The 72,089-nt window shown below is 32.3% G+C and overlaps 2 long non-coding RNA genes across 2 annotated transcripts; both read right to left on the reverse strand.

Annotated features, from left to right (window-relative positions):
• Nucleotides 1-23,078: 23,078 nt before the first annotated feature.
• On the reverse strand, nt 23,079-27,017 carry LOC143051025 (uncharacterized). Its single transcript, XR_012970547.1, has 3 exons — nt 26,776-27,017; nt 25,706-25,768; nt 23,079-23,249 (listed from the first exon to the last, which is right to left on the reverse strand). It is a non-coding gene; the product is annotated as an uncharacterized LOC143051025 (long non-coding RNA).
• Nucleotides 27,018-32,455: 5,438 nt separating this feature from the next.
• Nucleotides 32,456-37,240, reverse strand: LOC143051026 (uncharacterized). The gene is made up of 4 exons (XR_012970548.1): nt 37,124-37,240; nt 34,537-34,617; nt 33,000-33,068; nt 32,456-32,694 (listed from the first exon to the last, which is right to left on the reverse strand). It is a non-coding gene; the product is annotated as an uncharacterized LOC143051026 (long non-coding RNA).
• Between the last annotated feature and the right edge of the window lie 34,849 nt (nt 37,241-72,089).

Raw genomic sequence — 72,089 nt, forward strand, 5'->3', positions numbered from 1 at the left:
CTAACTTGGGACAGTGGTATAACTGTACAACATAAGAACGAACTATAAAAATCAGTTGAAAAAGGCTTAACTTATCAGATGAACAAAAATACAAGCGGATGTGTTAGTTTTAGAATTTTTAAAAAAACTGCCGTAATGTCTATATTTATTGAATATAGGAGAGGCAAACTCTTAGTTAAAGAATTGAAACTAAAAAAAATCACCATTTTTTCCATTTGTAAAGGGCATAACTCTAGACAATAAAAATGATGTCACCATAATCCAAAAGTCATCTTTGTTTTGATGTAATACTAATAAGCATTATGTTTGAGATATATAAAATTTGGTTGAGGCAAACCTAAAATAAGAGAGCACAGCAGATTGAGAAATGAAAAATTTAGGAATTTTTAAGGGGCATTTCTCTAAAACAGTAAATGGGATGCCACTTAAATTCAAACTTGATCTGCATTTTGTGGTAATAGGCATTGTATACAAGTTTTTCAACATTTGATTGAGGCAAACTATAGAACTAGAGAATGGAAACCAATTTTGCAATGTAAGTATGTAAGAATGTACAGACAGACAAAAATTAAATGCCCCTCTTCTTCAGCAAGGGCATAAAAAGGAGATGCACAATGGGATTATGTGGAAAGTTTCAATAAATTTTGAACTACCGGTTTACGCAGAAAAAAACAGATAAATAATATGTGTGTTCTAGTGGTCAGATTAAACAAAGTACATGTCATCCAATTTCATAAAGTTCCATGTATGTTTGACAAAGTTATTGATGTCCAAAAAACTTTTAACAGACTAAACCTAAATGTTGACAGACATAATTTAAAATCGCTATGTCTCGCTTTTGCAAAAAAAAAATCTCAGCAAAAAGCAATACATATATTCATTAACGCTGTTATGGTTTAACATCCTTGTGATAAGTTCAATATTTTGGAATTTTAAGTCATACTTTCCTAAACTGCTTGAAGTGACAAATGTTATAACACTAAATTCCTTGAAAAATAGATATTTCAGCTTGAAAAAACAAAATTTTTGCACATTTTTTTTAAGGACCTACTGACAATGATTGATGAGTCTAGTCATTTCTGGTTAATTTTGAGAACATTGGGTGCTGTATGCCATAACTGCATGTAATTTTATTTTTTTCATTGGTTAACATTTTTTATCCTTATAGGTTACTTTATGGTATGGATTTTGATCATTGTTTAAGGCTGTACAGTGACAAGTGAATGTTTACATCTTAATGATCTTTGTCCTATGATATTTTAATTGAAAGTTTGTCACATTGAAGATTATACCTCGTCTCTTCATATTTATATGCTGGTTCATTCAAAAAGCTCCAAGGTTACATGTACATAATTTAATTGTTATATGTTTGCAAATACATTCTGATAATCATGATAATGCAAAAAAACATAAAATATTAATTTGTATTGCTTATTCTATTGTCCAGTGGCAAATATTTTATGGAGCAATATGAGGAGAGCAGGGGAAGAATGCCTTGATGCATACTTAAAATCGGATTGACGTAAAAAGAAGCAACAGTGTACATATACAATTATCACTGTGTATCATCGGTACACCGAATATAGCTAGTATAGGTATTTCAAAGTGTGAAAGGCTTTATACCTTACATGCATTTAACTATGCACCGTACACAAGGATTTACAAAACGCTTCTATTTGGAATAAAATATCTAAAAAATAGCATACTGTGAAATTATTACTTTTATTCGTGGGTTACCAATTTTCGTGGTTTTCGTTGATGTCTTTATCCACGAATTTAAGTGTCCAACGAAATAAAACAACCATTGTCCAAATCAAGACATGGAAAGATCCACATTGGTAGGATTATACCCATTTAATCTTCAATAACCTTACCTGTACAACTTTTGATCTTTTAATTCTCATAAAAAATATTTTTGATCGATAAAAGTCAGATTTCCGGTATTGATATGCTAGTATGATAAAGTGTTCTTTTTATATCTTGATAGTTCTCGTACATATGGGAAATACTATTTTCATGCTGAGCTTGATTTTGATAAGAATTATTTGACATTTCAAGATACGTTTGTAGCATTTGTTTATGTTACTGTTTTCTTTAGGTGACATGTTTATGGCCTAATTAATACCTTTGATGGTTTAATCTGTTGATCACTTTATCATGGGTTAATTAGTGTTATCACTACGATTTACACCGGTCAAGGTTTACTTTTCAATTTCCTTCAATCAAGACTATTTGTAACCTTCGTTTCTAAAGGCTTTAATTTTTTTTTTTTTTTCAGAAAACATAAATCCACGAATTTAAAATCCCACGAACATGTCAATATTGCTCAAACCACGGAAATTGATACCCACGAATTAAAGTACTTTCACAGTATGAATGAAAGATTTCAATACAAACTATTGAAACAGCTATACATATTACGCACACACAGTGGCCTTCTATCAGAAAAAGATTTGCAATAAATATAGAATCATATCGGATGAGACGAGCGTCAACTTCTTTGACAAGCATTTGCACATTTTTTAGTAAGCGTTCTCGTTTTCGGAAAATAATGAGACTTATCTAATCATCAATCTACAACCAAATCATTCCTTAAAACAACCATTATGTTTAGATTGAAGTACACATTTATATTATGTAAACAAAACAGATTTTCAAAAGAAAAATCGATCACTACCACTTGCATGGTTAGTAGCTATATCCGCTGAACCAATGATACACAGTGATTTATATAATACATTACATGTACAATGATAAAAATAAAAAGTTTTAAATAGATTAAATCAAACTTTTTAAATTAACTGCAATTCTAAAGATGAACTAACTTTGATATCAGTTCATTTTGCAGTACATTCACACCTACATGCACATGTTCACCAGTGGTTTTAATACTGCATTTTCCTTTCACTTGGCAACAAGCTTAAATTGTTAAATTATAAATCTTAAGAATTTAATCAAGTAGTCCAGACAAAAACTACATGTAGTATGATCTAATGCTAACTAAGTTATACCTTTTCTCTATGCTTTGCATTGTTAGTGAATTTAAACAATACCTAAACAAACAACACAAAGAATATCAACAGTTTAGCTTATAAAATATATGTACAGTATCTACTTGTTGTTCATCATTTCTGCTGTCTACAGTTTGAAAATAATTTCAGGCATTAACTACTGATGTTTATTGGGTCTTGTTTTGCTGTGTAAAATTAATAGGCAAAATTGTTACAATACACCATTTATAGGAAATATTAAACTCATGAATATAACATGTAACTGTTGTCATTTGTTACCATCCATATGATACTTCATGCATTTAATAAAAGAACAACCTTGCAATGTACCTCGCCAATGGATGGATACATTTGCTGTCAAAAAGCAATATAAACCACAATTTTTTTTTTTGTTCTTATAAACTTTTCTTAAATAATCTACAAGAAATGTAGACCTGTGTGGGATTGCTGCAATTTTCCTTACAATTTATATTCAGTATATCAGACATAGATCCTGTCAACATATTTGATAGCACTTAGTTCAAAACTCATACAAGACCATGCTGATATAGATAGACCTACTATATGAATTACAAAAATATCTGACAAAAAAGATAGTAATGACAGGGCTTACGTTCCATAGAATTTACATAATTCCTGTATGAATAATGTATCCAAGACATTACTGATATAAACCTTTGGTATACATTTCTTGAATAAGAAAACAAAGAATAAAATTGAAAATGGAAATGAGGAATGTGTCAAAGAGACAACAACTTGACCATAGAACATAACCCTTGTCATACCAGCAACTGGTTTTAGAATACATGTGTTTAATTCCGATGCAAAGACCCTTTAGGTAAATTAATATTAAAGCTAGAATATGCAATCTTTAATGACCTGACAACAGTTTGGTAACTATATCCCTTCTTAATAAGTCTGATTAAAGGTTTTGTTATCTTTTGAGGTGAATACCGACATTTTTGTGCTTTGTGAAGAATATTATCATAAAAGATTGGATGTGAAATACCTGAATGTATAAGATGTCTTCATGTTGAGTTACATGTATAAATATATCAGAATACCTTCCTTATCCCGATAATAAAATTTAGTAAATGTTTTGACTAGTTTGTGATATCGAAAACCCTGGTGTAATAATTTTTCAGTAATACATAAATACCGGTCGTGGTTAGCATATCCGGAAATATTCCGATCGGTAGTCGTAAACATAGGGCCGTCTTCAAACGTTTTAGCATTAAGGGTTAGGTAATTATAAACACTCATATGAATAAGACATATGTTATCGTCCAAATTAAATGGTATGGTCCAAAACCTTAGTATATAAGCTGATGTGCTGTCAAAACAAGGATCGCTTGTTGGATAATCAAGAAGTCTTTAAGAAGCTAAAAGGTAATTATTTACACTTTATAAAAGAATTAATAGAATCTGAATAAGAATCTATCTGCGTGCCTGAATACGGTTGCAGGAGTATTAAAGTTGTATTTACGCACCGGGTAATAGGTGCAAAGGCGACTGTGCGGAAATACGTGCACTGGTTAGGCAGTGCACATGCTGAATAAGCCAGATAGTGCACAGGATAGCGGTGCACAGGATAGTAGCGCATAGGTAGAAATAAGCTACGTTTGGAATAGTGCACAGGTTAGCACTGGTTGTTGCTTAACACAAGGTCTGTTCAAAGACAGCAACACGTCCCACAAATTGTTATTGTGTGTCAGAGACCAAAGTTAACAAATTGAAGATAAAAATATAAGACACGGTGCAGCTTCCAATATCCAGGGGTAAACTTTGGTACGATACCCAGAAGTCACTACCCCGAGTACGTGACAGTATCTCCTCCAGGGGTCCACTTCCTATCTAAAACACATAGCCTGACAGCATGATTTTGAGTTGCTAAAACAAATTGAGATATTTTGGCTTTACATGTGTTAATATATTTTAAACCTCTGCCTGCTTTAAATTTCCATATTAAGGTATGAATGGTGAATGTTTAAACATAGATAAGTAGCATTTTATTCAAAGATGCCCAAGGTTGACAAATAGCAAAAAAAAATCCCAATGTGTTTTTTTACAAACTTTAAAACATAATTAATTTATTCTAGTCTTCTAAATATTATGTTTATTGGACCTCATTGACCTAAATCAAAGGCATAACAGGGTCTTATTGTAATAATCAAATAAATTGCTTGCTGTTCCTACATTTTTGTACTTACCCTTTTGTTATATTTCATTTTGGCCTAAAAATTAGCCCAAAAATATGGTATTTTTGTATTGGACAATTTTTTAAAATCTTAATTGTCATATATGTAACCTTTGAACCAGTCGACTCAGATTTCAAAAATTATGGGCCAATGAATTTCTTTATTTGTTGCTCTTTAATAATATATTTTTTTCTGTATTTTCTATACTTAAACTTTATACTTTGGCTGACCTTTATAGCATGGTTATCCATTTAACAGGGTTTAACAGTGTTCTTTTGACTTTTCTTTAATATTCATCTGGATTTTACTCATTTTTGCAAGTGGGGATTTGGCAGGAGTATATTAATAATGTGGTCATTTTTTTTTTATAAATTTCCTGTTAACAAAAGTTTAAATTTTTCGAAAAACTAAGGATTTTCTTATTCCAGGCATAGATTTCCTTAGCCGTATTTAGCACAACGTTTTGGAATTTTGGATCCTCAATGCTCTTCAACTTTGTAATTGTTTGGCTTTGTAAATATTTTGATATGAGCGTCACTGATGAGTCTTATGTAGACGAAACGCGCGTCTGGCGTACTCAATTATAATCCTGGTACATTTGATAACTATTTGACAGGATTAAACACTTTTTATTTAGTGGGGGATTTTAAAGTGGAACGAGCTGGTGAAAAAGTCACAGGTGTTTGGGGCATGGACCCCCCTTTTTGGACCTCACTTAAAGACAAATTTGTTTTTTTAAAATACAGTAAAAAAAATCAAATCAGCAGACGCACGAGCGTCCATGGATTTTGTGTCATAGCATAAAAAAATGGCAACGCTGAAAAGTTTCAGGGTTTTCGAGTTCAACGTGCAAAGCCGTTTACGTAGTTGTCTAGTTTGGTTTACGGATGGATATAAGAATAAGAATAAGAATAAGAATATTTTATTTCCAATTAAAGGGCCCTATAAAGAGCTTCTATGACATTACATACAAGTACGTAAGATTAGACCATAGATGGGTATTACATCTATGATTAGACATAAATTAGAGACATATAATATAAGAAAACAACATTGTTTAATACTATTAAAAATGCTATAAAAGGCCAGGACAGAACCAGATAATACAATTTACATCTTTAAAATATACCATTTAAAATCATATACCAATTTGCATTTATTATTTTTGAACTTCTCCTTATCTATAGATTTTAAGATAAATACTTTCCTAAACATTTGTACACATTTAAATTTTCTTGTGTAAATAGCCATAAAAACTTTGAAAAATTGTCTAAAGAATGAAAATTTCAGTAAAAAACTCATTTCTGTTATCAATATATAGTGGCCATTCAGTTACAAAGTGTATCTCATCTTCAACTTTATTTAAAGTACAGTATAAACATTTTCTGAGTGTCCTATTCACATAAAGTTTGGCATATCTATCAGTCTCAATCCTTAATGGATGAGCGCTTATTCTAATTTTAGAGATTGGTTGTCTTAATCTAAAAATTTTTAGATCCAAATATTTTTCAAAACAAAATAAAGTTTAAAGTAAAAATAGGTAGTAAGTTTACCTTGATCTGATTGTAAAACTTTATTTCTATTTTCCTTCCAGAAATAGAGATAGTTTTTATATAGCTTATCTTTGATAAATTTTGTGAAATAGTAGATACTGGTTTTTAAATTACATGTTTGTATGCCCAGCTTTTTAAAAATACAGTCTATACTTGAAAACCATGTATTCACTTTATAAATGTGAAGTTCTTTACTACATAAATATGCATCATATAATAACATGTTCTTAGAATTATCGAGTCGATGATATATGAGCATGAGAGTTAGTCTGGCATCAATAATGGGGATATACGTTGTATAGAGAATAATGACAAAAAAAATGCAGAAGAAAGAACAAAAAGAATTGATATTAAATAAGCAATAATTATATAATATCATATAGACTGATTGTCCTTTATTTCTTTTAAGTCATTCACTTATTTTACATTTTTTCCATGATTCAGAATCAAATTACTCTGCTGAGGGGTTGACATTCTTCTGTAACTCCTTTTGTGATGTGGGATGAAATTTGGGAAAATTGACAAACGAGAAATTAATCAAATCAGAGAATTTAGAAATCTCAGTAGAGTGTAAATAAATAAAATACAACACACATGAATACTCTTGGTCTGTTAGTGTTCCTGCCGAAGGTCTCTCCAGCTTCCTCCATCAATAAAAACTTACTACCACGAAATAACCTTCGATAAATAGTCAATACTGTTGACAGTGGCGCAAAAATGAACAATCAATAAGTCTTGGATGCAGATATAGTCATTTAATAATTGAATTATACATTTTACTAATTTGAATTTAAAGACGTATATATTATTAGGAAATATACTTTAAGTTTGCTACTGTCTCTGTGACTTAGAATTGCACACTCTACAAAGCTCTACACAAATAATAGCCAGTGCTAGCCTGCATTATCAGCATAGTCGATCCTTGAAATGGCTAAATTTTGGACTCGATCTATTGGTCCAAGGTTAAACAATATTTTTTTCTTTTATATTAATCAACTCATGGATTTATTAAGTATGCAAATACTTTTAACACTATTTCTTATATTCCACGAAAAGCTCGCCAAACCGTATGTTCATATGTTAGTATAACAGTCCCAGCTTCATTTGCAATTTTACTAAAACCTACTGAGGCTAGATTGCCACATGTTGACGGCAGAAAGTTCCGAACTGTTAACCATTTATAGTACCTAATTCACCCATGTATTTTGGAGGTTCTTGTTCCCCAAATAAGGCAATGGATTATCTAGGGAACCACTAAAGCATGACTAGAGAGGAAAATCTTTAGCAGTCAGTGCCCTCCCCTTTTTAAAGTTATCAAACCTTTATTTCTGGACCCGTCACTGGCACAATCGTTAGTTTCTTTGTAATGGTAATGTAAAGTTATTTGTGTTTTACTGCATGAACATTTTATATTTTAGGCTATCTCGTTTTATTGGATTTATGGTAATAAGTTACCAGAATATTGTATCCTACTTTGATGATTTCACGGTTAACAAGAGACACATGTAGCTAAAGACCCTGTATTGTTATTTTTTATCTTATCTTTTCTTACCCAATTTTATTTTCACCTGTAGGCTGGAGAAATCTATCAAAATTTCTTACCAAGTCTGTTTTGGTATTCATCGCAATTTTAAAATGTGTTCACATTTGATCTTAACTAACGACTTCTTTGCAGTACTTTAATCAAAATCCGTTTAGTGAATGTTTTCACGCACACTCGTATTTATGAATGCCCCGAAAAATTGATATTTTTTGTTTCCTTTATACATGCATAAAATAGAGAATTGAGGAGTTATAAACTTTGACTCGGAAAACCACAAGCACGGGTAATTTTCAGTGAAACCACCCGCAGGACATGCAGGAGGTGGTCACAAATGGAAGTTTATACATGTAACAGTAAACCCCTCCCAAATGCTTGCTTAAAAAGTAGTTATGTCCTTTGCTTTTTATATTCCACTCTAAAGAAGAAGAAATGTATGATAAATTTATAATGGTGCATTATTCTGTCATTGTATATAGACTATAAGGGACGAATTAACACCATGTGCATAGTGAGTCACTTTTGTTTGTCGTGATTTAAACATGATAAAAGTGTTTCTTTCCCCTAAATCGTAAGAGCCTCATTGAACAGGAAAAAAACTACCCCAGACCTCAAACAATCTGAAACTTTTAAAGTACTTTCTATATGCTCATGTGCACTTTCTTGCTAGCATAGTTTTGTACTTGAACAGACCGCGCTGAAGTACGTCCATTATTCATAGTTCATTATTCATTATTCAATAATGAATAATGAAATAGTTTATGTTTTATTATTCAAATTGGCGCGGTAAATAGTGAAATTAATATTAAAAAAATTGACTGTGACACTATAGGTATATCCTGATTTGCAATGCCCATAAGAGGGTTTACGGAGGACCTAAATGCCACAATATGCGTAAAATGAAGAAACAGCCAATTTTGAATAATGAAATGGATATTTTGAATAATGGAATGGACTGGTAGGACCCTTCGGCCCCAAATTACAGATATATATTATACCTCAATCGAAAGCTGATCAAGAGAGGAACAAAATGTATATAGTCAATATGTTCCGCAACGCATATTAGAGGAGCAACGAAGGACTTAAATATCGAAATACGCGTGAACATTGAGAATTAGTCAATTTTGAATAATGAAATGAATATTTTGAATAGTGGAATGGAGTGGTAGGACCCTTCAGCCCCAATTAACAGATACATATTATATCTCAATCGAAAGCTCATCAAGAGAGGAACAAAATGTATATAGTCAATATGTTCCGCAACGCATATTAGAGGAGTAAGTAAGGACTTAAATATCGAAATACGCGTGAACATTGAGAAATAGCCAATTTAGAATAATGAAATGGATATTTTGAATAATGGAATGGACTGGTAGGACCCTTCAGCCCCTAATCACTGATATATATTATACCTCAATCGAAAGCTTTTCAAGAGAGGAACAAAATGTATATAGTCAATACGTTCCACAACCCATATTAGAGGAATACGCGTGAACATTGAGAAATAGCCAGTTTTAAATAATAAAATGAATATTTTGAATAATGGAATGGACTGCTTTGACCCTTCAGCCCCTTACAGCCCCTAATTACAGATATATATTATACCTCAATCGAAAGCTTATCAAGAGAGGATCAAAATGTATATAGTCAATATGTTAACGAAGGACTTAAATATCGAATTAGGCGTGAACATTGAGAAATAGCCAATTTTGAATAATGAAATGGATATTTTGATTAATGGAATGGACTGGTAGGACCCTTCAGCCCCTAATCACAGATATATAGTATACCTCAATCGAAAGCTTTTCAAGAAAGGAACAAAAGGTACATAGTCAATATTTTCCGCAATGCATATTAGAGGAGTAACGAAGGAGTTAAATATCGATATACGCGTGAACATTGAGAAATAGCCAATTTTGAATAATGAAATGGATATTTTGAATAATGGAATGGACTTGTAGGACCATTCAGCCCCAAATTACAGATATATATTATATCTCAATCGAAAGCTTATAAAGAGAGGAACAAAATGAATATAGTCAATATGTTCCGCAACGCATATTAGAGGAGTAACGAAGGACTAAAATATCGAAATACACGTGAACATGGAGAAATAGCCAATTTTGAATAATGAAATGGATATTTTGAATAATGGAATGGACTGATTTGACCCTTCAGCCCCTACAGCCCCTAATTACAGATATATATTATACCTCAATCGAAAGCTTATCAAGAGAGGAACAAAATGTATATAGTCAATATGTTAACGAAGGACTTAAATATCGAATTAGGCGTGAACATTGAGAAATAGCCAATTTTGAATAATGAAATGGATATTTTGAATAATGGAATGGACTGGTGGGACCCTTCAGCCCCTAATTACAGATATATACATTATACCTCAATCGAAAGCTTATCAAGAGAGGAACAAAAGTTATATAGTCAATATGTTCCGCAACGCATATTAGAGGAGTAACGAAGGACTCAAATATCGAAATACGCGTGAACATTGAAAAATAGCCAATTTTGAATAATGAAATGGATATTTTGAATAATGGAATGGACTGGTGGGACCCTTCAGCCCCTAATTACAGATATATATATTATACCTCAATCGAAAGCTTATCAAGAGAGGAACAAAAGGTATATAGTCAATATGTTCCGCAACGAATATTAGAGGAGTAAGGAAGGACTTTAATATCGAAATACGCGTGAACATTGAAAAATAGCCAATTTTGAATAATGAAATGGATATTTTGAAAACTGGAATGGACTGCTTTGACCCCTCATCCTCTAATTACAGATATATATTATACCTCAATCGAAAACTTATCAAGAGAGGAACAAAAGGTATATAGTCAATATGTTCCGCAACGAATATTAGAGGAGTAACAAAGGACTTACATATCGAAATACGCCTGAACATTGAGAAATAGCCAGTTTTGAATAATGAAATGATTATTTTGAATAATGGAATGGACTGCTATGACTCTTCAGTCCCTAATTACAGATATATATTATACCACAATCGAAAGCTAATCAAGAGAGGAACAAAAGGTTTCTAGTCAATATGTTCCGCAACGCATATTAGAGGAGACACGTAGGACTTAAATATCGAATTACGCGTGCAAATTAACCAATAGCCAATTTTGAATAATGAAATGGATATTTTGAATAATGGAATGGACGGCTGTGACCCTTCAGCCCCTTATTACAGATATATATTATACCACAATCGAAAGCTTTTCAACAGAGGAACAAAAGGTATTAAGTCAATGTGTTCCGCAACGGATATTACAGGAGTAACGAAGGACTTAAATATCGAATTACGCGTGAACATTAAGAAAAAGCCAATTTTGAATAATGAAATGGATATTTTGAATAATGGAATGGACTGGTAGGATCCTTCAGCCCCTAATCACAGATATATATTATACCTCAATGGAAAGCTTTTCAAGAGAGGGACAAAAGGTACATAGTCAAAATTTTCTGCAACGTATATTAGAGGAATAACCAAGGAGTTAGATATCGAAATACGCGTGAACATTGAGAAATAGCCAATTATGAATAATCAAATGGATATTTTGAATAATGGAATGGACTGCTTTGACCCTTCAGCCTCTTATTACAGATATATATTATACCTCAATCGAAAGCTTACCAAGAGAGGAACAAAAGGTATATAATCAATATGTTCCGCAACGCATATTAGAAGAGTAACGAAGGACTTAAATATCGAAATACGCGTTAACATTGAGAAACTGCCAATTTTGAATAATGAAATGGATATTTTGAATAATGAAATGGATTGGTAGGACCTTTCAGCCCCAAATAACAGATATATATTATACCTCAACCAAAAGCTTATCAAGAGAGGAACAAAATGTATATAGTTAATATGTTCCGCAACGTATATTAGAGGAGTAACGAAGGACTTACATATCGAATTACGCGTGAACATTGAGAAATAGCCAATTTTGAATAATGAAATGGATATTTTGAATAATGGAATGGACTGGTAGGACCCTTCAGCCCCTAATTACAGATATATATTATACCTCAATCGAAAGCTTTTCAAGAGAGGAACAAAAGGTATATAGTCAAAATGTTCCACAACGCATATTAGAGGAGTAACGAAGGACTTAAATATCAAACTACGCGTGAACATTGAGAAATATCCATTTTTGAATAATGAAATGGATATTTTGAATAATGGAATGGACTGCTTTGACCCCTCAGCCTCTAATTACCGATATATATTATACCTCAATCGAAAGCTTATCAAGAGAGGAACGAAAGGTATATAGTCAATGTGTTATGCAACGAATATTAGAAGAGTAACAAAGGACTTACATATCGAAATACGCGTGAACATTGAGAAATAGCCAATTTTGAATAATGAAATGGATATTTTGAATAATGGAATGGACTGGTGGGACCCTTCAGCCCCTAATTACAGATATATATATTATACCTCAATCGAAAGCTTATCAAGAGAGGAACAAAAGTTATTTAGTCAATATGTTCCGCAACGCATATTAGAGGAGTAACGAAGGACTTAAATATCGAAATACGTGTGAACATTGAAAAACAGCCAATTTTGAATAATGAAATGGATATTTTGAATAATGGAATGGACTGGTGGGACCCTTCAGCCCCTAATTACAGATATATATATTATACCTCAATCGAAAGCTTATCAAGAGAGGAACAAAAGGTATATAGTCAATATGTTCCGCAACGAATATTAGAGGAGTCAGGAAGGACTTAAATATCGAAATACGCGTGAACATTGAAAAATAGCCAATTTTGAATAATGAAATGGATATTTTGAATAATGGAATGGACTGCTTTGACCCCTCAGCCTCTTATTACAGATATATATTATACCTCAATCGAAAACTTATCAAGAGAGGAACAAAAGGTATATAGTCAATATGTTCCGCAACGAATATTAGAGGAGTAACAAAGGACTTACATATCGAAATACGCCTGAACATTGAGAAATAGCCAGTTTTGAATAATGAAATGATTATTTTGAATAATGGAATGGACTGCTATGACTCTTCAGTCCCTAATTACAGATATATATTATACCACAATCGAAAGCTAATCAAGAGAGGAACAAAAGGTTTCTAGTCAATATGTTCCGCAACGCATATTAGAGGAGACACGTAGGACTTAAATATCGAATTACGCGTGCAAATTAACCAATAGCCAATTTTGAATAATGAAATGGATATTTTGAATAATGGAATGGACGGCTGTGACCCTTCAGCCCCTTATTACAGATATATATTATACCACAATCGAAAGCTTTTCAACAGAGGAACAAAAGGTATTAAGTCAATGTGTTCCGCAACGGATATTACAGGAGTAACGAAGGACTTAAATATCGAATTACGCGTGAACATTAAGAAAAAGCCAATTTTGAATAATGAAATGGATATTTTGAATAATGGAATGGACTGGTAGGATCCTTCAGCCCCTAATCACAGATATATATTATACCTCAATGGAAAGCTTTTCAAGAGAGGGACAAAAGGTACATAGTCAAAATTTTCTGCAACGTATATTAGAGGAATAACCAAGGAGTTAGATATCGAAATACGCGTGAACATTGAGAAATAGCCAATTATGAATAATCAAATGGATATTTTGAATAATGGAATGGACTGCTTTGACCCTTCAGCCTCTTATTACAGAATATATATTATACCTCAATCGAAAGCTTACCAAGAGAGGAACAAAAGGTATATAATCAATATGTTCCGCAACGCATATTAGAAGAGTAACGAAGGACTTAAATATCGAAATACGCGTTAACATTGAGAAACTGCCAATTTTGAATAATGAAATGGATATTTTGAATAATGAAATGGATTGGTAGGACCTTTCAGCCCCAAATAACAGATATATATTATACCTCAACCAAAAGCTTATCAAGAGAGGAACAAAATGTATATAGTTAATATGTTCCGCAACGTATATTAGAGGAGTAACGAAGGACTTACATATCGAATTACGCGTGAACATTGAGAAATAGCCAATTTTGAATAATGAAATGGATATTTTGAATAATGGAATGGACTGGTAGGACCCTTCAGCCCCTAATTACAGATATATATTATACCTCAATCGAAAGCTTTTCAAGAGAGGAACAAAAGGTATATAGTCAAAATGTTCCACAACGCATATTAGAGGAGTAACGAAGGACTTAAATATCAAACTACGCGTGAACATTGAGAAATATCCATTTTTGAATAATGAAATGGATATTTTGAATAATGGAATGGACTGCTTTGACCCCTCAGCCTCTAATTACCGATATATATTATACCTCAATCGAAAGCTTATCAAGAGAGGAACGAAAGGTATATAGTCAATGTGTTATGCAACGAATATTAGAAGAGTAACAAAGGACTTACATATCGAAATACGCGTGAACATTGAGAAATAGCCAATTTTGAATAATGAAATGGATATTTTGAATAATGGAATGGACTGGTGGGACCCTTCAGCCCCTAATTACAGATATATATATTATACCTCAATCGAAAGCTTATCAAGAGAGGAACAAAAGTTATTTAGTCAATATGTTCCGCAACGCATATTAGAGGAGTAACGAAGGACTTAAATATCGAAATACGTGTGAACATTGAAAAACAGCCAATTTTGAATAATGAAATGGATATTTTGAATAATGGAATGGACTGGTGGGACCCTTCAGCCCCTAATTACAGATATATATATTATACCTCAATCGAAAGCTTATCAAGAGAGGAACAAAAGGTATATAGTCAATATGTTCCGCAACGAATATTAGAGGAGTCAGGAAGGACTTAAATATCGAAATACGCGTGAACATTGAAAAATAGCCAATTTTGAATAATGAAATGGATATTTTGAATAATGGAATGGACTGCTTTGACCCCTCAGCCTCTTATTACAGATATATATTATACCTCAATCGAAAACTTATCAAGAGAGGAACAAAAGGTATATAGTCAATATGTTCCGCAACGAATATTAGAGGAGTAACAAAGGACTTACATATCGAAATACGCCTGAACATTGAGAAATAGCCAGTTTTGAATAATGAAATGATTATTTTGAATAATGGAATGGACTGCTATGACTCTTCAGTCCCTAATTACAGATATATATTATACCACAATCGAAAGCTAATCAAGAGAGGAACAAAAGGTTTCTAGTCAATATATTCCGCAACGCATATTAGAGGAGACACGTAGGACTTAAATATCGAATTACGCGTGCAAATTAACCAATAGCCAATTTTGAATAATGAAATGGATATTTTGAATAATGGAATGGACGGCTGTGACCCTTCAGCCCCTTATTACAGATATATATTATACCACAATCGAAAGCTTTTCAACAGAGGAACAAAAGGTATCAAGTCAATGTGTTCCGCAACGGATATTACAGGAGTAACGAAGGACTTAAATATCGAATTACGCGTGAACATTAAGAAAAAGCCAATTTTGAATAATGAAATGGATATTTTGAATAATGGAATTGACTGGTTTGACCCTTCAGCCCCTAATCACAGATATAAATTATACCTCAATCGAAAGCTTATCAAGAGAGGAACAAAATGTATATAGTCAATTTCTTCCGCAACATATATTACAGGAGTAACGAAGGACCTAAATATCGAAATACGTGTGAACATTGAAAAATAGCCAATTTTGAATAATGAAATGGATATTTTGAATAATGGAATGGACTGGTAGGATCCTTCAGCCCCTAATCACAGATATATATTATACCTCAATCGAAAGCTTTTCAAGAGAGGGACAAAAGGTACATAGTCAATAGTTTCCGCAACGTATATTAGAGGAATAACCAAGGACTTAAATATCGAATTACGCGTGAACATTAAGAAAAATTCAAATTAGACTTATATATATAGTGATTTGCGTAATGAAAATTAATATAAGGATATATATATTTTACTTGAATTTTGATTTGAACTAACTGTTGAGAATGCATGCACTCTGAAATCGGTACTTGGTGTCCTGTATATGCTTATTTGTGGTATAACCCTGTTATTCAACCCCTTTTTAACTGATAATACAGAATGTTCAAATCTTGAGATAAGAGACTGCTGCCAAAAATGAGAAAAAGAGTCTGCACATCCTCATAAATGTCGTGCCTTAAGTGTGATGTCATTTGGTGGTTGATCTCTGACATAATTAGTTAAATTTTGTAAATAGCTCAACACACCCAAATACTTTCTCTGATATTTTGCCTCATATATGAATTTCTCTTTCAGAGTTTTCTACAGATTCCAAAATTGCATTTATTTATCTCAATGTCATAGGTTATTTAGTAACCTATAGCTGTTCACGTAGGCTTCTTTTCTAAATGATTAATTGTGTTAGAAGTCTCTATGTCAAAAACATCAAAACGTTGTGAGATAAGTTGCATTGGCCAGACAGGCCTGTAATGCATGTATCATCCACCATCTGAATCCAGCTAAGTAAACTTGATAAAATTCGATATCTGCTTGTAAGCGCCTACGATGTAAACAACGATATTACATAAAAAGAATAAAGGGTTCAACAAAACAAACCACAATCACACAAAAGTCGCATCTAAAGATTTTACTTGGGCATAGTTAATTGAAACGTGATACAATACATACAGTGTGACGATTCTCAATTCGTGAAAAAAGGTATAAATTTTTGAAATTCTAATTGAAGGATTCAACTCATACATTAATGAAAAAAAGTATGATATTGTAATATATTATATACTTATCAAATTGCCATAGGGACTATTTTTTGTTAGTTCTATATAACCTTCAGATTTGTACATACCATCACAGTTATTATCTTTTCGAATAGGCCTAGTTGGTGCTAGCGGCAGATCTATTAGCTCTAAAAATAAAAAGAAGTATCGTTTATATTGTGTTTGTTTCATTTAATTACAAAATACCTACAAATCTATGTCTTTTAACCACAAAGTGGAACCCAATTGTCAATGTTCATGCTGACAGAAATATTTTTGGTAAATTGATTCATTTTTGACAATTTATTTTTGGGCACAGAGTTGAAATAGATTATTGCTGGAATATCTTGTCCTACTAAACGTTTTTAACTTTAATTTACGGTTTTGCTGTAATAATTCAACTACAAATTTATATTGGTATGATGCAAAACTGTTGCTCCTTTTTGGTTTATTAAGCATTCATACTCTTAAGGCGAAGTGTACGTAATTAAACTACACAATGGATTTTTTTTTAATTTTACATGTAGATTCTGCTTGTAAAAATAAATCGGAAAATAAAATAAAAAAGGGGGTAACTGTTTTCGTTTTTGAGATACGAGCTGTTGAAGTTAACAGCATCATACACCAAAATTACAAAGGATATATAGGGAAAATCGTGAAATTCGGCAGGAATTGTTACATTTCCAAGATATTCTATTATATTAGACAATCGATTTTTTTTTTAATTTATGAGACGATTCTAAAATCTCTGAGGAATCGATTGGTGCAAAGAAAGTCCTTAGCAACCGTGCTACTTTTCAAGCTATACCCTGTTAAAGTTGAATCTTGAGTGTAAAAAAACAAACAAAAAACAACGACCGACAACGTTATTGACGTAGCCGCAACAGTTACGACGCTTCATATAGTTCTATACTTGTATGAAATATATACCGTTATGTTTGAGTTTGTGTTGCTCGGTCTTTAGTTCTTTATGTTACTTTTTGTGTACTATTGTATTGTATTTGTCTTTCATATTCGGGTGCGTTCGGAGATCGCCAAGCAAGAAAACGGTTGACTTTTTCTTCATTATGAACTAGAACTATTTTCGACCTGGGTGCCTTATTTTTGTTTAAATCTAAACACTGCCACGTGTTTTCAAAGTCTTTGTTCCCATACAACTTCATTTTATCAAGGTCTCTTCTCAGAATATCAGCCATCTGTCTGGCACAGGATAACAAATCAATATTTAAGTAAATTTAAGTTGTGTGGTTATTCTTAGTACATTTGGGTAAGCTTATCTGATCTTTGTGCCGCAAAAGCATCTCTATAATTCAACACCTCCCTGATCCACGACATTATATATTTTATGCATTGCATGCGCTTCTTTTTATCACAATCCAGACCGGCTAGTAACCGTTGTATATTTTTACACGTCAGAAGACGAATATTTGCGTGAAACATTTTGTATGATTTTTATTTCTGGAAATAAATCTGAAATCTACAACAGTCCTTTCCCGAAAGTCGGGCTGGACCTTTACTTTCATGTGCATTCGGGATTTACACAAATTGTAACCCGAATAATTCAGTCTGGTATTCACCTAATGTACGAATGCTACATTTCTCGTGTGGGAGAAAATCGAAAATGGAAAGGGCTTGAATTATTCGAGTTACTCCAATTGAAACTCGGGAATATATTTCTAGCTGTTCGGAATTCGCGGAAACGAATAATTGTTTTTCGGCATTACGGTATTAAATCAATATGACGAGAGATACCATTTTTTTCTTTTAATAAATTCGAATACCAGTCAGTTTATAGGACTTTAGTTTGAAATAGTGTTATCCATTCATTTTATCCAATAATTTAGGGGGGGGGGTTAACATTGATAGTCAAAAAGCCTTGAAATATTCGATAAAAAACGTTGAATGTAAATTATATGAACTCCAAAGTCTTATATACAGGCTTCTCAATTCTTGTATGATCATGAACTAGGTGAAAACCTAGAGCTGACCGAGTGCGAGATTCTCATGGATAATCATTGAGGTCGTTAAACACCCCTTGCAGTAAACTTGGGTTAAATTTTAAAAAAAAATCGAAATGTAATAGTCTGAACACATTTCACCTCTCATTCCACTAAATATTAAATTGCAGTTACAAGTGTCACAAAACTTTCCTGGCCTCTTTTCTTTAACCGTAATAGAGGGAGGAGGGACGGGGGATCCAGATCCCGAAATCCCGGGCTTAAAAACACGACATCCCGAGGTCCTGAATTTAAAAAAAAATTAAACCCCGACTACCCGAAATTCGGAAATAGAATTCTCGGATCCCGAAAGGGTCAATCCCGAAATCCCGAGCTTAAAAACACCCGATCCCGGAGTTCCGATAATTACATTCTCTAATTTTGCATGATACACACAGGCACAATAAAAGAAAACAGATTTCGCTATACATCTCTTCGAAATTGGAATTTTGTGAAAGAACATGTTATATATATTTTATCTTACATGTGTACTTTAATTTCAATATGGTTCGAAATTTAGATTTAGTTTTCCCATAAATATAATAGAAGACACCTGTTTAGTTTCTGCACATGTAGAAAAAGTTGAAAACTGGGAGTTGAATGACATAATCTTTACTTATTTTAAGATAAATGTTTAAGTTACTGAATAATTTTTGGGGCCTAATTTGTTTATTTTTTGTTTGTTTTCCGTCTTTGTTCTTCCGACCTGTAAGTGTTGCACTAGTGGTCAAATTATTCTCTTGGTATCGTCTGATTTCTTATATGAATATAAATCATGTCCTTAAAACTTTTCAATTGCACAAAATACGAACATTTAAACGTCTTTTTAATTAAATAATTAAATTCACACGTCTTTCATTAATTATTTGTAACCTATTTTAAACTTTACGTTGAGTACTGTGTTTTTCGTTCAAGACTACGGCTTTTTAAAACGATATTGTTGGGTCAATTCAGGTTTCATTTTTATTCATTTGATATCAATAGAAGAAAAATTGTTACATGTTTATTTGTTTATAATTTTGTTGTGAGGCGTTTTTTCTTTCTGTTGATATCATAAACACGAAATGCCTTCTCCTACGCGTCTAAAACAAAAAAAAACCAGTGTTTTTAAGTCAGGCTTAGGCTGCACACACAACAACGTACAGAATGCTGTGATTTCTAATTGGAGTTATTAAGATAATTTCTATGAGGTTTAAGGAAGCATAGGAGTGCTTGTTGGATTCATTATAGACCGCAGAAAGTAGTTTCTCTTCTGTGTGCCCTTTCTTGAAGTAAGGGAGATTGCGTAACTAACGACGAACGTTTTTAATCCCGTATTCCGCTAGAGGCGTGCAATTACGTACACTTCGCCTTAATAAGTCGTAGATTTTCAAATAGTTTGGCCTCGTTCATCAGCTTAGAGACATTTATTGTTAAAATGGACAACTTGGACATACACATTGGTTATTTCATTGATCTTTGCTTAAAGCATACAAGTTAATGGGTCAATAAAGAAATACATTTAACCATACATGTAATACATATCGTTAAAATTAAAATTAGTGTGGCTTATTTAATTTTCATAAATTTTTTTTACAAGATATTTACTTTGACTCTTAAACGGAAATATAAAAATTTCAAAAAATTTTAACCAACCGTTTTATCAGGAAAATTAAACTTGTTTTATAGCAGTTTGACAAAAACTTATCATGGTCATTGAAAAGCTTAATATTCTCTAAACAACACAACGTAATTTAAACGTTTAGCTGATTTACAGACTTATTTCCCTGTAGTGTTTGGTACCACCTTAAACATGTTTATTTATTTATAATATTTAAGATACCTTGATCAAGTCCTGCAGTCGGGAAACTTAAATTACGATTAAGTTTTCTTGGTGGTATAACTGGAACAACTTGTTACCCAGTATAATCACAATCTATCTACCTTTAGCGCAAACGCAGTAATACACAAAAACGGCTGTTCCGCGTTATGACTAACTTTTTTATACAGCCAGATATTCTCAATTTCCAACATCAAAATTCCAAGTATATGCAGGCCATTCAGATACAATATATTTATCTCTATTCTACAGCAAAATTAACAAATCAGTTCATTTTTCATGGTTAAATTCATAGAACGAAAATTCCGCAAAATGATATTATTGTCTGGGCATGGCAATGAAACAAGGTGACGTCACAAGTATGTTTCTGTAAGCAAAAATTCGAATGTAAATACCGGGCGTCTCAAAGCTTCTTGTACGCCTCAGAACGAAAAAAATTACAATGGAAAAAAATATATAAGTGAAAAATGCGATTGAAAAAAGTAATCATAGAATTATATAATATTACTTTTATTATAAACAAATGATAAAAAGGAACAGGGCTTTCACGGTTAACAAAATTACAGAATGTTTTCAATTAGAAACGACATAACGCTCAGTGTAAAATAATCGAATATAAAAGCCCAACCAATGGTTAAATCGAAACAAATCTACGGGTGCCATGCATTATTTCTTAGTGATTAATTTGTTTATTTTTGTTTTGAATTTCACTGTATTTTTAATCGCAAGTCTTTTCTTATAAAATTGAGAATGTAAAGGGGGATTATATCAAAGAGACAACAACCAATCAAAGGGCAGGTAACGACCGAAGGTTACCAATAGGTTTTCAAATCAAACGAATGGAAAAAAAACTTTCGAATTCCTGACTTGGTACAGGTATTTCCTTATTTAGAAAAGAGTAGATTAAACGTGGTTTATAACAAACCAAACCATTCACCTGTATAACAGTCACATGATATTGACAGCAATGTGTGACCAAAACAAACAGACATAATTGGTAAAAATGACGAAACAGGCACACAGCAGTCAACAAGATGTTATAATATCAATCACTATAGAAACAAACAACTGTGTAAACAAAGAAAAAGAAGGTATTTTCATTTTTGAATAGTAAAGATTTTAAATAAGATTTATACCTTTCATATCGACGTTGAAGTACTCAGACTTGTCATGGGATGATTGACCGGAGCTGAGGCTACCTGCAAAGACGATTAAACCTTTCTATTATGGTTAATTAAATTTTCTGTGTCATTTGGTCTCTTGTAGAGAGTTGTCTCTTTGTCAATCATAAGTACTTATCTTATTATTACAAAAACCTTCAGAACATAGAGTAAAAAAAAAGAAAATCAAAATGTTCTCTATGTCTTAACCAACTGACAAAGCAGTCAACAGTGTCCTCGTTTTTTTTAAATCCATCGAACTTGACATAACTTTGAGCATTTATTTAGATTCTTGTACTAGTATTTGGAAAAATCGGTATTCACAATTAGAGGTAATGGAATTTCGAATATTCATGATCAGAAATCATAAATGCATACAGATCATACAATTCGATGTGAAGATTTGAACGGAGATATGTATGTCATCATCGCAATTAGAAGTTTACTGCTTTTCTAACTCTGTTTTTTCAGTGGTAGAAGATTTAACGGAAACATCTACTGTAAAATCAGAAATTATTGCGAGGTTTTTATTATTGCGAAAAATGCGACAGAGTTATTACCGCAATAATTTAAACTCGATTTTGAAATATTTTATATGAAATGCGATTTTAATGTTTACGATTTTGAGAAAAATCCTGTTAAATAGAGGATGTTTCTCAACATCGTAAACATTAAAATCGTATTTCAGTCTTAAATGATAAATTCGCAATAATAATTGCACGCAATAATTTCAGAATTTACAGTATCCTTTTCAATTACTTATACTACTTTTGTGGGAAATGAGATAACTTCCAGATTTGTGTAACGCATTTTAATGTTGCAGATATGTTCACCGAAGGGAAGAGAAAATTCAACCGTATTTAATTGAGGTTTCTAATGGGGTTGTAGAAGTTATCACATAATCCAAAACCAAATGAAGAGGCTCTTTATTAACACTTTTTCATATGTGGTCATGTCAGTCTGCTACTTTTTCACAATTCTGAAAGAAAAACAAGTGTTATTCCTCATGTACACATTGGAATGCATTTATTGTATACCTTGTTCATTGCATGCCTTTACGTATGAAGCAGGAAAAAGACCTTCTTCTGTCCCAAGTCTCCCTTCCATGTACCTAACATCGTGTTCCCTTACAAGGGTAATTATGTCACCAGTCTGGATGGTTAAATCTCCAGGTCTCATTTTGTCAAAATCGCGTATTGCTTCAACATAGTTATCTACAAACAAAAATCCTTTTGTCAAAAAGTTCCTGCAATAGTATGATAAGTATTGAGTTCTGAGTTTAAGAACATGTTTCATTTATCGTCCTCTTTTCCTTGGATGAGATTCATTACCGGGTTTGTAAATATTTAAGTAACACGACAGGTGCCACTAGTGTAGCAGGATATGTTTCCCTTCCAGTCGTCATTTTCTTTTAATGTCATGGCATTGTTAGTATCTTTTTGATACTGTGTGTTTTACATTTTGATGTTGTGTCGTTGTTCTCCTCTTATATTTAATGCGTTTCCCACAGTTTTAGTTGTTACCCCAATTTGTTTTTGTTTTTTTTCATCGATTTATGAGTTTTGAACAGCGGTATACTACTGTTGCCTTTTTTTCGACTTATAGTTTTGAATATTCTTTTTCTATCTTTTGGTTTATATTTTAAGTGTACGAACTATATTAGCTGTATAAAACAATTGGTAAAGCAACTATGTGGTCCGAGTACACAGTTATTTCGTAGTGACAACGAAAATCAAGGGACGATAACTGTGTACTCGGACCTAATAGGATAGAAAAAATTGACCAATCTTAATAAAACTTGGTATGATCTAAGCTTAATACATTATGAGACTGTTTGCAAAGTTTCATGGCAATAGCAATAATATTATAGACAGTATGATAATTTCTATATTCAACATTGCGTGTTAAAATTTGACGTTAAAATTGAAACATTTCAACTATCAACATTTGGGTCTTTAAAAATCAAAGTATTGCAAAAAAATACTTTTTAAATGCCTAAATATATAATATATCATTATTAAGAGCAATGCAATACTCATTTGATCTATTAGACTTAGCATAATTATTCAAAAGTCAAATTTATTTGAGCCTGTGCCTAAAAATGGAGGTTTTCCAATGAAGGGTGGCCTTACATGAAGATGTAATATTTTCCATCAATTTTTAATTTGTGAAGTTTTTTGGTTATAAATAATCCTTGCATATGTATTTAATGTACTTTAAATGGAAAGAAAAATTACAAATAGTATATCATATTAGTTTAAAAGGGTCTTAGGCCAAGTAAGGCAGAAAATAATTTAGGGTCAATTTAGGCCGTAGCACATATTTACATTTAAAAATGCATACTGAAGCTATAGGAAATAAAAAATTGTGTCTTTTTCATCATTTCTATACTCAGGTTACATGATACAATAGATATGAGCACAAAAGAACTCTTGAATTCAACTTTTTTTGCAGACAGTATGGTCAGATGAAAACATTTTTCAAATTTTAGTGAAAAACTTGCATGCCCTTTTAGTCGCAATAGGCTTATATTTGAACCACTAGCTATCCTACAGAAGAAAAGAAAGATATTATGTGAAATGAAACAGGTACAAAAGACATTATAAAGTGCTTATTATACAAATTTAGTGAAATCTTTATTATGGACTGCAACTTTTATGTACCAAGCTCCTCACATTTAACTTGATCCAAACAGGGCGTTAGACGAGGGTCATTTATACAACACATTTTGCACACATTATCTGAGATAATCATCTTTTCTGTAGATTCAAAGTTCACAAATGAGTTATACAACTGTATTAAATTATAGAAACACAAATATTGACTCATGAAAACCTGTCAGGTAGAAAGTCAGAATGACACTTGTGCATCAAAATTGAAAAAGGTTTGAAATGCTCATTTTGACCATGTAATGCCAAAATGGGTCATTTTTGAAGAATTTCTATCAAATAAAAGTGTAAATCCTTTAGTTTCATGGTTTCAATATGTCATGTTTTTATGACATATTGAAACCATTTAATCATTCAGGGAAGTTTCCAAAGTACAGATTCTACTTTTCATGATTTCACCTCTTACATGTAGGTCCGAGTACACAGTTATTTCGTAGTGCATTTCTTTTAGACAATAAATGGAAATAAAAAAAATCCCACCTGCGCTTTCTCAATATTTTTACAGTGTTATGTACTACTTTTAGGACAAATTATATCAAAATTGTAGAAAACTTCATCAGCTCTAACTCAAAATATGGACAATTTCATGCTAAGGGGGTCTTGAAATCTTTTGACAGCTTCCGAAGTGCTAATTTTTAACCTTTTTCAACTGGACCAAATCACTACTTTACTTTAAAATTCATTACCCAATTTTTTGGCAGTGTCATTTCATCCCTTGACGTACTATTTGAGGCATAAAACATGGAGAAATACATTTGAAAGGGGTATAAACAAAATTGGCAAGTAACACACTGTCCACACTAGGGACTACATTCGTGGACAACGAACATCAAGGGACGATAACTGTGTACTCGGACCATGTGTATACATGTCTAATATATAATGATATGCGACAAAGAATGGTGGCTTTATCTCCGTTTATAAATCCAAAAATGAAAATGCATTTCTTGTATAAAGAATTTCATGTTTTATTCTATTCTTGCTTTTTATTCAAATAATACCTTTCAATTCTACGTTAAGATAATTGGAACTGCGATTCGATGCCTGATTGCTGATGTCGATATCTGGAAAAGTATAAAAAAAAAACCTGTTAAAATTTCCTAACAGGGAAACCACACACTACTTGTACATACTTTATGTTTTTCTCCATCGAAAAACGAACACAAAACTGTTAAAGGGACATCAAATTATTTATTGTGCTTAGGGAAATGCGTAAATGTTTAAATCTAAATCAATATGCATGATAATCACACTTAATAGGATTAGCATATGCTCAATTAATAATTCTATATTTTATATATAACATGAACTTCTAATAGTTTATTTATCACAAAAATTGATTTAATAAAGGAATAATTTGTTTCATTTCTTATACATCCTTGACCTTCAAATATTCGGCTTTGAGCGTTCCTGATGAGTGTGGCTCTCGAAAAGCTATATAGATGCATCATTTTTAAACGAAATGATGTCAGTTTTTTTGAATATTTTACAAAATACTCTTCTATACATCAGAATGTATATGCTCAAATTTGACATAAACGTTGACAATGGAAATGTTACAATAATGTTTCCCCAACTCATATAACTGGTTACAAAACAAAACTTTTGAAGATGAAAATGTAGTGATATTGACTAACTAAAATTGTATTATGTAAACTGACTCGATAAACATCTTCTGGTTGACTTTCTTTTTTTTTATAAATTTAGCGGCCATAAATTATACAAAATAATTTCTAGATATGGCAAGAATATAATGATTCCTAATACAGGTTCCGTGTCAAATTATTGTTTTAACGTCTCATTTTGTTCATTAATATAACAGCTCTTCAAATCAGTTTATGATATTGTCATTTAACATTATAAAATTAATTAAAGACACATTTATTGTCGAAATGAGTATCTGTCCGTTTAAAAATGTTACACTGATTTCTAAAGCAATATAAGTTTTTTATTGATTAATTACATGAATTGAAAAATAACTAATTGCTAAAACAAATGCGATAATTTTCAAAATCGAGAAAGCGACTGTTCTTTTGGTTGAAGGTTGAGGGTGTGAAATAATGTATGTTACCATCGTGTTTGGTTGTTCCTGTTTTCGGCTTTCCAGACGTTGTACTATAAAGAGAGACGGAGCGTTTCATTTTGTATTTTTTAGTGGTAGATTTTTCTGAACAAACATGTATCGCAGGTGGCGGTTCAATTTTCTTTTTTCTCTCTGCTACAACTGTAAGAAATAGGAATGAAACCTCAAAACTCATCAGATTTTCTGTGAGCTTCACTCACTAATTATATTTCAGCATATATCATCAATTGAAAGTATATTTAAGACACGTTTTCGAACACAAGATATATATTACCAACGAAACTATAAGAACATCATTGATTGTATATTTCCTGTATATGCGTACTGATTGAATTTGACTAGTGTCACGAGCATCTGATATAACCCCGGGTATCATAGGGTTTTGTGCTGTTCAGTCTTTCGTTGTTGATGCTGTGTTTTGTACACTTTGTTTCTGTTTGTTTTTTTGTCATGGCATTGTCAGTTTGTTTTCCAGTGATCAGTTAGAATCTTCCCTAAGTATCGCTGATTTATCTTTTGCAACACTTTTTTTTATTTAAATGACGATTGTAATAATGTAATTAAAACATGATGTTTGAACTGAGATCAATTTTATCAACATTATCCCGAATATTTATAAAGTATGCACTTTCACCCTTCCGGTGCACCTGAGAACACCCTTAAGTTTTGGTGGGGTTCGTGTTGCTTATTCTTTAGTTTTCTATGTTGTGTCATGTGTACTATTGTTTGTCCGTTTGTCTTTTTCATTTAGCCATTGCGTTGTCAGTTTATTTTTGATTTATCAGTTTGACTATCTTTCGTCCCTCCTTTTCAATACATTTATTCAATGAAGGTTATTATCACAGTCATACCTCCGTCAGGAAACTTTTCACCACAGTGTGTACAATTGTCTAGAATTTTACAGACCTTTTTCGGGGAAAGCGACATATCCTGAAATAAAAATTCATGTTTTCAGTAATTGTATGATAAATGTAACAAAAAGATGATATTGATTAGTTATGTATAAATTAAAAGAAAATTGATTAAATATTTTACAATGAAACAGGACTTAATACGGACTCATAACAGTTGTCACTTCGGGGCCTTTTATAGGTGATCAAACCATGTTCAAAGCAAGTAAAACGTTTAATTTGTACAGGAGTTGCATCAACTACATTACATCGAGAACAATTAATCAGCTAAACACACACATATAATGGTAAAGATATTAGAAATAAGGGCACATGTCAACATTGTGTCATAATCACTGGAAATTATAATGTACTTTACCAAATGTGATTTATTCCAGATAACACAATCAATGGTGATTATCATTTGTTTTTAATAATAAAGATATGATATCATCAATTGTACAATTAATACGATGTTATCTTGGTTATATCATAGTGACACGTTTTGGTAGTCGGTGCTGAAGTACCTTTTTAAGAAATCTGAAAATAATTGCAATACGGTCCAGAATAGATACCATCTCGCAACGAGTTGTGGTCGAAGTTCCAATCTCGGTGTTAATTTACTAGTAATCAAACACTTGAGATAATGAGGAAAACTCGATCACCGTAGCCTCTTTCAAATAAATTTATTAAAAAGGATGCGAGGAGATGATTTTACTTACAAAAATGTTCATACGTACATAAACAAACTTTTTTAAAGCAGACAGAAAGTCATATTGTCACAACGTTTTGGAAATTTGGTTCCTCAGTGCTCTTCAACTTTGTACTTGATCGGTTTTATAACTTTTTTATCTGAGCGTCACTGGTGAGTCTTATGTAGACGAAACACGCGTCTGGCATACTAAATTATAACCCTGGTACCCGGTAACTATTGGCATATTCACAGAATCACCAATCTAACAGTATTATTGCAAGCAGCAAAACATTGTTGGACTTAAACATGTTTGAAAAAACCTTATCAATAATGAAAATTAAACGTGTATACTGGTTGAATTCAAACTGTCGAATGATTTAAATTTCGCTTGTTGTGCATGGTGAAATAAAAACACATTATGGTTAGAATATATTTCAATTGTAATAATATTAATGACAGTACCCAAAGAGTTGACTACTAGAGTTTTACCATTATTGCATGTGGACATTTAAATAATAAAAATGGTCTTATTACCAATAAAATTAACTATCCGACAAAAGACAAAATGGTTGTCAACCTGTGTACAAATTGTAGACACTTAATAGTGCTGTGTTCATGTTGTTGTGATTTCTTCTGCATGTGAACATGGTTTTTGAAATAATCGCTAAATGCAATTCGGTTTGACTTAAGGAATTTCGCTTGTCATGTTTTGTAATGTTTGTCAAATTTTTGGAATCCTTTGGTTTAGTCTATTTGATTCCCTTAAAAAAATGCCCATTGACCCCCTTTTTTCTTTTATAAATCTTTTACATGTATAATGATAAGCCATCTGTAAAAGTCTTATGAAATTTAGATTATTTTTTAATAGCTTTTGAGAACTTTAACTTGTCAATCTAAAGCAATGAAAAGTCAAGAGATAATATTTTCAAGCCAAAATTTCAATGGCTAATATCTCGAAAAGCAACCACATTGACATACATATTTTTTTTGCTCTTTTAATTTCTTTATTAATTTCCTATTACTATAAACTAGTGTTTCGAAAAGTTAATTATTTTGAAACTGAGAAGTGAACTCCCTTAATATGAATTTCCATAAAATACGTATAAACCTCATTTCTATACATTTACGTTCATATCATACTCATTCGATTTTGAAAATATATTTAAGGCTCGTGCAGATCATAATTGCGGAAGTGGAATGGTGTGTATTGGAAAGTCCAATGACGGAAGTTCCAAGTGTAAAAATGCATGTAAGTATAGTTTCATATTGGATGTCACGCGTCTTTTGTTTGGATGATAGTGTTTTTTCTATCATCTCGTAGACAGAATTTTCTCACGTGCCTTTTGATTTGGGACTTTCCATTTTGAGTTTTCCTCGGAGTTCAGTACTTTTGTGATTTTATGTTTTTCATTGGCAAAGAGAAAATATTTCATGATGTACGACGTCTAAAAAAAAATTAATAAAAAAGAACAAAATCAAAAGCTAAAGCTATAACACATCAAACAAATAACTGTCATATTCCTGACTTGGTACAGTCTTTTCGTTTGTAGTAAATGTTTGATTGAACCTGGTTTTATAGCTAGTTAAACCTCTCACTTGTATGACAGTTTCACCCATTTACCTTTAACGACAAGTTATTTAAGTGAAAGGAATTTGACGTTTAAAATTATTCATCTAGGAAGTGTGATATGATAAAATTGAGAATGTAAAGGTAAATTTATTAAAGAGACAACAGGCATAGAGCAATTATAGCACAAGGACACTAATGGCAGTTATGTGTACATTTATTTCTTTTTAATTGCATGCATCAACATGATGAACAAAAACGTTCTTTTACATGGTTTTTATCATTATAAAAAGAAGTTAAATTTTCTCTGACTCACGCAGAACGTTATTCAGCTGTTAAAGTGTGTAATGTAATTCAATTAACTAGTTCATTGTTTCTTTAATATCCAGTTTGAATATGTCATTATTTTAGATGTAACAAATTAACAATATATGCAATTAAAACGCCCAGAAATGACTAATGTGAAACAATTCAAACGAGAAAACTAACGGCCTAATTAATGTACAAAAAGGAACGAAAAACAAATATGTAACACCTCAACAGACGACAACCACTCAAGTAATGCTCCTGACTTGGGACAGGCACATACATACAGAATGTGGTGGCGTTAAACGTGTAAGCGGGACCACCCTTAACCTTAGACCGTGGTGTTACGGACTATAAATTACAACAGCTGAAAAAAGGCTTAACTCATCAGATGGATATATATAGAAATACATCTAACAAACAAATCAGAGTGAATGTTGCCAGATACTTGTACATCCCAACAACAAAAAGACATTAACAACAAATCTGATAGTACTCGAAGTTACTAAAAATAGTTCAAAATAAGTAAAAAACAAAATATAAAAAAATATGCATCTAAGACTAAATTATCAATAATTTCACATCCAACATCTGTTGGATTCAGTGTAAAGACGTCATTAAGAGTGAGAGAAAAACATGACCTTCTGGAATGCCATGACAGATTACATATCCATAGTGTGTATAACAATAATAAATTATTTATTGATAATAAATTAATATTATAACAAACGAAAACTTCAAATATTCAGAGGTGTAAATACAGTGTTGAATGGGTAGTGTTTTAGAATTAGTTTATTTGAAGGATATATAAGTTTACGTGAGTCGTTTCTAAATTGCAGGGCACGACAAACAACATCTCCGGAAAAATGAGGATGTGCAATCTCGTTTTAAGTAAGTTTTCTTCAGGTACAAGCAAACTTCAAAACCCAATTTTCTTATCTTTGGAAGATTTTAGTGTTGAAGGCCGTACTGAGACCTATAGTTGTTAATTTCTGTGTCATTTGGTCTCTTGTGGAGAGTTGCCTCATGGCAATCATACCACATCTTCTTTTTTGTATTTTAGTAAATGTTTTAAGTAATTAGTGGTAACGAAATCTCCGATTTTATAATATACCCGTTTCGCCCTTCTTTTTCCAGTCATACATTTGTACATTGTAATCAAAATCGAAAACGTTACAATAGACACAGACATAGCGGACGAGTTTTGATATATAAACACTGTAAGCCGATGCCAAATGAACTTCACCATTCAAATAAAAAAAAAAAACATTTGAAAACTGGATTAGAAAATTAAAACATATAAGGGTAAACTGATTACTAGTAATAAAGATTCTGATTCACATTATGGATACAGCTATTATTTATCAGAACCCGAAGTTTTTACAAAACAAATTAATCTAATTTCAGGTACTATTCAACAGTTAACCGTACAAATTGATCGTAATCAGTTATGTAATCACTACAAGCTCCTAGTAATTAGAGATATAGGATGTAACAAAACTGGCATGCTTTTCTACCAATTGACCTTTGTATCGTATACATCTTCAAATTAGAGAATTTACCCGCTGACACCTTCACAATTATTTATTGATTTTGTTTTCTGACGACAAACATGTAGATATTACAAATACTTGCCCTTAATTCGATTGATTGATTACTTTCCGCACTATTGTGCTTTTTTGAGGCAGAAACTATTTAAGTTGAAAGAAGCCAGAATGCACTGGAGGGAATCAAAGCCTGCGGCAGGGAAAATCACAATCCACTTCTTTAGGATTAGGATCGAGCGCATCTGCAACGTGCGGGATTCGAAATGATAACCTCAGTATTGATAAGCTAGTGATACAGTAGTTCGATTACTTAGAACTTTCGGCTACCAAGGCCCCTTAACAATGTGCTTAACAGGATTGCATTCATGACATTTCATTGATAAGATGAATTCTTGATGAGATAAATAATGCAATTACACTCGATATTATGAGCATATGTTTATAATGAATCTGTTCTAAAAGCATCCAACTAGGTTAATCAATAAGCCATTTGGAACAGCCTCAAACATTTTTCTTAGGTTAATTGTTTAAAAAACTAAGGCAGTTTCCGAAAATCCAAAATTGGTTAATTTCATAACTGCGGACTTCTTCCGGGTCAGCTGCGTGTTAGATTAAAACATCCTTTATACCAATTATTTTATTTATTAATTCAAATATGTTTTTAGGTTCGATAAACCACATAGTAGGTAGATTTCAATTTGAAAAGAAAGTAGTATCTGTCAGCATGGTGAACAAATGAATAAAATGAAGTGCCTGCAATACAATTCCAAGTCCCACTATGAATGCTCTCCAACTTGTTACAAATATAGGTAGCTGCGTGGTCGGCGCCATTGTCGACTGCTTCAACTGCATACTTAACAATTTCTGACTGTAATGCTAGAGTCATGTCAGCTTTCATAATTACTAAAATAAAAATTGGTAAGATTTAGTCAGAATTAATACATTAATATTAAGCATCCATTTTGATTATAATTATATCTCTGACAGAAAACGGATAATCTGTTAAGCGCTAGTATCAGCGCTAAATTACTTAATGTAGGCTTTTGAACTATTTTAATACATCCCTGGCCTTTAAATGTTTCGGTGTTAGCGTCCCTTGTAAAATTTAGAAAACCGTAAATCATTACATACACCCTACTTGTATAATTATGATATATGATATCAATTCTTAATATCGAAAATGAAATGTTATGTTGGATGATAAAAACCTGGCTCAGCTGAACTTCCATTTGCGAACTGTAACCCTATAAGCAATCTCTTCCTTGTGTTGTTGAAATCTAAAATGAAAATTTGTGTCGTGACAATCTTTATTGTACTTTACATAATTTAAAGTTCGGAAATAAACGAAAATACTTATAAGTTTCATCGCTGTCCCCTGCAAATAATCGAAAAGGTTTATACTGTTTCCACTTATTTTTTACTTAGGCTATCAGAACAGTAACTATAATCTTACATCTGATTTCATTATTTGAAATAAATATCAATGACGTCATAAGGGATATCTATTAGAATGTGTTCCACCAATCGACGGTTGTGATCAAATTTAATTAGCAGCAGAAAAAAGGTGAGTCCTTATCAGATCTGTAACTATGAAAAGTTTGAATATGTACAATCAGTTATAGTGTTGTGTGCAATTATTCTCACTGGTAATACTGTCGTGTTTTTTGTGTTATTATTCTTACGTGTAATAACTTTGTGATATCGATAAGCCTTTATCAAAGTAATCAATTTGTTATAGTTTGGTTCAGTTGGTCATGATTGTGTTAAATGTTTTCAATGAAAAACAATGATACAATATTAACATTATCATTGTTTGCTAAAGGAACTTCTGAACATGCATTCTAGTTGGTATGTATCTTTGTTAATAGTTAATGTATTAATAAATTTGAATGTGTATTACATATGCATTGTTTTGATTCACAATAATACTTCATTTTCCTAAGATATAGTTTCATTTGAAATATGAAAAATCAAAATTTAAAAGTAATCAAAAAGGATTTGTTTACTGTCTGTACCATCAAATTATTTAATATAGAATATAAATGCCGCCAATTTTCCCGAAAAAAATAGCTTCCTTTGCACACAATTTACGATTACTGACAGTTAAGTGTCACTGTTTGATTCAGAAGTATCATAGTTTAGTTCATGTTCGACATGGTTCAGTTCTGTGATTCTTATCGTGTATGAAGAAAAAATAATGACGAAAGTAAACATACATAAAGAATTGTTTGAATACTGTAAATTAATTTTTTTTTCGAAGATATGTTTTTTCGCGATTAACCTTATCCACCCCATTTAGCGGTCGACAATTTGTTTTCCTAAGTTGTTGTTTTGTTCCAAAGGAGATCTAAGTTATACATATTGACGTAATTATTTTACTCGCGGATACATCTGATACCAAATGATATATATATATCGATGTTGGGAACTATTACTATGTCATGTATGCATAGCACAATCTCTCATATCTTTTAGTTATTACCAATCTTAATTAAAATTCAAATTATAAATCTATGAATATTATACATCTATAAGAAACAAATTAGCCACTTGGTGGCTGTTATCTCTATTTTCCGTTATATCTTTTTTTCAGTGAAATAATTGAACTATAAACCAATTACATGTTTGGTCCTGATTTTTCTGCATATTGTATTTTACCTTTGCATCAAATATCTTACATTGCAACTTCATTTCTAACAATTTTCTAAACCGAAAGAATAAAAAAAATATATATAACCTATATACCATTGAGAGTCGTCAATCGTGTGCTTGTATTCTTCACCACTTGTCGAATTTTTCTATCTGTATTTTGCAATGCATTCCCGTCTTAAATTGCAAAACATAAAAAAAAATCATTGTTACACAAATTACTATTGATTAAAAAGTCAAAACTAAGAGTCCGTAAAAATTGTTTCACATGAAAAAAAGGTTTGTACTCTTTAGATGTTCATGGCTATATTTTCGATGAACCGACTGAAACACAAATACCTCTGCACGGCTGCCATTCGATATACTGAGAAATATGAACATGAAAGATTATGATTGGGTTACACGAATTGTTTATATATAAGTACGATACGGACATTTTAGGTTAATTCACAATTTCATTTAGTGCCAGTCTAAGCACGCTTCCGTGTGCCGGATTTTTGGAAGACCCATTGGTGGACAAAACTTGAGACTCATCTTTTTTTGTCAGTATTTAACGAATATTGAAACAATGGTATGTATCATTTGCCATTCGGAATTGATCCCCGGTGTAATAAATTACTCTTTGACTCCCATTTTCGAAATGACTATCAAAATGCATGCATAATTTCATATTACAAATTTTATATATAAATGTAAAAGAGGGAAGAAAGATACCAGAGGGACAGTCAAACTCATAAATTGAAAAAAAAACTGACAACGCCTGGCTAAAAATGAAAGAAGACAAACAGATAAACTATAGAACACATGACACAACATAGAAAACTAAAGAATAAGCAACACGAACCCCACTAAAACTAGGGTGATCTCATGTGCTCCGGTATGGTAGGCAGATCATGCTTCACATGTGGCACCTGTCGTGTTGTTTATGTTATAACAAATCCGGTAAATAGTCTAATTAGGTAGGTCACATTTATAAGAGGGAAGGGGTATATAATAACGACGTAATGAACATATCCGAAATCATTCCTTTCCATTACGGTCAACCGAATCGTGATGACATCCGTAAAATTTACGAAGGGATGACTTCAAATTCACCATTTTGAACTTTTGGTTTAATAGTTCCTTGTGAGCAACAACCCTCTATCAAGAACATCTTGATAGGAAATGCAATCACGGGAATATCGTATCAATTAGGAGATATATACCCCGCATGTAGGTTCTGCTGGAATGTTGCTACATAGGAATGAAAAGTTCACACTTGGAAAGCTGAAATCATCTCTTTTGTCGTAAAGTTTTGTTTTCAACCGACCCTCATTGTCAATTTCTAGATGTAAGTCAAGATATGAGGCAGACTTAACTGTGTTTGTTGTTTCTTTTATCTCTAGTTTGATGGGATAGATACGTTCAACATAGTCACCAAATTTTGAATTATTTAGCAAAAGATCGTAATCTATATAGCGGAAAGTAGAGTTAAAGGTTATTGCTAACTTCTTATCTTTCTTCCTAAGTAGTTCCTGTATGAAATCAGCCTCATTAATAAAGAAACAAGTCGGCAAAGAGAGGGGCACAATTGGTTCCCATTGGAATGCTGAGTCTGTTGAAAAACACGTCCTCCGAACGTAACACATATGTTGTCAATCAAAACATCCAGCATCTTGATAATGTCAGTTTCAGAGGACTTTTTGTTTGAATCAGAATGATCGAAATATCCTCTGTTTTAAATGTGTTGTGATTAGTTGTTCAGTGCAACGCAAGGTTGAAACAGAGGAAACATTCATTGAAAACAGTCATCCCTTATGAATTGAATGCTTTGACAATGTCTTTTGATTCTTAACATTTTTTAAAATAGATACCACGCAATAAAATAACCTACAGTACTTTATAACTTTCAAACGTTGCGAATACAGACCCCAGATAAGCGTTTTTTGCTGTGCATAATTATGTGCTATCCCATAGGAGTTATTTCGACCTAGACCATGCATATATTTTGTCTCTATGGGTTAATTTTAGCCAATTTTTAATCAATATCTATTACAATTAGACGAATAAAGTGAATCACAAAGAAACGTTTACATTCTTTATAATCAGAAAATTAATGCCATGCTTCAATCAATCTAAAAAGTCACAGGTAAAAGAACATTTTTTTTTTATAATAAATCAAAATAATGAAAAAATGTGGTATGATTGTCAATAAACTATAGCTATACACTAGAGACTAAATTAAGTAGCCTTGCAAAAATCAAATGAATAATTTAAACGTTTCTTATTAAAACATCACTTCCATCGTTATTGTTATTTCTTACCAAAAAACGATTCATTTAAAAAAAAAATATCATGATTGATTGGATATGACATTTGTTTAAAAAAAAGCGGAGTTCGAATAGAAAAGTTGTGAATGGAGATACTTACTCTCCGATTTTATGTGAAATCATCAGATTGAATGTTTTAACATAAATATGAAGTAAAACATCAATTAAAAACATAGTTTTGTTTTTATAATTCTATTTGTTATCATTCATGGTGATTTTTTTATAAATGTATAATGTTATTATTTTTGCCGAATGTTATTTATTTACATTAAGGAATTGGTAAATACTGGAATCACTTAACCAAATTATTTTGATTAAAGTAAAAAGAAATGATAAATCTATTCGTGTATCCCTATGCGTAAATCAATACTCACTGCAACCGGTGCCATATATTATGACAATAAATATAACAGTGTTGATGTTCATTTTTCTCTCCAAATTGGAAGACCTTTAGTTGGACTTATAAAGGAGTTTATGTCTGCTGATAAACAATCGTATGCATTATTTATGAGAGAAAATCAACAGGTGTTTCAAGTTAAGGTTACGACTTCGGTGCAATGCGTCCATGATTACATATCAAAAGTGAATTTAATCCATACTGTAAATATGCTTATTTGAGAATGACTTTGAAGACTAAGGTTTTTAGTTTATATTAACTTCCTGTCTTGCTCTCTAAAGCTGGTGGTACAAAGTGATAGTTAGTAGATTTTAGCATTTAGTTTAGAATAACAAAACCTTTATCATGTTTATCATATTTGCACATTGTATATGTTTCTCTCTCTTTTCTATTTAGTGTTTCATCAACATGAACTTGTATTTTTTTCGTCGTCTATCGTTTTTTACGACCGCAAACTGTTTTTGCGTTCCTATAATAAAAAGTAGAATTTTGAAAAATACTGAACTACGAGTAAAATTCAAAAAGGAAAGTCTCAAATCAAATGGTAAAATAGCAAATGGATAACAACTGTGATATTCCTGATTTGGTACAATCATTTTCTTTAAAAAATATCAGCTTTTCCTTCTAAACTTTTGGTCAGACTAATGTAGAAAATTGTGTATTAAACCTAGTTTTATATCTAGCTAAAACTCTCACTGGTATAAGAATCGCATAAAATTCCATTATACTGACAACAACATGAACAATTTGTGAAAACCCCCAGACTTGATAAAAAATATCAGCTTTTCCTCCTAAATGTTTTATCAGAACTAAATGAAACCTTTTAGAGTTTCCACTGCAAAAAGCCACTGTGGTTCTCTGTACTTGCGTTTGAAACAAACTCTTTCAAAGTTTCCTTTATGAATTTGTCATCGCTTGATCTGGAAAGGGTACCCATTTTGTATCTGCAATTCCTTCTCATCCACTTGTTAAAATTTATAGAAAGTTTGCCGATGTGAACTCAAATCTTGTTTTTGAACCAAATAATACATTTCATGTCGTTAAGCGAATCATGGCCGGACTCTGTCGTTGTTTTATTTGGTAATCAGTTTTATCCACAACTTCTCCTTAACCTCGCATATTATTTTAAGGAAAATGTCTCAGAATCTGAACCTGATCAATTCCATAGGTTAATCCAAATTTGATTTTGTGTTTGATATGGCGTGGGTAGGCATTATTATCATTGCACCTTTGATTTTTAGTTTTCAATAGAAATTATGTGTGAAATTTAGTTTGATTTCAAATATTTAATAAGAACAGCACTGCAGATCAAATTACGAATAACAATTGCAACAAGATCAAGATAAAGCACACTGTTAGCCTTGGAATAGTTAATTTTGGGAACGAAGTTATGCTAAGGTTATGTGATTACCTTATCATTCCGCATGTACATGGGAATGTGGTCAGATAATTGTATACTAATTGGCAGTGTATATTTATGCGATTAAAGCTATATAGTAAACTTACCTTCTTATTTCATGATGACGAAGTTAACACCTCACGAGCACATTTACTTTTTTTCTACTTTTACAAGGACGAATCCTATTTTTTTGATTGGCTTCAAAACCGAGTAATTTATGAATGTATTCACATTCACAAATACTTAAAGTATTCTTAATTTTATTTTCTTGTGTATATTTCAGAAATAAGTATTACGTCCTTTATCACTAGTCTACATTTTTGTTTATGGGCCACCTGCAGCACGCCTCCGGGAGCGGGAGTTTCTCATTGCATCGATGACCCATTCCGCTGTTGTCTAGTCTTTAGACGCGTTGTTATCTCTTTGACACATTCCCCATTTTTATTCCCAATTTTATTATAGTTAACGTATGTTGCTATTTAACTCTAAAAAATTCAAAAACCCAAACACTTATGAAAAACGATTCGACTTTGCGACTCTGTAGACTGTAGTGTAAAATGTCATTTTCATCTTTTTTTAAAGTTTTGAAGATATTAATTTTTCTATCACTTCAAAATAGAAAATACTGCATTAATAGGGAATCCCTAAATATAGTTTAATAATTACTGTCTGACTCGGAGTCCGAGTATGAGCTAGACCACAACTCATACAGGTAAGATATAGGGGTTATCTCTAACTAATTTTACCGTGTTCAATCTTTTTGTGGTGATATGACGTTCCCATTTATATATTTAATTGACATTTTCTTTTTCACTGAGGGTAGGAAAAGTTTATAAAGAATATCACCTCCATAAGAAAAAGATTGAATATACATGATATAGCCATAGGAAATTGTATTTTATTTTTCATCTGACATTTAGTTTTTTGTAAGATTATGATGATTTTTCTTCTAGAAAACAGGAACCACTTAATTCAAAACAAAAAAGTAAACTGCAAAACTCTTGCTGAGCAAAGGGGTTAGGTAAAATAGCTCCTGGTTTTCAGGAAATCTTAAATAAGTATACTTTGGAGCGCATTGATCATCATTTATTTTAATTAACTCATAGAAAAGTAAAATTTGGCTCAAAATCATACTTCTCTTTCACCAAAAGTTTAATTTCTCCAAATTTGTTTGTTAGTTTCAGTAAACTATAACACAAAAATCCCTATTTTGTGTCAGAGTAGGACTACTTTAACAAAGGTTATAATGGGAGATATTGATTTGGTGGTGTGACACTAACAGCCAATATCAAATGCGTCTGCATCATGCAATTTCTATACCTAAATAAAAAGAAATGACAAATTGAGACGAGTGATACTTAAAACATATGGACCATGATAAATCATAAGCCATATGATTTGACATATAAATGAGCGCCTTCTTCTGATTGCCCCTTCATAAATTTCCATTAACAATAACGAACGATATGTTAACATAGTGAATCCAATGGAGGCTCATTTCTGCCGTTCTAAAGTCCAGTTGACGAGGTTATTTAAGTCGACTTCCCCAGATAAATGTGTGAAGAAATGACTTGGAGACAGTTTAATTTTATTTTGATTACAGGTTAGGGAGGTAAAGCGGTCACATTTTTTTAAAGAGGTGAAATATATCAAGGAACATTTAATACAAATAATGCGAAGAGAAACTGACAAAGCAAAAGTAAATCAAATGTTCCGAAGGGCGAATTCAAATACAACCGCAGACGTTCTGAAATTCTGAACAGTTTTACACTATATTCAAGCTTATAACAGCCCTGAATATGGATTCAGATAACATTTTTTACATTTCTGTCAAAAAATAAATGTGGTAAAAAAAAACTGAAAAAAATTGAAATCAGATTTTATGATCCAAAATCTAAATACACGGTTAGATTCAGCATATCCAAGTACACCAATAATTTAATTCATTTATTTATATAAACAAAAACAGCAAACATTCTTAATGTGATTTTTGTATATGCTAAAATACGTTTTCTGTCAGTGTAACACAGTATATTTGAAATTAACTATTTATTATTGTTTCATAGAATACATTGCATTGTTAACACTAGTCACCTGAGATTAATTATATAGCAATTTTATAATCATTTTAAAAATATCATTTACCTTATGCTCTTCAACGTTGTACTTAATTTGGCCTTTCAATTCTGGATCAATGATGAGCTTATTTATTGTATCAATAGCAGCTACTTACTTTATTTCAAGGATTAGCACGAGTTATGGAAAATTTGAGACGTAGTGAAGTAAATAAAGGCAACAGTAAATACCGCTGTTCAAAACTCATAAATCCATGGACAAAAAACAAAATCGGGGTAACAAACTAAAACCGAGGGAAACGCATTAAATATAAGAGGAGAACAACGACATAACACTAAAATGTAACACACATAGACAAAATCCCACGAGAATAACAAATATAACATATATATATAACATCAAAACCAAATACACGAATTTGGGATAGACAAGTACCGTGACACGTCTTATCGCAATGTGAATTTACACTCAAAAATAAGAGAAAACAAACGACACAACGTTATAATGTAATACACACAGAAACGAACTATAATATAACAATGGCCATATTCCTGACTTGGTACAGGGCATTTTTAAAGGAAAAAATGGTGGGTTGAACCTGGTTTTGTGGCATGCCAAACCTCGCACTTTTATGACAATGTGAAATATAACATCAAAATGACAACACAAAACTACAATATAAATAAATTGGAGAACACAATTGACAAAGAATCACACGAACAACAGCCAACAAAAGGCAACAAGTTCAAAATTTTAATACGCCAGAAGTGTATTTTGTCCACACAAGACCTACGTCTTTATGATACTGTTTCCTAGTTTACGTTGAGGGGTTTGGTACTCCCTGACATATTCAATCCCGCTAAATTTTGTATGTTCCTGTCCTAAGTCAGAAGCCTATAATTCAGTGGTATTCGTTTGTTCATCAACTACATCTAATAACATTTCTGACGACTGAAATTATTGTAAATATAAACAAACATTATTTTCATTTAATTGACATGCACAACACCCATTAGATGAGGCAAGTTTTGTATTTGTAAACTGTAGTTTTGTTTTAATTTTTATGTCATCTCGCCTAAAAGGCCAAATGAGTTTTTCTCATCTCTTGGCGTCCGGCGTCCATGGTCGTCCGTCGTCGTTAACTTTTACAAAAATCTTCTCCCCTGAAACAACAAGGCCAAATTTCACAAAACTTGGCCACAATCATCACTGGGGTATTTAGTTCAAAAAATGTGTCCGATGACCCGGGCAACCAACCAAGATGGCCGCCATGGCTAAAATAGAACATAGGGGTAAAATGTAGATGTTGGTCTATATCTCTGAAACCGAGGCATTTAGAGCAAATTTGACATGATTAAAATTGTTTATCAGGTCAACATCTATCTGTCCTGAAAGTTTCAGATGAATCGGACAACCCGTGGTTAGGGTGTTGGCCATGAAATAGTAAGTTTAAGGAAATTTTGCCGTTTTGGGTTATTATATTGAATATTATCATAGATAGAGATAAACTGTAAACCACACTAATGTTCAGCAATGTAAGATCTACAAATAAGTCAAATGATCAAAATTGTCAGTCGACTCCTTCAGGAGTTATTGCTCTTTATAGTCATTTTTTAACAATTTTTCGAAAATTTTGTAATCTTTTACACAAATCTTCTCCTCTGAAACTACTAGACCAAATTTAACCAAACTTTGCCACAATCATCACTAGGGTATCTAGTTTCAAAAGTGTTTCCGATGACCCCGCCTGTAAACCAAGATTGCCGACATGACTAAAAACAGAACATAGGGGTAAAATGCATTTTTCGGCTTATATCTCTGAAACTAAGGCATTTAGAGCAAATCTGACACGACATAAAAATGTTCATCAGATTAAGATTTATCTGCCAACAAAATTTCAGACACAACTAACAACCCGTTGTTGGGTTGCTGTCCCTGAATTGATTATTTTCAGGCATTTTTGCAGGTTTTTGGTTATTATCTTAGATATTCTTATATTATCTGATAATATCTAAAATATAATACTATTAATTATGTTTGAACCTAATTTCACATGATTTACAAAGCATCAGTAAATACAGGTGAGCGACACAGGCTATTGAGAGCCTCTGGTTTATTCTCAATATCGATCTGTTATCCGTCTCTATTCGACTTATTATTCGATATAATATATAATGTATCTAAATGCATCGCTTTTTTTGTAGAAAAGAGAAAGTTCATGATTACCTCTGTTCAAGGTAGATGAGTACTTATCTTTAAATAAAATACAAAAAAAAAACACCCCACGCTGTGATATAGTCTAATATAGGAGTTTGATCATCAACAATGAACTATGCAGTCCTCAACAATAATTAAACAGGTGTCTTTACAATATAACAATATCTAGCTCGCCAGAAGTATAAACTAGTCTGAACATCCAAAATGCAAAATATTGATAAAAACGAACCCCCTACACCAAAAAAAAAAAAAACATCAAAAAGATATGACAAAATCAAACTTACTGTTCATGCCTCACCATTGATTTTAATTTAATTTCTCAACACGCATTCCTATAGTATCGATTGGAGGATTGTTAACGGTACATTTAACACAGATTTTTAAGTACTTTTTAAAGTTAAGAAACATATAAAAATAACAATATGTACCTAAATATAAATTGAACTGCTATTAAGTTTATAACCGAGATTTCATCATTATAAAATTGGAAAGTTAACCATGTAAAAACCCACAAAAAGAGCTAAAAAGTATCATACAGCGGTTAAGAAGATACAAATGAAGGTAACACACAATAAAAAATATTACATCCAACTCCAAAAGAAACAATTGCAATACCAGATACGATGAGAGGGTAAATGTTTTTTGCGAAGCTGGTATCATCCACTATAACCTATGGGTGGGAAAGGGAGGGCTCATTTCTGTTTTATTATTTTTTCCCTGGTAAATTTTCTGCATTCATTATTTTGTTCTCCAGTTTCCCTTTATTTTATTTTTTGTTCATCATTATCTATTCTATCTAAGGGCATCTGAGTTAGTTGAGAGGAACGATGAAGCGTTTAGCATGTTTAGTTGAATGATATAATTGAAAATAGAATTTTCAGAAGACAGCTGTTTGACTGAAAAATGACAAAGAACTCAAGACAGAAATGACAACGCCATGGTAACATAACGATAACAATAATCATTTCCCAGTTAATACCATTATTTTAGAAAGAATAACTTTTCCTATAAATATATGGATACTGTAAATGCAGAAATTATTTCGTGAATTTATTATTGCAATTAAAAAAAAATGGATAAAAATGCAAGTTAATTAAATTTTTTTCCGAATAACTGCTTAAAGGTCTATATTTCGGTTGCATTACTCACCTAGTCCATTGCAATTATTAAAAAAACTCATTATGATATATAAATTTTACAGTAATAGCGTTTGATTTGATTATTCCTAATTCAGTGTTTCACCATGAAGGTCTCGCACTATCGATAAAACCTATAAATTTCCAAAGCTTACAATAATAACAACACTTTTTTGTTAAAAATGTTCTTAACGCAGTCGATACAACGCAAGGTGGTACGGGTTACTACTACTACGCTTCATGTTGTATTTGATGTCATTATTGTTTTGAACAACACTTTATCATACTAATAAATTTTGGTATATATGATAAAATATTTAACCACGATTAAATGTTACACAATGATTATAACAATTTCCATTCGACTTTTATTCAAGCAACTCGTATTTACTAAAGAAAATTCCTATTGAAGGTAACTTGACATCTATAAGTAGATTACCGCCATTGTTTCCCACATGTAATTAAAAAAAAACCAAAGGAAACTATATATTTTTAAATTGCAACATAAACATACTTTTTCCACAGGTATATCTACCTAATATTACAAACTGTAAAATGATATAAACTTGTCTACCCTTTCCTATTGTTGATAACAATAAATCTTTTGTTAAATGGTAGACAACATCCAGTTTCCTGTCTAATTTATGAGGACGTATTTTGATTCAGAAAAGTGGAGGTTTGGAATATGAAATAGAAATGGATATATCTATTCCTACAAAGCATTAATTTGGTCTGTTATATACTAGGTAAATATATCTTTTTTTGTTTTTGGTGATAATGATAGATACAGTTACACACATCATTAAACCTTTATTGCTCTTCTTATTTATGATGATTATGATAACAAGAATTAATAGATGAATAGGATTCTGATGCTTTTGTTGCTGATTTATCGATGAATTTATCGATGACTGGAATCCAAAGTATATTTATTATCTAATTGCATCGATATACTGTTTTTTTCTAACTATTGCCCATGGAACTATGGATGCAGTTTATTTACGGAAACAGTAAAATAACAAAAAATACCAAACTGCAAGGAAAAATCAAAACGGAAAATCTTTTATAAAATGGCAAAATCAAATATCTAACACATTTAAAGACTGGATAACAACAATAATATTCCTGACTTGGTACTGGCACCTTCTTCTGTAGAAAATGGTGGATTAAACTTTTTATATGTTATATCTAGCTTAACCTCTCACTTCTATGACAGTTGAGTTTCATTATTTTGACAACAATGTGTGTGCAAAGCGTGCGGACATAATAGGTTAAAAAGCAGAAAATTGGGGTACAGCAGTCGACAATGTAATATAATCTTAATCACTATAAGAAAAAAACAAATACAAATTTATTAGGCAGTACAACTTCCAATATGAGATATGCAATTGTATTAATTTTGTGAACACCTGTATCCCTGTATTTTCAGATGCAAAGACCTTAGACGGATTTATAAAGCATTATGGAGAGTTAGACTACACAGGCAAAAGTGCCTAGCATGATTTACGCATGATGGCCATTACATGCGAAAGTCATGCGTGGATCATGCGTGAATCATGCGAAATATTAAGTATGCGTAAATCGCATAATCTTCACATACGGTTTTCGCACGTTTAAAACATGCGTGTATCGCATGATTTACGCATAAAGGCTATTACATGCGTAAATCATGTGTGAATCGTGCGAAAATCATGCGGTATCTGAAGAATGCGTTAAATGCATGATCTTCACATGCGGTTTTAGCACGTAATAAATACATGCGTGTATCACATATATTGTAAACGCATGTTTTATGCATGAATGCTAAGTACATGAGAAAGTCATTTGTGTATCATGCTCAACTCATCTGATTTATGTATTAAATAGTTGTAAATCTCATGTGTTGTAAATAAATTATTATAGATATTGCACATATAAAGTCAATAGACAACTTTCGAGTTCCATGCATTTCCGTCAAAAACTCTGGTTTTAGTGAACGTCATTTGTGCGTTTAGGGGCGTCGTTACATCCATTCCAATGTTGAGCGAGTGGTTGGAAATTTATAATTCTATATTGTACAAATTATTCGGCAAATTGAATTCTCAAAATTGAAAATCGGCACTGCTGTCATTAGGGAATTGTTATTTAGTACCTACAAAACAACCATTATTTCTAGTTTATCTTGCACATTGACGATCACTAAGACGCTTGATGAACGTAAATAGTGCAGGGATACAGGTGACTCCCTCAATCTGGTAAACGATGTCATAAAGGCGTGTATAATTGACGAGTTTTTACCGGTGACGGATGAACTCGAAAGTGGTCTATTCTTTTACTTGCTTTAAACATTCTACATGCCAGATCATGGCAAATGTACATTTGATGTACTAAAATTTATGATAAAAGGGATGATTTTTCATTTCCTATCGTTAATTATCCGTTTTTAGATGGTGACGTTCCCTTGTCACCATCTTACGGTGTTTATATATCTCAACTTGTACGATTCGCTCGTGTATGTAACAATGTTTTAGATTTTAACGAGAGAAATTTATGTATTACTGGAAAATTATTACACCAGGGTTTTCGATATCACAAACTAGTCAAAACATTTACTAAATTTTATCATCGGTATAAAGACATTATTCGTAAATATAGCTCAACATGCAGACTTTTAATACGTTCAGGTATTTCACATCCAATTTTTTATGGTAATATTCTTTATAAAGCACAAAGGTGTCAGTATTCACCTCAGAAACTTACAAAACCTTTGAATAGACTTATTAAGAAGGGATATAATTACGATACTGTTGTCAAGTCATTAAAGATTGCATATTTTGGCGTTAATATTGAGTCATTGATAAGGTCTTTGCATCGGAACTAAACACATTTATTCTAAAAACAGTTGTTGGCATGACACGGGTTATGTTCTTCTCATATATGTTATGATGGTATGATACTAAACCCCTAACGGGAAGGATTGTGCCTGATGTTCATATGATGAAATCATAATCTTTCAGTCAGTTTAGTTGAAGTCTGGAGCTGGCATGTCAGTTAACTGCTAGTAGTCTGTTGTTATTTATGTATTATTGTCATTTTGTTTATTTTCTTTGGTTACATCTTCTGACATCAGACTCGGATTTCTCTTGAACTGAATTTTAATGTGCGTATTGTTATGCGTTTACTTTACTACATTGGTCAGAGGTATAGGGGGAGGGTTGAGATCTCACAAACATGTTTAACCCCGCCGCATTTTTGCGCCTGTCCCAAGTCAGGAGCCTCTGGCCTTTGTTAGTCTTGTATTATTTCAATTTTAGTTTCTTCTGTACAATTTGGAAATTAGTATGGCGTTCATTATCACTGGACTAGTATATATTTGTTTAGGGGCCAGCTAAAGGACGCCTCCGGGTGCGGGAATTTCTCGCTACATTGAAGACCTGTTGGTGACCCTCTGCTGTTGTTTTTTATTTGGGCGGGTTGTTGTCTCTTTGACACATTCCCCATTTCTATTCTCAATTTTATGCATATTGTAAATCTTTGCTTAAAACTTTTAACTTTAAATATTGGCATATATGAGTACAAATTCTTTCCAGCAAAGACCACATGATTAATCTAATTTAATTAAAAATATGAAATATTAAAATATTTTAATATAGCAATTTAATGAAAAGGGTATGGTAATATACAAAATAAAATGGACAGCCTCTCTTGACAACAGTTTCACATTCTTTTATATGATGAAAAGACAGTGAGTTTCTTCATGTTCTTAACGCTGATTTTTTTTAATTTCTTCATGTAGTCATCTGTTTATTGAATTTAAAATATGGTTGTACCATCAACATGATCTACAATAAACATCTCTTCAGAAAAAAAATCTAGAAAAGGGGTCAACATGGTCAAATTATATTGCATTAAAACAGTGTTGATTTAAAGAATAGGTTTTTCCTGTACATTGTATGTAATTGAAAAAAAAAATCTTTTAAATTTGAAGTTAATGTGTGTCCCTGAGTAACAAAAAGTGCCTAGTGTCTTCCCAACATACAACTAAAGTAATGGTGGATGGCATATCTGTCAATGTGTTTCTTTTTTTGAAGAATTCGGTTTTAACATGCATGGTTAATGACAGATCTTTTGTTCTTCACCACTTTGGAAATTTTTTTTTTAACTAATGATATAGAAATTGGAATATCTAGATTTGTTGTGTTTTATTGTTATCGAGTATATACAACTTTCTCAAAAGTTTAGTACAATACCTTACATCTCTTTTTTCATATGTACATGTGTGCCAACTACCGCCCCCCCCCCTAAAAAAATCTTTGACCAACTGACAGTTATATATATAGATGTATTTTAGTTTTTAAAAGGTGCTTCAAACAGTTATGACTATAATTAAATTAAACTAGCCATTGGCATATGTTATCTAGGATTTTATTATTCTAAATCACTGAGATAAGGCTGAATTAAAAATTACCTCATCATTGGTTGTTCAAACAAACGAGACCATACTCGATAGGCTTTTAGCTGATTATTCTGATTATCTTTTCAAGACCGCGCTGAAGTACGTCCATTATTCATAGTTCATTATTCATTATTCAATAATGAATAATGGAATAGTTCACTATTCACTTTTCAATATTCAAAAATGAATAATGAATAATGAAATAGTTTATGTTTCATTATTCAAATTCAAGCGTTGAATAGTGAAATAAATATAAAAAGAATAGACTGTGACACTATAGCTATATCCTGATTCGCAATGCCCATCACAGGGTTTACGGAGGACCTAAATGCCACAATATGCGTAAAAATGAGGAAATAGCCAATTTTGAATAATGAAATGGATATTTTGAATAATGGAATGGACTGGTACAGACCTTCAGCCCCTAATTACAGATATATATTATACCTCAATCGAAAGCTTATCAAGAGAGGAACAAAATGTATATAGTCAATATGTTGCGCAACGCATATTACAGGAGTAACGAAGGACTTAAATATCGAAATCCGCGTGAACATTGAGAAATAGCCAATTTTGAATAATAAAATGGATATTTTGAATAATGGAATGGACTGCTATGACCCTTTAGTCCCTAATTACAGATATATATTATACCCCAATCGAAAGCTTATCAAGAGAGGAACAAAGGATATATAGTCAATATGTTCCGCAACGCATATTAGAGGTATAACGAAGGACTTAAATATCGAAATACGCGTAAACATTGAGAAATAGCTAATTTTGAATAATGAAATGGATATTTTGAATAATGGAATGGACTGCTATGACCCTTCAGCCCCTAATTACAGATATATATTATACCCCAATCGAAAGCTTATCAAGAGAGGAACAAAGGATATATAGTCAATATGTTCTGCAACGCATATTAAAGGAGTAACGACGGACTTACATATCGAAATACGCCTGAACATTGAGAAATAGCCAATTTTGAATAATGAAATGGATATTTTGAATAATGGAATGGATTGGTAGGACCCTTCAGCCCCATATTACAGATATATAGTATACCTCAATCTAAAGCTTATCAAAAGAGGAACAAAAAGTACATAGTCAAGATGTTCCGCAACGCATATAAGAGGAGTAACGAAGGACTTTAATATCGAAATACGCGTGAACATTGAGAAATAGCCAATTTTGAATAATGAAATGGATATTTTGAATAATGGAATGGACTGCAATGACCCTTCAGCCCCTGATCACAGATACATATTATACCTCAATCGAAAGCTTCTCAAGAGAAGAACAAAAGGTATCAAGTCAATTTGTTCAGCAACTGATATTACAGGAGTAACGAAGGACTTAAATATCGAATTACGCGTGAACATTGAGAAATAGCCAATTTTGAATAACGAAATGGATATTTTGAATAGTGGAATGAACTGGTAGGACTCTTCAGCCCCTAATTACAGATATATATTATACCTCAATCGAAAGCTTATCAAGAGAGGAACAAAAGGTATATAGTCAATATGTTCCGCAACTTATATTGGAGGAGTAACGAAGGACTTACATATCGAAATACGCATTAATATTGAGAAATAGCCAATTTTGAATAATGAAATGGAAATTTTGAATAATGGAATGGACTGGTAGGACCCTTCAGCCCCATATTACAGATATATAGTAAACCTCAATCGAAAGCTTATCAAGAGAGGAACAAAAGGTATATAGTCAATATGTTCCGCAACTTATATTGGAGGAGTAACGAAGGACTTACATATCGAAATACGCATTAACATTGAGAAATAGCCAATTTTGAATAATGAAATGGAAATTTTGAATAATGAAATGGACTGGTAGGACCCTTCAGCCCCATATTACAGATATATAGTAAACCTCAATCGAAAGCTTATCGAGAGAGGAACAAAAGGTATATAGTCAAGATGTTCCGCAACGCATATAAGAGGAGTAACGAGGAACTTAAATATCGAAATACGCGTGAACATTGAGAAATAGCCAATTTTGAATAATGAAATGGATATTTTGAATAATGGAATGGACTGTTATGACCCTTCAGTCCCATATTAAAGATATATATTATACCTCAATCGAAAGCTTATCTAGAGAGGAACAAAGGGTATATAGTCAATATGTTCCGCAACGCATATTAGAGGAGTAACGAAGGACTTACATATCGAAATACGCCTGAATTTTGAGAAATAGCCAATTTTGAACAATGAAATGGATATTTTGAATAATGGAATGGACGGCAATGGCCCTTCAGCCCCATATTACAGATATGTATTATACCTCAATCGAAAGCTTATCAAGAGAGGAACAAAGGATATATAGTCAATATGTTCAGCAACGCATATAAGAGGAGTAACGACGGACTTAGATATCGAAATACGCGTGAACATTGAAAAATAGCCAATTTAGAATAATGAAATGGATATTTTGAATAATGGAATGGACTGCTATGACCCTTCAGCCCCTAATTACAGATATATAGTATACCTCAATCGAAAGCGTATCAAGAGAGGAACAAAAGGTATATAGTTAATATGTTCCGCAACGCATATTAGAGGAATAACGAAGGACTTGCATATCGAAATACGCCTGAATATTGAGAAATAGCCAATTTTGAATAATGAAATGGATATTTTGAATAATGGAATGGACTGGTAGGACCCTTCAGCCCCATATAACAGGTATATATTATACCTCAATTAGAAGAGGATCAAGAGAGGAACAAAAGGTCTATAGTCAAAATGTTCCGCAACGCATATTAGAGGAGTAACGAAGGACTTTAATATCGAAATACGCGTGAACATTGAGAAATAGCCAATTTTGAATAATGAAATGGATATTTTGAATAATGGAATGGACTGCAATGACCCTTCAGCCCCTGATCACAGATACATATTATACCTCAATCGAAAGCTTCTCAAGAGAAGAACAAAAGGTATCAAGTCAATTTGTTCAGCAACTGATATTACAGGAGTAACGAAGGACTTAAATATCGAATTACGCGTGAACATTGAGAAATAGCCAATTTTGAATAACGAAATGGATATTTTGAATAGTGGAATGAACTGGTAGGACTCTTCAGCCCCTAATTACAGATATATATTATACCTCAATCGAAAGCTTATCAAGAGAGGAACAAAAGGTATATAGTCAATATGTTCCGCAACTTATATTGGAGGAGTAACGAAGGACTTACATATCGAAATACGCATTAATATTGAGAAATAGCCAATTTTGAATAATGAAATGGAAATTTTGAATAATGGAATGGACTGGTAGGACCCTTCAGCCCCATATTACAGATATATAGTAAACCTCAATCGAAAGCTTATCAAGAGAGGAACAAAAGGTATATAGTCAATATGTTCCGCAACTTATATTGGAGGAGTAACGAAGGACTTACATATCGAAATACGCATTAACATTGAGAAATAGCCAATTTTGAATAATGAAATGGAAATTTTGAATAATGAAATGGACTGGTAGGACCCTTCAGCCCCATATTACAGATATATAGTAAACCTCAATCGAAAGCTTATCAAGAGAGGAACAAAAGGTATATAGTCAAGATGTTCCGCAACGCATATAAGAGGAGTAACGAGGAACTTAAATATCGAAATACGCGTGAACATTGAGAAATAGCCAATTTTGAATAATGAAATGGATATTTTGAATAATGGAATGGACTGTTATGACCCTTCAGTCCCATATTAAAGATATATATTATACCTCAATCGAAAGCTTATCTAGAGAGGAACAAAGGGTATATAGTCAATATGTTCCGCAACGCATATTAGAGGAGTAACGAAGGACTTACATATCGAAATACGCCTGAATTTTGAGAAATAGCCAATTTTGAACAATGAAATGGATATTTTGAATAATGGAATGGACGGCAATGGCCCTTCAGCCCCATATTACAGATATGTATTATACCTCAATCGAAAGCTTATCAAGAGAGGAACAAAGGATATATAGTCAATATGTTCAGCAACGCATATAAGAGGAGTAACGACGGACTTAGATATCGAAATACGCGTGAACATTGAAAAATAGCCAATTTAGAATAATGAAATGGATATTTTGAATAATGGAATGGACTGCTATGACCCTTCAGCCCCTAATTACAGATATATAGTATACCTCAATCGAAAGCGTATCAAGACAGGAACAAAAGGTATATAGTTAATATGTTCCGCAACGCATATTAGAGGAATAACGAAGGACTTGCATATCGAAATACGCCTGAATATTGAGAAATAGCCAATTTTGAATAATGAAATGGATATTTTGAATAATGGAATGGACTGGTAGGACCCTTCAGCCCCATATAACAGGTATATATTATACCTCAATTAGAAGAGGATCAAGAGAGGAACAAAAGGTCTATAGTCAAAATGTTCCGCAACGCATATTAGAGGAGAAACGAAGGACTTAAATATCGAAATACGCGTGAACATTGAGTAATAGCCAATTTTGAGTAATGAAATGGATATTTTGAATGAATGAATGGACTGTTATGACCCTTCAGCCCCAATTTACAGATATATATGATACCCCAATCGAAAGCTTATCAAGAGAGGAACAAAAGGTATATAGTCAATATGTTCCGCAACGCATATTAGAGGTATAACGAAGGTTTTAAATATCAAAATACGCGTGAACATTGAAAAATAGTCAATTTTGATTAATGAAATGGATATTTTGAATAATAGAATGGACTGTTTTGACCCTTCAGCCCCTAATTACTGATATATATTATACCTCAATCGAACACTTATCAATTTCAAGTGAGAAACAAAAGGTTTATAGTCGAAATGTTCCGCAACGCATGTTAGAGGAGAAACGAAGGACTTAAATATCGAAATACGCGTGAACATTGAGAAATAGCCAATTTTAAATAATGAAATGGATATTTTGAATAATGGAATGAACTGCGATTACCCTTCAGTCTCTGATTACAGATATATATTAACCCTCAATCGAAAGCTTATCAAGAGAGGATTAAAATGTATATAGTCAATTTGTTCCACAACGCATATTAGAGGAATAACGAAGGACTTAAATATCGAAATACGCGTGAACATTGAGAAATAGCCAATTTTGAATAATGGAATGGATAGTAGGACCCTTCATCCCCTGATTCCAGATATGTATTATACCTCAATCGAAAGCTTATATAGTCAATTTGTTCCACAACGCATATTAGAGGAATAACGAAGGACTTAAATATCAAAATACGTGTGATCATTGAAAAATAGCCTATTTTGAATAATGGAATGGACTGTTTTGACCCTTCAGTCCCTAATCACTGATATATATTATACCTCAATCGAAAGCTTATCAATTTCAAGAGAGGAACAAAAGGTTTATAGTTAAAATGTTCCGCAACGCATGTTAAAGGAGAAACGAAGGACTTAAATATCGAAATACACGTGAACATTGAGAAATAGCCAATTTTGAATAATGAAATTGATATTTTGAATAATGGAATGAACTGGTAGGACAGTTCATCACCTGATTCCAGATATATATTATACCTCAATCGAAAGCTTATCAAGAGAGGAACAAAAGGTATATAGTCAATATGTTCCGCAACGCATATTAGAGGAATAACGAAGGACTTAAATATAAAAATACGCGTGAACATTGAAAAATAGCCAATTTTGAATAATGAAATGGATATTTTGAATAATGGAATGAACTGCTATAACCCTTCAGTCCCTGATTACAGATATATATTTAACTTCAATCGAAAGCTTATCAAGAGAGGAACAAATGTATATAGTCAATATGTTCCGTGACGAATATTAGAGGAGTAACGAAGGATTTAAATGTTGAAATACGCGTGAACATTGAGAAATAGCTTATTTTGAATAATGGAATGGACTGCTGCAACCTTTCAGTCCATATTCAAGGCAAACTTTATACACCAAATTAAAGCTTTTTGATAGAGGAATAAACTGAGTATAAACGATATGTGCCACAATGAGCATTAGAGGGGTTACGGCGGACCTAAATGCCAAGATACGTGTGAAAATTAAGAAATAGCCAATTTTGAATAATGAAATAGATATTTTGAATAATGGAATGAACTGTTGTGACCCATTAGCCCCTAATTATTTGAAAGCTTATTAGTAGAGGAACAGTAGTATGATTATGAGAGTTCTGCCACACCCCCATTTTGAGGTTGGGGTCGAGGGAAAATGTGTCTTTGTGGAAGAAAGAAACACACACACAAAAAGTAAAAATTCACAGATAGAAAAAACACAACGGATTTTAAGATTACAAATATGTCTGATCACAGATAGTATAGAATACGACGCAAGAGGTAAAAATTCTGAAGAAAAAATTGGCCGCTGTTAAGGCCAATCGAGAACAGCCCTGCAATGATGAGGAAATTCTCAAATGGCGAAAAGAAGGGCATGACTCACCCTGGATTGTCAAAGACATTAAAGATGTTGACACGAAGTAAAGGTCTGCAAAATTATAACCTTCTTCTGGAAAGGGGAACCTTTTCTCACATGGGGATGTGAGAGATTAAACAAGCAGCTGACTACCGTCTTGGAAAAGAGAGAGACCGATGGAGCTGTGTAAATTGTTAGCTATGGGATTAAAAAAAAATCCAGACGCACCGGTTACGTTTCACGACTTATTTTTAATAAGGATTGTAGAATAGGAATTGTTAGGATATGTTTTAATATTGTAGGCCCGAATTCTGGGTCTTAAAACCAGTGATTTGGGGATGGTGGTTTTGGGGTGACCTAAATTGATTTTTTTTTATTGTTAGGATAAAGACATGGATCCAATAGTGAACATGGAGTTAGTAGTTGGAAACGTCAAAGTCCTGAGAGGTATAGCCAAAATGAACCACCTTCGAGGGTACTCCCGGTTTAAGGAAGATCAGTTCCTCGAGAGTTGATAGAAACGAAGACAGATCTTAAATTTTATCGTCGTCCAAAACCCTACATGAGGAAGGAGATTATCAAAAAGTTGAAAGAGGTTTGCAGGCTGTCGATAGATCGACTGCTAAAGAAGGTGCAGGAAAGGGTTTGGGAAGATAGGAAAGCCATTGGGGATAGAAATTGAGGAACATTCGCCGAAGAAAGCCGTTAAATTTGTATTTACAACCTGGAATATGACCCTCATTACTGGCATGGATGTGCAGACCTCCCTTGAGGTCTCTCGGATGTCAGGGGTGGAACTTATAGAAGATTGGGATTGAACGAGGGATACTTTCACTAGGGACTTGGTTAAAATCCTTAAGGAGATGGATGAAAAGATCGTAGAAAAGATTTCCCAGTGGACCTCTGACAAAACTAGGGAAATGGTGAATACTTCCTCGGTCCAGCCGGAGTGTATACCTTCTCGAATGTATCTTTCTTCTTGGTGATTCGGAAAATCGCGGTGGTTTCATGGGAGGTATGCTGCCGTAAAGGTTCCAATACAATGCTTCTTATGACCTGCGGCAACAGGGGCCATCTTGAAAGCGGTGTTTGGTGGTTTTGTACTGGCGAATAAGATAGTCCAGGACATCGATATAGGTGCGTGTGGAGTTGGCTGAAAAATATTTGAACATTTTCTCTTTGATATGAGTGATATATGTGCGGTTCCAACGATTGAAAATACTCGACTTCTCTTTGTTCCCGGTGGAGTAGAGATCGATACCATGCTTTTGAAGCAGCTGATTTACATGTTTGTTGTAAAACTCAGTGCCTTTGTCTGTCCATAGCTTCTTGGGCACGCCGCTTGAAAGGCATCCCGCACCGTCACCCCCTTCTTGTTCTTGAGTGATATCAGCCAGCCATATTTGGAGAAGACATCGATAATGCTCAGGATAAATTTATTTCATTTGTTGTCCTTGGAGCAGTCACTAGTAACCCGAATTTAACTTGAACGGACAAAAACGTGTTAACGCTATTTAAATGAGATTGATCGTTTATTGATAAAGATTGACAAAAATTAAAAATTATATTTAATTCATATCAATTCATATCAATTCATTTTAACGCCAGTCAAATAGATTTCTCTGCGGTGAATCAATTGAAATCAAGTTGCTGGTTAGTTGCGTTAATTAAACTAATAGGCCACGCCCCCGTTAAACTATTTCAAACATCCATTATAGTGTGTGATAACATTGTGTGAGGGAATTCGACGTTTGATGTACCACTGTTCACTTCAGTGCAATTTATGACAATACCACTGCATCAATCAGAATTATTTTTTTTGCAGTGTTTTAAGAAATGATTTTGCTTTGTTGTCGCGTATTATTTGTGAAACATTCAATGTTTTAAAAAGGCGAATTTTCTTTATAAAGTCAATGATTATGTTGACTTTTGAAGGCCAAACTTTCTACAGCCTTAAATACGCTAATGAAAGATCCAAAAACTATACCAATACATAACGACATGATTATGAAATTATAACAAATCTATTGGTTAACAAATTTTTACTCGTTATTGCAAAATAGTGAACTTAATATATCTGACATTTTCTCCCTACCCAGTTTACCCCTATACATTTTTATGATGTGGACTGGTCATTGGTATTGAATCGTAGGCAATTTGATTGGATTAAGTTGTTATTAGTTTACCTTCAAACTTGTTTATGCTTTTCATACATGACTATTGATTAATTAGAACGTGCATGAATGTGACCGGTAACTAAAATGACCTTCAAACTGGACACTGGACGAGTCAATATTATGTTTTATCAATGAAAGTTAAGGTATGAAAGGTAAGAATTGCCACTTATTCGATTTTCACAAAATTTTCAGAATATACAGTTGGAAAGGTTATTTTTTAAAAGCCTATTGTGAAGAGTAAAGAGAAAGTTTACAAATAATACGTTTTGTTCCATTAAACAAGTCATTTTCGTAAGAGAAATACCGAAATATATTTTACGCACGACTACGGCAGGTAAAATTATTATTTATCATAATAAAAAAAAGCATGTTTCAGTCTCATTGGAATATGTTGATTACAATTAATCCCAAACTTAAGAAGTAAGTAACTAAAGTCAAAATATGTCCGATCTGCCTATTTCTGCACATCAAAAGTCAATACGATCGTTTTAAAGTCAATTTCGTCTACCTCACAAAATCTTGTTAGGCACTATAATTCGTTTTAAACATGGATGAGACCCGAGCTTTTTACAGGTAAATCACCCAAGCAAAACGACCTCGATGTATCTATCGTTTTTTGTTTCAGACTTTAAATGCGTAGTCTTATTAAGTCACATGCTCCACAATTTAATTAAACGAACGTATAATACACGTGACATTTTCATATATAAGGCATTTAAATAAAAACATTGAAATATATATGCACGCGTGGTTTAAAAATGTCAAACTAGGGAATCTGTTGAAAATAAAATAGTTAGATGGATAACATAAATTTAATTTGCTCAAATGCACTAGATCTTTATCGCACATATATATGTGCGTTTCAAAAATTACTGAATGCTATGAAACCTCATGGCATGTAAGTAACATGTGGTCCTTTGCAACTATTTACGAAACTTTATGTATTCCTGTATATTTACCGTTTCTCTTTTCTCTTTTTATGTTTACTATATTGTACTCGTAAATCAAATGTAGACATGGAAACTACACAGCAATTATTTATTGTGTACATAATTTAAATCGATGTATCTTATATTTCCGGTAAGCAACAAATATTCATTCTCTTGCCGTATATTGATATACGGAAAAGCTTGTAATGAAAAACAAGGTTTTGATGAATTGAATAATAAAATTGATGAAGACAATGTTGACGTATGTTGAATATGATAAACAGAAAGTCATACCCAAAATTATAAATGAAGTAGCAGCCCACTGAACTTTTAAAACTGTGTTAAATTGTAATACCGGTCACTGGCCAAATCGGGCGTTAATTGTGGAAGAGAAGCAAATAGCAAACAAAAATATTGTTCTTACGATTCTGTAAAAAGATTATTGTGCTGTCATGCACCCTGCCGTTCTTGTAATAAATGAACATATATATATGAGATAAATTTTAGTCTGCGATAACGATGGGTAAGTTGATTTAAGTTTAACGACCTAGACTGGCTATTTATCGGCATACTCTCACGTTTTTTAATGTTTTAAAAGAAAACATATATTTACGTTTTGGGCATTAAATATAAGTCTACTTACCAAATTGAAATGAACATAAACATTGTTAAAAAATGGAAAAGAAACATTCTGCATTGTTGTTTTCATATAATTTTATTTCCTATATATTTGAGCGGAAATTTATAAGTTAAAACTGATTTTAGTATAGATAAAATATTTCATCCAGGTGCTCTCGTTGAAGTTCGCGTTACATATTAAAATGAATTTCATTGGTCGGAACGTTTGCAAACTTTCAATTCAATACACAATATAGAGTCCAGTTCGGCAAAAAAAAAATCAAATTAAGACTCTACTTTGTCCGATTAAACAAACAGAATTTAGAAAAATAACACTTTTACGATTCTTTCAACCACGACCAAAATATCTATCTTTTTCTCCGCTTACTATTGATATTAGAACAAGTCAAAAGTTGCCGGAGCCGGTTGATTTATGATGCATACGAAACTTTAATAATTAATTATACGGTTTGTATTTTTCCAAATAACTACTATATCCGATAAAAATCGAAAAATAAATTATCGGTTAAAACTACCGATTTTTCTATGAGACAAACATTATCCTTATATGAGTCAAATTTGCAATATAGATTCATAAAGGACAAACCATATCCTCATGTTTTTTTATGCAACACTAGTAAGCATAGTTCGTCTGTTCTCGCTTCAAACCAAGCCATCATAAATACACCAGAGATGACTAAAATGAAAGTCTTTTCGCTCATTGAGATTTTTTGGTAGGTATTAAGCTTCAATTCGACCATTAATTACCGTAAATTTTCGATTTTTGCAAAATTACGAAAAATATGTTATAATCCTTGACCTTCCCGAAGCTTATACTTCGTTTAGTCGATTGTATGAAAGTTTTTTTTAAGAAACCGGTCTTTTACTGCAAAAAAAAAAAAAAAAAAAAAAAGATAAAAGCGATTTTTGTTTGAAGTAACGAATCTCATTCTTACAAGAAAATGAAAGTTTTCGTGTTTTAGGTTGTGCTGAAGCAAACGTAAAAGTTGAAATAAAAATTACACTCCGAGATTACACTAAAGACATTTCGCTAGCACACATGGGACTAGATTTATTAATTGTTCATTTGCAAGTCAAAATTAATAATCATGCAAAACAAATGATAAAACTTCCCAATTTAAAATTGAGAAAAAACCGACAGGAAACCAAAGTACAAAGGTACGGCATTTATTTAAAAACAATCTCCATCCAACTTCAAAATGTGAGGTAAATCGATTAGCTTACGCTAGCCAAGCAACCAACAGACAAAATAAATCTTGACTCTCCGATCAAGACTATCTATAGACACGGAATAAAAAATAACGGAAAATAATAGCATGTTAGAAAGGTTACAACACATTTATACAAACATGAAGCAGCTGTTTTGTTACTGAACTGGTCAGTGGTAATACAAAACTAGGGTTTCAAAAAGATGAAGAAAAAGAAAAAGACATTTAAACATGCTAAAGTTTCTGAAAAAGCAAATCAGACATAGTGTTTAACTGAAATTGAAAAAAAAGAATCATAATAGTCTATAATATGTAAACATTTATTTCACAAAGCCAACAACAAAATGAAAGGAAACTATGTATTGCTTAAAAACATTGACCAGGGCCGTAACAGCCTCATGTTTGAAATTCTAAAACAAAGTCACAATACAAAGGCTTGTCTTCATATCAAATTGTTTTCACGGCGAATGTCTTACAAGAAGCAAACTCCCATTACTCCGGTGTCGCCCCTGCTTAATTTTGCGTGATCCATGCATTCCCTATTTCCATTCTCAATTTTATGTTTCTGAATTACTTGTCTTTTGTTCATTTACTTCCCTACTAAATGTCTATAGTCTAAGTGTTAATTTTCATTTGTAAATGTCTGGTTTCGCAATAATGCATGTCCACCAATATCCAGACATTGTGCGAAAAAATATAATTTAGAAGATATTATTCTATGCTGAATACAGAAAACATATAGTCGTTTCTTCATGAAGATTTGAACTCTAACATTTAAGAGAACCAAACTGGCTCTCCTTTTTGAGTATTTCCATCTGGTGTCTTACATTTAAGGGTTTAACTTGTATTAACATGATTAAGTCGTGTCAACTTACTGTCAAGACAGACGCCTTTATAGAAAATAAAGGAATATGGGGTAAACATACACGGGACCTAATCGAACACAAAGTCAGAGCTTAACAAAAATACAAATTATCAATGGTCAGCGTTTTTATTCCTGTTCATCTTTATAGTCGCTAGAGGGTCTTCAACGATGAAAGAATCTGAGAGTACTTAAGTTTCTGACAGCTAGTTCACACTGTTACGTTTGGAGTCTTCCTGTCCGTCATCCCGCAATCTGATAATTTGATTATCTGTCTAAGGACCTGCGCATATATAAAATACTTGCCACTGAACATTGAACCAAGTAAAATCAATACACATCGTTTCATATATAAAAATCAATCTACAGATGATTATGCATTTCTTAGTTGGTTAGATTCCCTTTTGTGGGAGTTGAACACTTTGCGGGACAATTTTCTTCTCATGGGAAGATATATTTTTCCCATGGGAATATTAGTTTTTTCTTTTCTTTTTTTTCAGAATTTGTAAAAGTGCTATGAAATATCGAAATGGACTGACAATCATGCACTAGTAACCAATGACTGGAACAATATAACAGGCATTTCAATAAATTAAAAGTATTTCTATCTTACTTTTACACTCAAAAGTCTTTTTTTATCGTTGAATGATTGATAGAAATTCTACCGTTCAGCGAATGATTTTACAATTTGAATCTTTCACCTTTGTTTTCGGTCAATATCATCGTGCATTTCATGTAATAGTGTTCGCTGAACTGTCACGTATCAGAAACATGCCTTTTGAATTTCAGAATTAAAATTATAATTTTGTTTTAATCTATAATTATACATGGGGAATGACGAATCGTGTTTTAGATTGTTTTCTAATTATAACCTTTTAATTTCGTGAATTTACATCATAATTATTATGAATGTAATTATTCTTTTTCGTCTACGTAACTCGATATGCGTGTTTTTCGCCACTACAAAGATGAGCACGAACTTTTTTTGTTCAAATTTCCTAATCATGCTTATGCAATGTTGTAACTCGTCTACACAAAAATCTTTTATTTCAATTCATTTTTGGTCTTTTCTAGATCTTTTATAACCTCTCAGGTAATTTTCAAAGAAAATCCAGAGTTTTCGGCATTTACAAGGACGCGTACGGATGAGGATTAAATATAATCTTTTTGTGATATATTCACTTGTACTTTACCCGTAGGCTGTCTTCGTGTACTGCAATTTATGGTTTACATGTTTAAAGGAATACGAATACTTTATTTCTCATAAAACTTCAATTACTAGTTATCAAGAACATACATACACATAACTATAAGGTAAAATTAGTACATGCATGTGTAAACGATACAATTAAATTAGCTTGGAGGACTGACTTTCACATTTATAACTTTAACAAAGTTTTCTAATATTACAATATTTGATGAGTTTAACTGTTGATCAGCTTTAAAGATATAAGGGTTTGACTAACAGTAGTTCCTTAAACATTTCCTTCTTTTTCTATAGTTTATATGTTCTACAATTCATAATGTAATGGTACTCATCATCAATGTTGTTTGTGTCACAGAGACGACACATTCTGTCTTCTCTGTGTAAATCCTGACACCTTCTGGACTCAATCGGCAACTACCACATCTATATCTGCGTAATATATGAATTTAGAAATGTAAAAAGGAGTTTTCTAATTGATAATTCTTTTTGAAAATATGACAGCATTATGTTTTATGCGATTCTGCATAAAAGCAAAGAATTCTTCTTGAAACTGGTCTTTGGGTTTCTGTTTAATACATTTTGACACCCATTTATCACAAACTGTGCACAAGGACGGAAAACAAATATACGTCCTTGCTGTGCACTATAATTCGAAATAGTTGTAAATTGCAATTTTTTTTAATTTCTATTTTTTCCTCACTAGATAGGTGAAAGTATGTATAACATTTATTGTAAATTGCGAAAATGCATTACGAGCATAAATTTATAATTTTAAGTTAGAATTTAGAGTCTCAACTTTTTTCAAAATCTCTGTAATATTACTCATGTATTATCTATGTTTATGTCAAAGGCGTTTGATTGGATAATAGGTAAAGGTAGGCGTGGTTTTTGGTAACTTCCTATAGTTTCTAAAACTGTTCGTAAAAACCGTTCTCGCGGTCGTAGAACAAATCGCAATCAAAGAAAATTTCGGGCCAATCATACCAATATTTCGGACCTAATTTCTATTTCAAAAAACAACGGCAGACATTATCTGTTAACAAAACTCTGTTCGTTACCGGTTAATAAGTTAAATAAAATTTTGGAGGATTGCAACACAATTTCATATAGCAGTCCTAAGTATGAAATTGTTCAAATTATTATGGCATATTGTTATTCTAAATTATTTCCCAAAATTGATCGCCCTGAAGATCATAAAAAGCATTTTATTAAAATTAAGTATGTCAATAAAGGCTTTTATTTTGTAAATATTGCCGGTATATTTAACGACCATTCTGTTAAAGAACAAATTCCTGGATATTTTGACAATACTGAGCTACCTCTTATTTGTTATATTTACAAGAAATCTACCCGGAAATTTGTGTTTAATTATAGTCAATTGTGTAAAGATGTTAATATCAGTGAAAATACACCTACTTCATGTAATTGCAGTAATTCCGAATATATTTATGGACCCATTTCCCATGTTATAACAGGAGATCTTAACATCGTTCAAGACCGAGAGTTAAAATCATTCCTCAGTAAAGGACCTAAATATCGTCCCCCGTCAATTATTAATTGGAATGAGTGTCGTAATATCATCCACGACTCACTCCATACTTACTGTATAAAATGGATAAAACGGGAAAAAGCTGACAAAAAATCTTTGGACTCTTTTTTTAATTCAGTAATGAAGATAGTTGATATACGTATTCAACATTTTAAAGAACATTTTACTATTAACAATAACCAAAATAAACCTATTTCTCGTATCAAACATAAACTAAAAGAATTAGCCAAGGAATTTGTTTTTGTCCCGGCCGATAAAGCTGCTAATAATATTATTATTGTTTGACGTAAATTTTACATTGAGGTTCTGAAAAAGGAAATCACCAATTCACCAACATTCCAATTGACTCCATTTTCAGAAAACGAAATCTGTAACAAACATAAACTTTTAGCCACCGCTTTACAAGCAGAGCCAAATACAATGAAAGTCCCAACAATGTATTGGCTTCCGAAGCTACACAAAACCCCTTACAAATATAGATTTATTTCGTCTTCAAGCCATTGTTCAACTACTAAATTGTCTATTCTTCTTACCAGCACACTTGGTACAATTAAAAACCTTATAATAAATTGTTCAAATAAGGCCTTCGAAAATAGTGGAATAAATTACTTTTGGAGTGTCAAGAACTCGTTGGAAGTACTTGATAAATTGCATGCTTATATTGGTGATTTTGAATCTATTCAAAGTTTTGATTTTTCTACCCTGTATACCACATTGCCTCACATTCTCATTAAGAAAAAATTCACACACCTAATTAAATGGGCATTCAAAAAATCAGAATGTGAATATATATGTTCAAACTCTTTTAGGTCATTTTTTAGTAGCAATAAACAAAAAAACTATGTTAATTGGACATGCTTTGATACTACATGTATATATGCCCTTGAATTTTTACTAGATAACATTTTTGGTCGCTTTGGGGATTCCGTATATCGTCAGATTATCGGAATTCCAATGGGGACTAACTGTGCACCACTTATTGCGGACCTCTTTTTGTATTGTTATGAGTTACAATTTATGACAAAAATAAGCAAAGACCCATCAAAATAACATCTGATAAACAAATTTAATAATACTTTTAGATATTTGGATGATATTTTGGCTCTCAATAATGACGACTTCAGTATGTATATTAATGAAACTTATCCTGCTGAACTTACTTTAAATAAAGCTAATACTATCAATGACCACTGCCCTTTCCTCGATCTTGATATCTATATCACTAACGGAAAGCTGAATTCTAAAATTTATGATAAAAGGGATGATTTTTCATTTCCTGTCGTTAATTATCCGTTTTTAAATGGTGACGTTCCCTTGTCACCATCTTACGGTGTTTATATATCTCAACTTGTACGATTCGCTCGTGTATGTAACAATGTTTTAGATTTTAACGAGAGAAATTTATGTATTACTGGAAAATTATTACACCAGGGTTTTCGATATCACAAACTAGTCAAACCATTTACTAAATTTTATCATCGGTATAAAGACATCATTCGTAAATATAGCTCAACATGCAGACTTCTTATACGTTCAGGTATTTCACATCCATTTTTTTATGGAAATACTCTTTATAAAGCACAAAGGTGTCAGTATTCACCTCAGAAACTTAAAAAACCTTTGAATAGACTTATTAAGAAGGGATATAATTACGATACTGTTGTCAAGTCATTAAAGATTGCATATTTTGGCGTTAATATTGAGTCACTGATAAGGTCTTTGCGTCGGAACTAAACACATTTATTCTAAAAACAGTTGTTGGCATGACACGGGTTATGTTCTTCTCATATATGTTATGATGGTATGATACTAAACCCCTAACGGGAAGGATTGTGCCTGATGTACATATGATGAAATCATAATCTTTCAGTCAGTTTAATTGAAGTCTGGAGCTGGCATGTCAGTTAACTGCTAGTAGTCTGTTGTTATTTATGTATTATTGTCATTTTGTTTATTTTCTTTGATTACATCTTCTGACATCAGACTCGGACTTCTCTTGAACTGAATTTTAATGTGCGTATTGTTATGCGTTTACTTTTCTACATTGGTTAGAGGTATAGGGGGAGGGTTGAGATCTCACAAACATGTTTAACCCCGCCGCAATTTTGCGCCTGTCCCAAGTCAGGAGCCTCTGGCCTTTGTTAGTCTTGTATTATTTTAATTTTAGTTTCTTGTGTACAATTTGGAAATTAGTATGGCGTTCATTATCACTGAACTAGTATATATATTTGTTTAGGGGCCAGCTGAAGGACGCCTCCGGGTGCGGGAATTTCTCGCTACATTGAAGACCTGTTGGTGACCTTCTGCTGTTGTTTTTTATTTGGTCGGGTTGTTGTCTCTTTGACACATTCCCCATTTCCATTCTCAATTTTATTTCCTCCAATCAACTGCCCCATTCGAGAAACCTGTGTGCGCTGATGCGTGTAAACTGGGTATTGTAACGGTACGTGTCTTACATCAGAACCTATCGTGCGTGACCAATGTTTATTGTATAATTTCTTGTCACGTGGTCAAATTATCTGAAATACAAGTTCTAAAGGTGCACTACAGCAGAATTACAGTTTCAGTTGTTATAATTCAGACACAAATTAATATGGTTATTTTGAAATCTGCTGCACGGTTTATTCCATTGGCAATCATATTCACGAAAAGTTGTAAATCTTGAATATTCTGTAATATCTTTATGAAGCGTGATTGAGAAGTAGATTCACACAGATACTGCAATCATTGTCATCTTTAAAATTTACTTTGCATGCACTAAATTTCTAATCCATTTGTTTAGAACAATAAAATATGTTTAAACTACTAAATATCTAAATGAGATTACATAGGAATAACTTGTGGTGTATTCGTGTATACTAGTATGTAATAATAATAAAAAGAAACCAACAGCACTATTTGACGAAGACGAAGACGAAATAAAGGATTGAATTTTAACGTTCAGTGACATATATTACAATGATGTCGAAACAGAACTTGAACTTGACAATAGGTTTTCATAGAACCGTCGCTTTTCCAAAGTACGCTTAGTTGCGATTTCACAACTTCGGGTTCGCATTATAGTTATACATGTACAAAATAACTTACAATAAACAAATTCTGATGATTTCTTCAACTGTTCTAGGACTTTCTAGTTGTAATACAAATCTGTGATTTTTCTATATTCGTACTTTCGACGAAGCAAAGCAGTTCGATCTAGATCTGGACATGTATCATCATTAAACATTTACAATATTCAATAGTTGTACATTTTTTTTGGTACATGTAGAACATGTAGAAAAATCCGTCTTTTCGGATAAAATCTTAATTTACGTACCATTGTAAAATTGAGAATGGAAAATGAGGAATGTGTCAAAGAGACAACAACCCGACCAAAGAAAAAAACCAACACTGAGCAGAAGGTCACCAACAGGTCTTCAATGTAGCGAGAAATTCCCGCACCCGGAGGTGTCCTTCAGTTGGCCCCTTAACAAATATATACTATATATATATATATATATATATATATATATAGTCCAGTGATAATGAACGCCATACTAATTTCCAAATTGTACACAAGAAACCAAAATTAAAATAATACAAGACTAACAAAGGCCAGAGACTCCTGACTTGGAACATGCGCAAACATGTTTATGATCTCAACCTCCCCCTATACCTCTAGCCAATGTAGAAAAGTAAACGCATAACAATACGCACATTAAGATTCAGTTCAAGAGAAGTCTGAGTCTGAAGTCAGAAGATGCATATACGGACCCTGGATTTAAATCAGATATGATCTGGCGGTTTTTGTCTTTTTTTCAAAATACATATTTTTAATTGTGACTATCTTTAGTTTCGAATCTTTCTTTCATTCTAATTAATTTAGTTTAAATGAAAATAAGGAAATTGGAATTAAAACACTGTTGAAGAGAAACTACATATTCGGGTTAAATTCACCTTAGTTTGTTAATTCAAGTTTGACATCTAACATCTTAATCCGTAATCCACATTTACCCGACAACCTTAAATTGTTTATTGAATTTTATCAATCAAATATCCTCACACAGGAAACTAGACAAAATAAGTTATTTGTAATGGTATTTATCAAAACTAAAATGTTTGAAAATATCTTTGTAGAATATGAATTTGCCTAATAAGCGAATAATTATAATACATATATTTCAACATCTTCAATAGAGAGATTACTGATAAGATGCCCAAAATATATGTACATGTATACATATTGCGATTAGTGCTATATAGTATGTCAATGATATCGAATGCCTGCTGAGTGTTAAACATGTTTGACACTGCTGGTTTTAATTTTCTGACTCAAGTATAAATTTAAGAAAAGTTAATAGTTTCTGAATATTTTTAGATTCAATATTTTATCATTATTATTATTTTTTAAAGTCTCACCACATACAAACATAAAATGAGAATCACAGAACTAAACAAAACATTTAAACATTTGCATTGTGTGCATCAATCTTTAAAAAGATAAATGAGACGCGTATAAGACACAATATATAAATATAAACAAATTTTTACTCATTTACATTCAAAATTTACAGTGTCCGTATATAACAAATGAAATGAAACATCTTTTTATTTAAGAACAAGTGAAATAAAATGCCGTTTCTTTTCAATAAAATATTGTTGATGTTTTTGGCATCTATTGCAGCAACATTGTCGTTATTGAATAAATATATAAATTATTCGCTATTTGATATTTATAAATTGAAATGTTAAGCCTAATGTATTATTATATGTCTATAATGGGCATTTTAAAAGGACAGGAATATAAAAAAAGAAGATGTGGTATGATTTCCAATTAGACAACAGTCCACAAGAGACCAAAATGACAGAGACATTAACAAATATAGATCACCGTACGGCCTTCAACAATGAGTAATGCCCATACCGCATGGTCAGCTATAAAAGGCCCTGATATGACAATGTAAAACAATTCAAACAAGAAAACGAACCGCCTTATTTATATAACAAAAAAAAAATAATGAAAAATAAATATGTAAAACATAAACAAACGACAACTACTGAATTGCAGGCTCCTGACTTGGGACAGGCGCATACATAAATAATGTGGCGAGGTTAAAATTGTTAGCGGGCTCCCTATCCTTACCCTAGTCTCGATCAGTGGTATAACAGTACATGTACAACATAATAAAAAAAGAGGGTTTGGATGGGGTTCAATGATTAGAGAATAATGCCCTTGAAAAATGAAGATTAGAGAATAATGGGCATAAAAAATAAAGATTAGAGAAATGCGTGGTCTAAAAATATAATGAACATTGAATGATCAATAAAAGAAAACGCTAAAAGATACCTGAATTTTATTGAATGATTAATAAAAGAAAATGCTAAACATTATCTGGTAACAGAATTTTCTCTTCTTAAAATTTAAAGAAAATTATCAAAGTTATCATTGTAAAAATATGATAAAAGTGAAAACAAACTTGGTAAACCTTTTTTGGTTTCGTGGTAACAGACTATAGGATTCAGTCAATATGAACTGGTTTCCGATACTTCTACTCGGGCTTTAAATTCAGTGGCGGATCCAGAGGGGGCGTAGAGGGCGTACACCTCCCCTTTTGCTTGGACTTTTTTTTTAAATGATTAATCAGACTAGACTTCGTGAATTAATAGGGAGATGCAGCATCTAAAATGTCCAACCCTTACACCTTACCAGCAACTACAAAATATGCATGCCCCACGCCAGGAACCGTTTAAAAAGTGCATATTTAACTTATTTTATGTTTTAAGTCCTAAAAAGGGGCAAAAAAAAAAATTCGCATCGCTCCCCTCGTTACAAAACTACAGCTCCTCTTTCAAAAAGCCTGAATCCGCCCCTGTTTATATCTGACTATGCGGTTGGCTTTAGCTCATTGTTGCATGCCGTACAGTGACCTATAGTTGTTAATTTCTGTGTCATTTGGTCTCTTCGAAGAGTTGTCTCATTGGCATCTTCTTATGTGTAGTCAAAATCACTGGAAATAACTGATGAAAACTTGGACTTGTTACTTCATAGAACTAGCACTTAAATCATGCAGAACAATACACACCAACACGTCATTGTTGAGAAACAAATGAAAGCCTTGCTGTTGTTTGGAAATCACCGTTCTCATTCATTTAAAAGAATGATTTTTACTTTTTTTTTTTAAAGATTAAAGAAAACTGGGGAAAAATTAGAGAATAATGCGTAAAAAATTACTTTTAAAGAATAGACTTATTTTTTGAAGATTAGAAAAAAAGGGGTGAAAATTAAATGTTTACAGAAAAACAGCCCCCCCCCTCCCCCCAATTCAGACCCTCCTATAAGAATCATTTTAAATAGGATGGACAAAAAGATGGAGGGGTAGAGTGTAATATTTGTAACTGGGCGTTAAGCAATCATGAATCATTTAATCTATTCTTTATATTTTCATCTCTTTATTCTGTAATTTAAAGTGCTTATCCCACTATCATCTTTATTTCTGTAAACTTACTTTCATAGCCTCATATATGTACATGTACATGGTATTTGATACAGGAACAATATACCGTCGTATATTACAAAAATTGAGAATGAAAATGAGGAATGTGTAAAAGAGACAAAAACCCGACTATAGAGCAGACAAAAGAGGAAGGCCTAAATTACGGGTCTTTAATGTAGCGAGAAACTCATGCGTATACATACATGCATTATTGTATGCACATGCTTGTTCCAGAGACATATAATACAATTATATGTCTCTGGATAAACATAATTATTTAGAATTAAAAAGTGTATAGTTATCAATAAGTTCATTTTCAAAATCATTTATTTAAAGTGAAAAATCGCGAATTATCCCTTTAAGGCTTGTTGAAGATCTTCATCAAATAACAAATGAATATAAGAAGATGTGGTATGCTTGTCAATAATTTAATTCACCGTACATGTGGAATACCGTATGATAGTTTTTTTGGTCTAAAAAAAATACATCTACTACATGTCTTTGATTTAACAAATGATAAAAGATCTGGCATAAAAACGTGATTCTGAATATAATCTAAAAATTGAAGAGAAAGCCAGACTAAGACGTTATACAATTTAAAGAATACAAATCTTAAAGTTTTATTACTTAGAGGGATACTGTCCCCTTCTTTTAACCTACAAGAAAACTTCACGAGAGCCGATGATTAATTATCCACATTGTTTTTCCGTATATATACTGAGCCAAAAAGGTTTAGCAACACTTTTTTTTTTATAACTTTTTTTTCGTTGTTTTTGGAAAAAAATATTTAAACATCATTGATATAATCCTTAGTTTTACCTGTAACAGTCGTACTTTTTTCCTGCTGATTGATTTCGCGCCATTTCAGCTTTGCACGTGTCAATGATGTTTTACCTTCTGTACCTGTAATTTTAAAACGATATTAAAAAATTCTTTTTCACTAACGTTCAGAAACACACCATTAGTAAGAAAAACACAAACACCGTTGAAAAATTTGCTTGGGGCGTCAACCAGGCCACCCCGAAAATGACAGTCAGAAAGGTCTTGAAACGGTTGATGCCAGAATGAGGGTTGTTGACATCATGGCTCGATTTAATGTGCACTAGTCAACAGTTCAGAGACTAACAAACAGATATCGACAAATTACAACTGCATAGGATAGGTCGATATCTCGTAGACAAGAAAAAACTATCGTCAAGGGAGGAGCGCTTCCTTCGCTTTACGTCAACACGTGACAAGTTTTTTTTTTCGGCTAAAAAAGTACTGCATTGACTAAGGGGAGTTGCTGGTGTTCCTGTCAATCCTTCATTGGTGCACTAAGGGCATGGCTGAGAAATTGATTTTGAGAAACACTATACTCATTTAAGCATTTTGCCCCTCCCGCGCTCCATACAAAGAAAATCCTAATTAATGTGAGTGATAAACATTCATGTTGCTTCTGACATAATTCCATTTTTGTGTTATTAAAATTATATGTTTAAATTTTATGATTTTGTAATAAAACAAAATTTCACAATTTTGTTGCTAAACTTTTTTGGCTCAGTATATATATTAAAATAACTTAAGAAGCAATTCAAAGGATATTCAATTTGTTTCAATATTGCCGAAAACTGAGGCTACTATAAATTTTATACATGTAGTCGTCTCAGCCGAAAACAATACATAATATTGATAATATAAGCAAGTGTGACAAACCAAATTGAATCACAAATTTGTTGTTTGGGATTATTCATGGTTCACTAGTATTCCTTTCACGAATTTGGCTATACTTTTGGACCTTTTGGATTATAGCTCTTCGTCTTTTATATTAAATTTGCTTTTGATTTCATATATTTTGACCTCGAGCATCACTGAAGAGACATGTATTTTCGAAATGCGCATCTAGTACAAGAAAATTGGTACCGTTAATTGTATTCTATATTAACCAGTGACACGTGTCCTAATTTTTAAGAAAAGGGATTGAAAAAGTATGAATCAAAAATATCCGGTTTTTCAAAACTATATTTTCAAAATGCATTGCATAATTTAAACCGATTTAAAGTGTTTCATTTTATTGTATGTTTGTGCGTATACGAAAAAATGATAGAAAGTTAAACTTCAATGTTCATGACTTACAAGTATTATATTTCTTGTAAAATTGATAAATGAGCGGTTTTCACAAATACTGAACATTAGAATATATCGTAAACGTCAATTAAT

The sequence above is a fragment of the Mytilus galloprovincialis genome, chromosome 11 (assembly GCF_965363235.1).
Source record: "Mytilus galloprovincialis chromosome 11, xbMytGall1.hap1.1, whole genome shotgun sequence".
Taxonomy (NCBI): domain Eukaryota; kingdom Metazoa; phylum Mollusca; class Bivalvia; order Mytilida; family Mytilidae; genus Mytilus; species Mytilus galloprovincialis.